Here is a 72089-nt window from a genome sequence, read left to right on the forward strand (position 1 = left end):
TAGGCTAACTCAATCAACAATCTCAATCACTCTAATGATTAACATAGTTTGAAAGAAAACTAATCAAAAGTTAAAGACATCAAAACAAATCCATCACTATCTAGTCTTTGAAGCCTCTATCACTATCATCTAATGGGTGTCAATGACAGGTTCATAGCTACTTCAAAAGAACTACTCATAATCAATCAAAAAAAATGAATATGATCCCTCCGAAAGCAAGGAGGTCTCACCACTATCAGAAAAGAAGTAGATTTTCAATGAAGCACCTGTTGATGATCTCTAATATCTGTCCCTGCATCATAAAATGATGCAGACCCAAATGGATGTCAGTACATAGAATGTACGAGTATGTAATATGGCAGAATGAAACAACAATTCATCAAAGGTACTCAAGATAGAATGAAACTCACCCAACTCAATATGATATGCAAGTATAAAATATAACTATACTTTAAGAAGGATTCAGTAATATGCAACTTGTTCAAAATATGTCATATACTTTCATGCACAATCTGGGAGCCTCTCTTAACTGACAACAATCCCACCACCTATAAGTAAGTGATGTACAACGAAATGACATCATTGTCACGTCCGTCCAATACTTGCTAAGGTAAATAATGAATCTACCAATCTAGATCCACCAATCAATCAAGTCCTATCTTTTCACGAAAATAAAATAGGAAAACATCTGAATTTAATGGTTCAATCCTCTCCTATGCTGGCTACTAGTTATTGAGTTTTACTCTCACTCAATTCGATACTCGATACTACTCCCAAAACTCAATAAGCTTATACAACTTAAACCAATCAGTTCAATCAAAACCTTCGACTAGTCTCATTGTACTCTCATCGAAACTCAATCTCATCTCAATCATGATGCTCTTTCAAATCAATTCGATCCAATCCACTCACTTAGATTAGATACTCAAATTTTTTAAATCTCTTTAAAACATGTAATTTTGACTCAAAATAATGATTAACAGATTTCTCAAACTCATGCTCAAAATAATAATTAAGAGACTTTTCAAACTCAACTCATGCTCAAACTCTTTCTCAATCAAAGATGAAAATATTCACTCTTTAAACTCAAAATTGTGCATTAAATAATTAATGCAAAAACATTCACAAATCATTCTTTAAAAATTAATCAATGCATGAAAATCAAATATAATCTTTAATTAGGATTCATGTAAATGAAGACATGAGCATGCATCCAAATCAAATACTCAACTTATGAACAACATCAATATGTATTTTAAATAAGTACAAGAAACCCAAAAAGACAATAGATAACTCAAGAATACAATTCAAGGAACTCAAAAACTCCAACTCAACTCAACTCGAATCAATAAAGATGAAGGGACACGTGGACGAACGCAATCCAACGTTGTGTTAGCCTTACATGCCTTAAAAGCTCCACAAATCTTGATGAAAAATCTTAACTTGAAAAAGAACAATCAAGATATCCTTTCTTGAAATTCTTGGATTTGTTTTCTTGGAAACCCTATGGTTAGGATTTAAGATTACTCTTAGAGATTTATGTGTATATGAAGAAATTTGGATTGGAAAGCCTGAAATTTATAAGGAAGAACTTACCTTGTTGAAAAGCCTTGAAAAAGAACCCTAACTTGATGTTTTTCTTGAAAATTCTTGAGCATTAAAGTTTAGGAATGAATGAGAAAAACTAATTTTTACACGTTTAGGGACATTACAATAACTCTCATAGGGTTATAGGACAAAAATACCCTTAAAAATAAAAGGGGCGTCGTTTGGCTTAGGTAGTGGAGTCCGAGTCGCGGAGCCATCGCGAACTTCTGCTAGAATTGAGTGTCTCCAGTAAAATGGTTGTAACATTTTACTCCAAACTCCAAATGAGGCAAACTTAGTGGCATTGGAAAGAGAACACGTAGATCTTTCCTTTGACAGGACATAGACTACTAACCCTTAATATCCTGATAGATATGGTCATTTAAAATTGACCCTTATAAGATCTTATATGAAAACATAATCGGTAAAGGATATTTCAACTCGACTTAGTACTAAAAGTTTCTTATGACCATAATTCACCTCTAATACACTTCAAATACTTAGGAATTGATTATAACTCATATATACAATTAGAATTCATCGAGTTCTAGTCTATACGCATATGAAGAATGGTTCGAGTCTTGACAGAAAATTTTGGGGTGTTCCATAACCCTCTACTTTTAATTTAATATATTTTCTCATTTTGTGTTAGATATGTATATATATTTTTTAAATATTTTTTTCTACTTGCGTACCGAATATAATAGAAATAAAAATTTTATTTTAAGAAAAGTCTTGCGGCAAATAAAAAAAAATTCTAAAATCATATATATATATATATATATATATATATATATATATATATATATATATATATATTACACAAAATGAGGAAAAAACTTAAAAGTGGAAGGTTAGATAAGGCGGGGTAGAATTTTTTTAAAAAATAAAAATATCTAAATTATTATTTGAAGGGGGCGGGGGAGGGGGGAGATGAAGCAAGAATTTTTTTAAAAAAAAATTATAAAAGAAATTTTATAAATAAAAATAAAACTGAAAAACTGGGGTGGGGAAGGATATGGTGAGAGAAAATGGTGGAGTGAGGTAAGAAACATATTTTATATTTTTTTATAATATTTTTTGGGCGGGAGATAGTAATACTTTAATCTTAATTTTAACTAATTCTAATAAATTATTTATTTTTGTTAAGATGGAATATTTTGTCCATGTGGAGTGTAATGTGACAGTTTTTTTTAAAATGAAAAAGGGAGTGTAGTATACACACCATAATGAGAGTGGAATAACAGAGAGATATGTGTTTCTTAAACTAATAAGTGATAGTTTAGGTATGATACTCACACTTCTAATAGTTTAGGTATGAAACTCAAAAAAATGGATAGTTCAGGTGTGTTTTTTAACACTTATCTCTAAACATAATTTTATTGACGGGTACAAATCTGTTTGTTCCCTTAACTCTTCTCTCTGCATTTTAATAGTGTATTTCGAGGGCTATTGGCAGTATATTTTTCGAACATATGATGATTTAGACCTCCTTGGAATTTATTTGAATGGGTTTTCTTGAAGTATTTGATTGTCAAGAAGAGTTCGACATATTTTTTGATCTCTTTATGAATGTTACAAAGTTTATGGGATACTTGAGATGCCTCCTTAAGGGAGTATATTGATCTTTATATGGGGATGAACTAGGGTTTATGGTTGAGTAGTCTCCAACAACCCTAACTGAAATTGAACACGGCTTGTTGAGTCTCCATTGAAATTGAATACGTCTTGTAGAATCCAACAAAATTTTGATATCTACAATTAATTCTTCCGGCCTCCATCTCACACAAAACTTAAGAAATAAAGATTATTTAGAAAAAATATTTTGTCTTCTCTAAAGATCATGAGCGGGTGATGGTTATGGTGGGTTGTGGTGGTAATTTGAAGCTTAAGTCATATGTGGCCCATTAAAGTTGTCCACATATTTCACTTAGGTAAATTTAAAGTCACTAGTCAGTCCAACTGCACGAGTGAAAGGCGAAAGTCAAGATTAGGTGCCTGAGTTTGTTCTATTTTCCGATGAGGAGAAGAAGTCGACTATAGAGCATATAGCTCGGTTCTCGAATTCTACCTTATACCTATTGAACACCTACACTGCCGACATTTGTACTTATTAAGCATTTTTTTGACATGGCAATATATGTGTGATACACGCATGAGAGGTGCGTATAAAGGCATCATTTAGCCAAAAAATTTTATCTTTTTTATTTTTTTGTTCTATTTTCCGATGAGGAGAAGAAGTCGACTATTGAGCATATAGCTCGGTTCTCGAATTCTACCTTATACCTATTGAACACCTACATTGTCGACATTTGTACTTATTAAGCATTTTTTTGACATGGCAACATATGTGTGATACACGCATGAGAGGTGTGTATAAAGGCATCATTTAGCCAAATTTTTTTTATCTTTTTTATTTTTATATCTTTTATTATCTCTTCTTCTTCATTAACGCAACCACCGCTTCCGCCATCTTTTTGCCACCGCAACACCGGTGCCACCACCATTAAAGCTCCTTCCCCTTCTTTATCGAGCCTCAATCATTCTCTTTCTCCACACCACCTCAATTTTTTACAGATATGTCGCCACCATATCCACATTTCTCCTTCCCATTCTTTCTTTAGCCATCATCTTCGTCCCTATTTATGTAAGTTATAAATAATTAAAAAAACTAATTACTATTTTTTGATTTTCTTTTTCAAGAAATCCAATGAACATATGGAATAAGTTAAAAAATTGTAGTATTTCTGAGATTGAGAAAAGTTTGCTCTACTAAGTTTCTGTTGTGTTTGGATTTTCCGGCTGCCACCATCTTCTTTCCCTTCTTTCTTCAGCCATCACCTACGCCACCCACCACTAACACCACCTCTGTTTTCTCCAAGTCGATCATAAACAACATCTTTTTTTCTCCTTAGCCTTTCAAACGATCAACTATAGCTTTCAAATTAGTCACTTTAGCTTGTTCATCGGAAAAATCTTCCACCATACATCTCTTTCTCTTTGCTCAAACCCAAACACAAATCAAATCTAAACCTAAGAACAAAACAAATCTAAAAAAAAGTTAAAAATGTGATGAGATTTAAGTTTTTTTTTAAAAAAAAGGAAGAGGATGAACTGGGGAACGGAGGTCAGAGCTCGGTGGCGGCGGCAATAATAGTTTTGTGGTTTTGATTTAATTTTTTTAATTATCCCTAGTTATTTTGCGACCCGTATCCACATGGCTTCTTTTAATTAACTATTTTGTCATGTCAACGTGACACACACTCTATATTATTTGCTAATTATCAAAATATGTCGGAATAATTTTTGTATAGTTAAAAGTGTTCAATAGGTATTAAATTCAATTGGAGTGTCTAAGTAAAATAGGTAGACAATTTTAAGAGGCTATCGATGACTTAAGCTTAATTTGAAGGTGGAATGAATATATGTCTAGTGTATATCGGCTTATGTCGATTTTATGCTACTATACATACTATGTATGTCATTGAACATACAGTGGTATACAAGTGTGTATATCATTATATTATGTGTATGTCATGTATATATCTTGAGTATGTCAATGTAGCTCATTGTTTGTCAAATGTATATATATATACATTGACATACATATGGCATACATAATTTTAGGAGTTGATTATTTTTAATTAATTTTCATAAGCCATGATAAATAGTGCAATTAATGACTATTAAGACTAAAGAGTAACATCTACTTTTCTTATGGGACAGTTTCATAACAACTTTGTGTAACTGTCACGATTCAATCCATTGGGCCGTGCGGGCACCCACTCTACATGCTACATAGGAGAACCCTTATTATATAAAAAGCATTGCCAAATTTAATTCAAAACTTGAGTAAATAAATCAGATTTCTATAGAAATCAGTAATTACACTTGTACAAAAATGACACGTAGAACCCCCCATGGATACTAGTCTAAAACGGATACAAGAGCTTTTAAGAGCACTAATAAAATAAAGGAATAATGACCCAACTTCCACCATAAAGAAAGGAAAAATATAAGTTGTTGGAGGATCGCCTTCTTCTTCACCTAACAAACATAACTGACCCTACAACCAGATTATGCAAGGTGGTATAGCAAGAGCAGTACCAGAACAAACAACACGTACCGGTAGGCTTCATCGTTCAACCTCATACCCACTCCCTAGTATATGAATAAAAAAATAAGAGCGATATCATAATAATTAAACTATATCAACTTGTCCATCCCAACCCAATAACTACACTCCTTACTTTCACCCTTAAGGTCTTTACCACCCTTCGCTCTAGAGTTCCACTATCCATACTAGTTATAATTTAAGACCTGTGGATTATGGACCCACCATATTATTGTTCATTCATTCTAACAGTCTCCACCAAAATACCTTAAGCACTCAATGATTCCACCCACCCACCACTAGTCTTATTCCATTTGTCTCGCAACATAACGGCCTAGCTATTCCATAACCACACTTTGACACTAAAACCCAATTTTAGATAATCACTACTACTACCACAGATACTCATGGAACTTCAATGATAAAACTATCTGTCAACAAGCAACTTCCACCTATAAGTCCATGAATATAGAATATTTCATATAACACATATATCACATCAAACCTAATATGGCCTATACTCTTACCCATGAATAAATTTATACATGCTCACAACTACTTAAAACTAACATACCTCAACTCAAGAGTTCCTTTTTAGGTCCTTAATCCATAGCTCATCCACCATTAACCTTATTATTAAATGTAAATATGATATCATCAGGTTCTCTCATCGAACCATCCACACAAACATACTTGGCCCTCTCAAGGGACCCAAATCAATCATACATGTGTCAAAACATGACACCTGATCCAACGATATGTCAGAACGTGATATCTGATCCAAATACGTGTCAGAATGTGACACTCGATCCAAATATATTTCGAAATGTGACACCCGATACAATTAATGAAAATAACCATAACTATCAACAATAGACCACTTTATATTACCAAAAATAGATTCATCACAAAACAAGCCAGCTATTAATCATTGCATCAAGTCTAACATGTTTTCCTTAATCATACCCACCTATGCATATCATGAACCAATTTAACAAGTATAGGAAAAACATATGGAAAAAAAACATCACATACACTACCAAACTTTTAAGGTTTATCATCAATATCTACTTAATTTTATATTCTTATACAAAATACTATGCTCATTATAAATTAATCATCTGCATGCAATAATATCACAACAAATATACTTTTTCAATCATTACAACACCTTTTTACCCAGGTCACATTTGAATTAGACCCTAACACAACTGAATTTCTGTCTGTGACCCATGACTACAGATTAGTTGTATGATTTCTCATTAAATTTCCCTCCATACAACACAATAGGTATAGATTTATTAATTAGAAAAGAGAAGCCTAGCCTACTTGGGTGCCAAGCAATCGTAGAAAATTAGTGTTGCTGAAATCATTGGTTCCAAATTCTCTACGGGCAAGACCAGTTTGAATTCCATAGGTTTAAAGCCTTCCAATTCTATGATTCCTTCTTCTCTTCTTTCCAAGTCAAGAGCATCCTTTTGGAAAGTTTTTGCAGCAGCCCTCGCCTCTAACTTACCCTTAGGAAAAGTGAAGAAAATAAGAAATTGCGACTTAAGTTCTGACCCACGTGTTCCCGCTCTGGCGGCCATATTCTCGCTCTGGAGAGGGAGGTCAGAGCTTTTTGTTTTTTTATATTGTCAAAAAGTGGAACAATGGTATTTTAGTGTTGTCAAAGATTTGATCGGCATTGCTAAGGCGGGACCATCCCACTCTAGCGGGATGGTGGGACCCAATCGAGTAAAATCCTTGCATTTTCTCCTAATCTTATCTAAAGACTGTTCGGATGGTTACAATAGATGCCAATTTATCCCTTGTTCATCCCCGAACAATACTTTGAGGAAAACATAAGCCGGTTTAGGGTGCTCTTTAAGGAACGACTATTGCCCATGATCTAAGAAAAATTCACGTACTCTGAATTATGGTGCAAATGTAATTTCCATGAATACATATCCGACAGGAATTATTTACAAGAAGCTTACCACTTTTCAAATCACACTGCCCCACCTCATCCCGCTCTGGCGGGAATCTTCTTGCTGAAGCGGGAATCCTGCTACTATGGCGGGATGGGCGTGACCAGTAAAGAGTGGGAGAAGAATGGTTTCTTCCCATTTTTCATATTCTCCCCCTCAAACTCCCCCAAAACTCTCTCAAACTCTTTATTTGATCGCATACTCTACAGTAAGAATCTTGTCTATAACCTTAGATTAATGCTATTACTTACGTTCTAATGCTAACATTCTAAGAATTAATAGAATCAAAGGCCTATAGGGTAGTTTTAAACCGTTTTTGAAATATATGGATACCATTGTTAGATTCACGTAGCATGGACCCTCTCCTTATATCCACAATATCTCCCTGATATCTTGGGCGTAGAGTTAGCAATAGATTCCACCCAAATCGAACTAGAATATGGGGTGGAAATTAAAAGGTTTTTCTTGACCCAAACCTTGAGCATGCCAACTATTTGGAGTTTTTGAACCAATTTTATTTGCAAATAAGGATGTTAGGATACTTAGGAATGTTGATCTGTAAAACTTTTGAAGAAATAAGTGATTTAGGGTGGGGAGGTGCCATGAATCGTGTTTGGTGTTCTTCCCTAATGAAGCCCGCTCTGGAGGCCTTCATCCCGCACTGGCGGGAAATCGCCAAGCAGTACCTCGTATCTGAGGCCCTTTCCTCCCTCCTAATTTTTATACTTATAATACTGAGTTCTAACAGAAATTGGTGAAACTTATAGATACATCACTATGGCTCACAACAATGACGTCAACCTCCCTTTTGTCTGATTCCCCGATGCCGCTACTCAAAAAAGGCACCATGACTTCAGAAACAACAAGTTCCTACCCGAGAGGGGCTTCTATATATTAGGGGTAGCGGACAAGCTGCCTACTTTTCATGCCAGGCTGGAGGATTTTAGGTGGGGACCTTTTAATGAGTCTCCTCCCTCCAGACGCACTGGTTGGGTGAGGGAGTTCTATGTTATACTCCCTATGGTACGCTGGGATGACCCTAACCCCACAATTCACATCCGAGAAGTGGACATCCCACTGAGTCCCTCTTACATCAATGCTATACAAGAGGTCTTGAGGACTTCAATGCTGACTACAAGGCCAAGCTGAGGGAGATGGACCTAGAGTGGCTATGGGATACCCTAGTGGCCCAAAGCTCAAGAACAGGGTCTATTAGCCCGGCACAGAGGGCATATCTAGCACTAACTGGTCTGATGATGCTAAGAGATAGCTACACTTGGTAGCCAAGAGGATTCGCCCTTCCAACAATAGTACAGATGTGACCTTCCCACGAGATCTAGTGGTAGGTTGTGCCATTCAAGGGATAGGCTTGAATGTGGAGGCCCAGATTATGTCAGAGTGGAAGATATTCTACCGAGGCAATAAGAAGGCATTCTTCATGCCGGACCTGATCTCTACAATATGCAAGAAAGCTAGGTGCAGTCCTGGACTCTGATGAGGTACTCTCTATGGACCCTCCCTTCACCCCTTATTGACCAGGCAGACCTCTTCTCGAGAACAGAAGAAACAGAAGATCGACGGGGCTGGAAGCAGCCAAGCAGCAGCAAAAGATGGTGAGAAAGAGGATGAGGATGCTCCTCCTCCCTCTCAATCACAACCACCAGTCGACCCTCGCTTGGAAGAGGACTTAGCTGCAGTTTGGAGGGGACTAGGAGGCCATTTTTCCCACACCCCTACTCCAGTGCCACCAACTACTACTATGGAGGTAGAGATGCTTCATCATCAACTATGGTAGGAGAGGAAGAAGAGCATAGAGAGGGACCGCCTCATGATGAGGATGTAGAAGACTTTCAAGACCATCTTCTCCTTCATCGCTCCCCTGAGGGAACTGCCTAGATTGGAACCCGATGATTTTTGCAAGTTCCCCTTCCTGAATGAGGCTTGGGCAGGAGAGTACCCCTAGAGGACCTAGATTCAAATTTTGACACTCCCCCTCGCCCCCATTAGGATTGTTATTGGATTGGTTTTCCCCATTTGGGTAAGAAACAAATAATTTACTACTTTCTTTGCTATATTCCTCTATTTTTGTAAGCAACGGATGCTTTTTTAGTTTTTTCACATCGCCGTACATATAAATACCATCATTTTTATGGCTATTCAGTATCTTCTTAGTACAATATTAATCCTAGAGTTAGTCATTTGTGCTTAAGAGATCATTGCCAAAGCAAGGGAAAACAGGGACCTCTTTCTGAGGTTTCTGTCTCGCGAAATCCCGCTCTAGCGGGATTCTCCAAGATAGAATCCTTAGGAATCTTCATCTTGAGGTATTTTCTGTCCAATATCCCCCTTAGACATTCAGAGTTAAACTTAGCCCATCTAACTACTTTTTCACGAGACTTTTAACATGGACTGTCCCAGAGTCAAACTCAGCACTATGCATAGGAGATTACAAATCCCCATTAGACCAATGGCATTAAGATAAAAAGGCACAAATTAGAAAAACTAGTAAGATCGAGTTTTTATTAACTCAAGATAACAGTTTAACCTATTATGACAGATAGACATAATTTGACAACACACTATTTCAGCCCAGTTATTAAATATATGAAGGAAATCTTTATAACCACCTTTACGCTAATGTACAATACAAGCTTTTTTTCTCACCTGATTTCCAATGAAATCCCAACTGCCCTGAAACCAGAGTTTCTCTAATGTCCCAATTTGTTATTTTCCCTTACCAATGATAAGTCTATGCACCATTTACAAGCAGCATTCCCTCACATTAGTACATTATTTAACATATCAGAACACATTCTTTAATCACCTTAGGTCTGATAAGGTCTAATGCACATACTTTCAATTATGACTCTCTTCTGACATTGATCTCACAGAACTATAGGCAAACATATATCACATACTTTCCACACGCAGGTAAAGGTATTTCACACATCAAGTTAGAAATTACTGTGCACATGATCATAAATTCAGCTACATAACTCAAGCAATTTAAAGATATCAATTAAGTCCGCTTTGTAGATGACCATTAGTTGGTCATCTACGCATTATCATCGCCTTTAAGGCAAGATACCAATTGGAACCTTCTTGGTTCCAATTTCCTTTACTTGTGTACATTCAACTATGATCGCGATATCTAGTTTACTTCATTAAGATACCATTTGAAAATTCAGAGACGCCAATTAGGCTCAACCCAAACCACAAGCGGCAGAACGCACAAATAAGAGAGAAAGAATAGAACTACTTCCTAAAATTCTTCATAGCTTCCTGAAGATTAGATGTGGATGTCAACACACCAATCCACAAGAGTCTATTCCATACTTGCTCTAGTACTGGGATACCGATAACCTGGGTTCTGATACCAAATTGTCACGACCCAACCCATCGGGCCATGCGGTCACCCACGCTATATCCTAAGTAGGAGAACCCTTAATCTCTTATATAAAAAGCATTGTAGAATTTAATTCAAAACTTGAGTAAATAAGCCATATTTTTATAGAAATCAATAATAATACACTTGTACAAAAATGACACATAAAACCCCCATGGATACTAGTCTAAAACAGGTAAGAATATACCAGGTAGCATAGCAAGAGTAGTATCAGTACAAATAACACGTACTGCTAGGCATCATCATTCAATCTGATATTCACTGCATAGTATATGAATAGAAAAATAAGAAAGAGATCATAATAATTAAACTATATCAACTTGTCCATCCCAACCCAATAAGTACACTCCTTACTCTCACCCTTAAGGTCTTCACCACCCTTCGCTCTAGAGTTCCACTATCCATACTAGTTATAACTTAAGAATTGTGGATTATAGACCCGCCATACTATTGTTCATTCGCTCTAACAGACTCCATCTAATAACCTTAAGAACTCGAAGATTCCACCCAGCCACCACTAATCCTATTCCACTTATCTCACAATATAGGGGCCTAGTTATTCCATAACCACACTTCAGCACTAAAATTCGGTTGTAGATAACCACTACTACCACCATAGATACTCGTGGAACTTCAATAATAAAACTGCCTGTCAACAACCGACCTCCACCTCTAAGTCCATGAATATAGAATACTTCATATAACTCATATGTCACATCATGCCTAATACGACCCATACTCTTACCCACAAATAAATATATGCATGCTCACAACTATTTAGAACTAACATACCTCAACTCAAGGTTCCTTTTTAGGTCCTTAATCCATGGCTCATCCATCATTAACCTTATTATTACATGTAAATACCGATATCATCAGTTTCTCTAATAGAACCATTCACACACACATACTTGGCCCTCTCAGGGGACCTAAACTAGTTATACATGTGTCGGAACGTGATATCCAATTCATGGATGTGTCGAAATATGATACCTAATTCAAATATGTGTCAGAACGTGACACTCGATCTAAATATATGTTGGAACGTGGCATACAATCCAATTATGCAAACCAACCATAACTATCAATAATAGACCACTTTATATCACCAAAAACAGATTCATCACAAAACAAGCCAACAATTAATCATTATATCAAGTCTAACATGTTTCCCTTTATCATACGCACCTATGCATATCATGAAGTAATTTAACAAGTATATGAAATACATATGGGAAATAAAACCATTACATACACTACCAAACCTTTAAGGTTTATCATCAATATCTACTTAATTTTATATTCTTGTACATAATATTATGCTCGTTATAAAATAACCATCTGTATGCAATAATATCACAATAAATACACTTCTCCAATCATTACAACACCTTTTTACCCAGGTCTCATTCGAATTAGACCCTAAAACAATCGAATTTCTGCCTGTGACCCCTGATCACAACTTAGCTATACAATTTCTCATTGAATTTCCTTCCATACTACTGTTATGCCCCGGGAGGGTACCCTAGGCGCGACCGACACTCGAAAGCCATTTTTGGCCTTCAAGCTAACCACCTGGTCCAGTCACACTTTTATTCGATCACATTCACTCAGATGGAGGACTCCATCATAAGCACACTATTCATATAGTAAGGGCCGAAGGACAAACACTATCAACTCATCAAAACAAGTATAACAAAAGTTATTCAATATAACAGTCCAACCTTTCCACACTCTGGTCTATGAAGCCTCTATCAACAATCTAGGAGGTGCCAATGACAAGTCCATGGCTATCCAAAATCAAAGAAAATAAAGGAAACAACACAAAACTATATAGGAAACTCAATATCCTTCGGGAACTAGGAGGACTCACTAACTAGCTGGGAGCATGTGGATCTTCAATGGTGCGCCGGTTGATGATCTCTAGTACCTGTCTCTGCATCATGAAACGATGCAGGCCAAATGGCGTCAGTACATGGAATATACGAGTATGTAAAATGGCCGAATAAAACAACATCAGAAGGGACCAAATCAAATCATCTTGGAAACTCAACTCAAGGGAAATAATAACTCATTCAAGTATCCTTAGTCTAAACAAGAATATGGTTTAAACGGGACCAATCACATACCATTCAACTCAATCCGACTCAAAGTACTATCAAAACCTATTCAGGAGTTTCTCTTATCCGACAACCATCACTTATGAGCCAGTGAAAGTACAATAAACTGACGTTGTTATCGCGTCCGTTCATACTTTGCCAGGGTATGAACGAATCAACCAATCATGGATCCAATCCAACCAAGTCCTATAATGTCAGGACAAAAAAATTGGGGAAGCATCCGACTTTAACGGTTCAATCGCTTCCTACGTTTGGCGACGTAGTTATTGGGTTCAAGTATGGACTATACTCTTACCCAATTCGGTGCTCGATACTCCTCCCAAGACTCAATGCTCATAAAACTCCATCTAATCAACTCAATCAAATCATATTGACAAGTCTCATTACAACCTTGTCAACTCATCAACTCTATCACAATCAAATCTTTTCCAATCATACTATCCGATCAATCTCAATCATATCTTTCAATAGTAGATTTAATGTGCATTTATAACAACATGTAAACCTATCCAATCGCTCCTCTATTCATTTAACAAATCTTTTGGGACTCAACACAATTCCAAGATTTTGAATCAACAATTCAAGATAAATAACATATTTAAGAAAATTAACATTTCTTTATCAAAATCAATAGTTAGGAAATTAACAATATATATGATCGACACCTCATCTCAATCAACTCATAACAACATGAAGCACATCACTTTCTTGACTCCACAACATCATCATAATGGAAATTAAGATAATAGATGAAAAGGGCCTATTTGGGCCTACCTCTATCAATAAACTTCATCCTTATGGACAATAAATCGAAAGAAGATGTAGGGCACATGGGTGGACTCAACCCATGTTTTGGATAGCCTTATATACCTTAGAATAGATTCTTGAAGAAACCTTGTTGTTGGGTCTTCAATGGAAACTTGAAGTCTTGAAGCTCTTGGAACAAATCCTTGTTGGAAATGGAGAACAAGAAGAAGAAGAAGAAGAAGAAGAAGAAGAAGAAGAGAGAATTTTCTAGGGCTTTTTAGAGAGAGAGAGAGGTTGAAAATATGGTCTAAAATCATTCAAGGATGATACATATATAATTTGGGACAATTCCCAAATTGCTCTTTCTCCAAAATTCTGAAAAATAGGTTGAAAATGCTACTGGCACGATAGTAGCGCGTTGCGCCATTGCAGCGCCAGGTCGATTAGGCCTAAAACCTGCACATCAGTTAGTGGTGAGCCGTGCCAAGGACCAAACTACTGAGGCATGTTCCTGGTATGATAGTGGCGCGTCGCGCCCTTACGGCGCCAAGGCCATATTTTCTGGGTTCTGGGAAAATAGGCTTGAAAACCCTGCACACCTCGTAGTGGCGCACCGCGCCAGGGACCAAACTACTGAGGCATGTTCTTGGCGCAATAGTGGCACGTCGCGCCACTGCAGCGCCAAGCCCAGATTCCCAGCAGTTGCAACCTAGGCCTAAAATTCCTGTCGAGCTAGTTCGTCTTAGGATCGTCATATCTTTTGACTCCGAACTCCAAAAATTACCTTATTGGTGGAATTGGAAAGAAAACTCGATGACCTTTAATTTAATAGGTCATGGGCCATCCAGATTGTCGTCTTTAAAAAGGTAGGGTCGTTAGAAGTTGACCCCTTATATGAACTCATCCTAAAACTTAGTCACGATGAATCTTTTGGACTTAGCTTGGTCCTAAGGGTCCGTTGTGACCCCACATCACCTCTAATACTGCTTAATTCTCAAGGACTCATCTTAACTCATGCATATACTTCACAATACTCAAGTTCGACCTTACCCGAACACAAGAAAGGTCTGAATCTTAAGGAAAATTTTTGAGAGGTGTTATAATATTTCCCCCTTGGGATCATTCATCCTCGAATGATGAGCAAACCAAGAATGGAATCTAGGTATAAATCACCATCAGAATTTAACCAATCAACCAATCAAATTCTTGAACAAATTACCAATCAACTCATACTACGCAAATAAATTCAAGTCAAGGAAATGGACATTACCTTCAACATTCTCGTCGGTAGGCATGAATAGATGTGGATATTTATATTTCATGTCCTCCTCCGCTTCCCACGTATCTCCCTCAACCAATTGATTTCTCCACAGGACCTTAACGGAGGCAATCTCTTTGTTCCTCAATTTGTGGATTTAGTGATTAAGAATTTGGACCGGGATCTCTTCATAGGATAAACTATCCTTAACTCCAATACTATCAATGGGGAATACCAATGAGGGATCGCCCAAGCACTTCTTCAATATCGAAATGTAGAATACCGAATGAATAGAGGCTAGCTCTAAGGGTAATTCCAACTCATAGGCAATACTCCCAATCTGCCTCAAAGGTAAGGACCAATAAATCAAGGACTGAGCTTCCCCTTCCTTCCAAACATCATGACGCCCTTCATGGGTGACACTTTCAAGTATACCAAATCACCCACCTCAAACTCTAAGTCTCTCCTCCTCACGTCGATGTAAGATTTTTGGCGGCTTTGGGCTGTCTTTAGCCTACCTTGAATAACTCTCACCTTCTCCATGGATTGGTGAACAAAATCAGGCCCAATCAACTCAACTTCACCAACTTCAAACCATCTAATTGGCGATCTACACCTCCTCCCATACAAAGCTTCATAAGGAGCCATTTGAATGCTTGCATGATAGCTATTATTATATGCAAACTCTATGAGAGGTAAGTGATCATCCCAATTCCCTTTGAAGTCAAGCACACATGCCCTCAACATATCTTCCAAGGTCTGGATGGTGCGCTCTGCTTGGCCATCTGTCTGGGGATGAAAGATCGTACTAAAGTTCACCTTCGAACCCAGTCCCTTCTGGAAGGATTTCCAAAATTGGGAAGTGAATTGAGCTCCTCTGTCTGAGATGATAGACAAGGGAACCCCATGCAATCTGACAATCTCTTGAATATATAACTTTGCATAATCTTCCGCAGTGTCAGTAGTCTTAACCGCCAAGAAGTGAGTTGATTTCGTCATCCTATCCACAATTACCCAAATCAAATCATGTTTCTTCCGGGACTTCGGCAAACCCGTAACAAAGTCCATGTTGATCATCTCCTACTTCCATTTCGGATTTTTTATGTTTTGAGCTAAATCACATGGTCTTTGATGCTCAACTTTCACCTATTGGCAATTCGGGCACTTGGAAACGAATTCTGCAATATCTCTCTTCATCCCACTCTACCAATAGATTTCCCTCAATTCATGATACATTTTTGTAGAGCCCAGATAAATAGAGTATCTGGAACTATGCACTTCGGCCATAATTCTCTCTCAAACATCACCGACATCAGGTACACACAACCTATTTTGGTACCTTAACACACCATCTCCCCTTTTGGTAAAAACCATCACCTCTTGTTTGTGAACAACTTCCTTTAATTGGAGAAGGACGGGATCCTAATCTTGTTTCTCCTTTACCTCTGCCACAAGTAAGGATGTAGACCCATCCTGAACATTAACTCCACCTTCATTGTTCTCTTCAAGACGAACTCCCAATTGGACTAATCTATGTACCTCCTTCGCCAATTCTCTCCTTCCCTCCTCCACATGGGCAGTGCTACCCATAGACAACCTGCTAAGAGCATCAACAACAATATTAGTTTTATCTAGATAGTAGAAGATGCTCATATCATAGTCTTTGAATAGTTTGAGCCATCTCCTTTGTCTCAGGTTGAGTTCCTTATGGCTAAAGACAAATTGTAAACTCTTGTGATCGGTGAACACATCAACATGCACTCCATACAAGTAGTGGCGCCAAATTTTTAGAGCAAATACCACAGCTGCCAGCTCAAGGTCATGAGTTGGGTAATTCCTCTCATGAACCTTAAGCTAGCTTGAAGCATAGGCTATCACTTTTCCCCTCTGCATCAGCACACAGCCCAACCCAACTCTAGATGCATCACAATAGATTACAAAGCCCTCTGTTCCATCGGGCAAAGTCAAGACAGGATTAGTGGTTAGCTTGGACTTCAATTTCTGGAAACTCTCCTCACAAGCATTGGACCATTGGAACTTAGCCTTCTTTTGGGTCAGCTTGGTCAATGGTGATGATATGGATGAGAATCCCTCTACAAACCTTCGGTAATAATCGGCCAAACCCAAGAAGCTTCTTATCTCTGTCGGGGATGTGGGTCTGGGCTAATTTTTTACTGCCTCAATCTTCTGAGCATCAACCTGGATACCATCTCTAGATACAATGTGACCTAGAAAGGCCATTGATGCAAGCCAAAATTCACATTTCGAGAACTTTGCATACAATACCTAGTCTTTCAAAGTTTGCAAGACGACTCTAAGATGACGGGCGTGCTCCTCCTCATTCTTGGAGTAAACCAAAATATCATCTATGAATACAATCACAAACATATCAAGGTATGGTTTAAATACTCGGTTCATGAGATCCATAAAAGCTGCGGGGGCATTAGTCAATCCAAAGGACATGACCAAAAATTCAAAGTGGCCATAACGGGTCCGAAAAGCTGTCTTTGGAATATCACACCCCCGCACTTTCAACTGATAGTAGCCCGATCTTAGGTCTATCTTTGAGAAATAAGTGGCACCCTGAAGTTGATCAAATAAGTCATCTATTCTGAGGAGAGGGTATTTGTTCTTTATGGTGACCTTATTCAGCTGCTTGTAGTCAATACACATTCTAAGGGACCCATCTTTCTTTCGTACAAATAGGACCGGAGCACCCCATGGTGAGACACTCAGCCTAATGAATCCCTTATCTAAAAATTCTTTCAACTGTTTCTTCAACTCTTTCAACTCAGCCGGAGCTATTCTATATAGAGGGATTGAGATAGGCTAGGTATCAGGAAGGACATCAATCCCAAAGTCAATCTTTCTATCAGAAGGGACTCCAGGCGGATCTTCAGGAAAGACATCAGGAAACTCGTTGACAGTCGGAATCGACTCAAGGGGTGGAAACTCAATACTGCCGTCTTTCACTCGGACAAGGTGATAAATACACCCTTTTGAGATTAGCTTCCTGGCCCTAAGGTAGGAAATAAACTTACCCTTAGGCACGACAGGACTACCCTTCCACTCTACGACAGGCTCATTCGAGAATTTGAACTTGACAATCTGAGTTCTACAATCAATAGAGGCATAACAGACATAAAGCCAGTCCATGCCAAGGATCACATCAAAATCAATCATGTCTAACTCAACTAAGTCAGCCAAGGTATCCCTGTGATGAATTGACACAGTGCAATCTCTATAGACTCTCTCAGCTAAGACAGAATCACCGACAAGAGTAGCTGCACTGAAAGGCTCAAGAAGGCATTCAGGAATTTTATTGAATTTACTAGCCACGTAAGGAGTCACAAATGATAGCGTGGCACCCGGATCCATCAAAACATAATAGTCAACTAAAGAGATTTGAATCATACCCGTCATGACGTTTGGAGAGTTCTCCTAATCTTGGCGACTGCCCATAGCATATAGACGGTTTGTACCTCCGCTCTACTTGAAGTAGTGCCCTTCTGATTACCTCTAGCTGGTGATGTGGTAGTAGAATAGTGGGCTCTGTTCCCCCATGTTGGACACTCTTTCTGAAAATGGTCTATTTGGCCTCATTTATAACAACCAACCCTTCCCGCTCTGCACTCTCCCAAGTAGAGCTTTCCACACTTAACGCATGGTGGCTTCCCTTGCGAACCTTGACCTACGCTAGACTGGGATTGAGAACCCTGGGGTCTGAAATTTTGGCGACTCTGTCCCTGCCGATCATACCTATTCTACGGCATAGGTGCACTAGCGGTAGATGAGGCATAGTTGGAAGGCTTCTTCTGGAAGAAGGACCTGTTGCCTTTGTTTTGCCTCTGTTCATTCTCATGCCTAGTTGATCTTGCCTTCTTGCTCAGATGCTCCTCTCTGTCTTTTCTCTTCTCATCCTCTACCTGTTGAGCGTACACCATTAATCTTGAAATATCCATATCGGAGATTGACAATGCCGCTTTGCACTCCTTCTTTACATGTCTTCCCAAATCGGAGACAAATTTCCTCATCTTCGACCTCACATCTGGGATCATCTCTAGAGCATACCTGGACAGCTGGATGAACTTCAGGTTGTACTCCTTAACAGTCATGCCTTCTTGTTTCAGATTCACAAACTCCTCCACTTTCGCTTCCCTCAATTCTCGGGGAAAGAAGTGGTCAAGAAAGGCTCCCTCAAATTCATCCCACATAGCAGGTTCAGCATCCTTACCTCTACCTTATTCCCATTGGTTATACCAGATGTTTGCCACATCCTTGAGATGGTAGGACACCAACTCAACCCCCTCAATCTCCGTAGCATGCATAGCTTTTAGGATTTTCCACATCTCATTAATAAAATTTTGAGGGTCTTCATCAACTTTAGAACCCGTGAATGCCGGCGGATTCATTCTCAGAAAGTCTCTAATTCTGGTGACAGCAAACGGCTCTTGGGAATTAGAGCGAAGAGTTGGCGAACTCTGGTTACTATTTCGGGCAGCCACTAATTGAGTGAGCATAGCAATCGCCCCTCGAAATTCTGCCTCTGAAGTGGGTGCAGGCAGAGTAGCAGGCACTGGAGGTGCCTCCGCATATCTCGCAGGTTGGCCTCTAGACCTCGATGGTCGTATCTCTGACTGGGGAATCTCTACGTTATCAGTGTTCCTTTGGCTGGCAATACGTTTAGGAGGCATTATTTGTAATGTATAAATGCACGAATCAGAGAGGAGTTTTATAGAGTTTAACTCTATCGCACAAATTCAGAGTATGAAAGAAATGAAACAATTCTTAATGTCTTATAGCCTCCTAATTATAAGTGTGGTGCACAACACACCCATAATCAAGACTCTACTAGACACGGCTTCATAGACTCCCTAGGACTCTTGAACTCTGTGCTCTGATACCATATTTGTCATGCCCCGGGAGGGTACCCTAGGTGCGACCGGCACTCAAAAGCCATTTTTGGCCTTCAAGCGAACCACCTGGTCTAGTCACACTTTCATTCGATCACATTCACTCAGATGGAGGACTCCATCATAAGCACACTATTCATATAGTAAGGGCCGAAGGCCAAACACTATCAACTCATCAAAACAAGTATAACAAAAGTTATTCAATATAACAGTCCAACCTTTCCACACTCTGGTCTATGAAGCCTCTATCAACAATCTAGGAGGTGCCAATAACAAGCCCATGGCTACCAAAAATCAAAGAAAATAAAGGAAATAACACAAAACCATACAGAAAACTCAACATCCTCCGGGAACTAGGAGGACTCACCAACTAGCTGTGAGCGTGTGGATCTTCAATGGTGCGTCGGTTGATGATCTCTAGTACATATCTCTGCATCATGAAATGATGCAGGCCAAATGGCGTCAGTACATGGAATGCACGAGTATGTAAAATGGCCGAATAAAACAAAATCAGAAGGGACCAAATCAAATCATCTCGGAAACTCAACTCAAGGAAAATAATAACTCATTCAAGTGTCCTAAGTCTAAACAAGAATATGGTTTAGATGGGACCAATCACATACCATTCAACTCAATCCAACTCAGAGTACTATCAAAACCTATTCAGGAGTTTCTCTTATCCGACAACCATCACTTATGAGCTAGTGAAAGTACAATAAACCGACGTTGTTGTCGCGTCCGTTCATACTTTGTTAGGGTATGAATGAATCAACCAATCATGGATCCAATCCAACCAAGTCCTATAATGTCAGGACAAAAAATTTGGGGAAGCATCCGACTTTAACGGTTTAATCCCCTCCTATGTTTGGCGACGTAGTTATTGGGTTCAAGTATGGACTATACTCTTACCCAATTCGATGCTCAATACTCCTTCCAAGACTCAATGCTCATAAAACTCCATCTAATCAACTCAATCAAATCATATCGACAAGTCTCATTACAACCTTGTCAACTCATCAACTCTATCACAATCAAATCTCTCCCAATCATACTATCCGATCAATCTCAATCATATCTTTTAATAGTAGATTTAATGTGCATTTATAACAACATGTAAACCTATCCAATCGCTCCTCTATTCATTTAACAAATCTTTTGGGACTCAACACAATTCCAAGGTTTTGAATCAACAATTCAAGATAAATAACATATTTAAGAAAATTAACATTTCTTTATCAAAATCAATAGTTAGGAAATTAACAATATATATGATCGACACCTCATCTCAATAAACTCATAACAACATGAAGCACATCACTTTCTTGACTCCACAACATCATCATAATGGAAATTAGGATAATAGATGAAAAGGACCTATTTGGGCCTACCTCTATCAATAAACTTCATCCTTATGGACAATAAATCGAAAGAAGATGTAGGGAACATGGGTGGACTCAACCCATGTTTTGGATAGCCTTATATACCTTAGAATAGATTCTTGAAGAAACCTTGTTGTTGGGTCTTCAATGGAAACTTGAAGTCATGAAGCTCTTGGAACAAATCCTTGTTGGAAATGAAGAAGAAGAAGAGAGAATTTTCTATGGCTTTTAGAGAGAGAGAGAGAGAGGCTGAAAATATGGTCTAAAATCGTTCAAGGATGATACATATATAATTTGGGACAATTCCCAAATTATCCTTTCTCCAAAATAGGCTGAAAAAGCTCTGGCGCGATAGTGGTGCGTCGCACCATTGCAGTGCCAGGTCGATTAGGCCTAAAACCTGCACATCAGTTAGTGGCGAGCCGCGCCAAGGACCAAACTACTGAGGCGTGTTCCTGGCACGATAGTGGCGCGTCGCGCCCTTACGGCGCCAATGCCATATTTTCTGGGTTCTGGGAAAATAGGCTTGAAAACCCTGCACACCTCGTAGTGGCACGCCACGCCAGGGACCAAACTACTGAGGCATGTTCTTGGCGCGATAGTGGCGCGTCGCGCCACTGCAGCGCCAAGCCCAGATTCCCAGCAGTTGCAACCCAGGCCTAAAATTCCTGTCGAGCTAGTTTGTCTTAGGATCGTCATATCTTTTGACTCCGAACTCCAAAAATTACCTTCTTGGTGGCGTTGGAAAGAAAACTCGATGACCTTTAATTTAATAGGTCGTGGGCCACCCAGATTGTCGTCGTTAAAGAGGTAGGGTCGTTAGAAGTCGACCCTTTATACGAACTCATCCTAGAACTTAGTCACGACGAATTTTTTGGACTTAGCTTGGTCCTAGGGGTCCGTTGTGACCCCACATCACCTCTAATACTGCTTAATTCTCAGGGACTCATCTTAACTCATGCATATACTTCACAATACTCGAGTTCGACCTTACCCGAACACAAGAAGGGTCCGAATCTTAGGAAAAAATTTTGAGGGGTGTTACAACTACGCAATAGGTATAGATTTACTACTCAGAAAAGAGAAGCCTAGGCTACCTGGGCGCCAAGAAACCGTGGAGAATTATTTCTAGTGAAATCCTTGGTTCCACATGCTCTACGGGTAAGACCAGTTTGATTTCCATCGGTTGAAAACCTTCCAATGCTAAGATTTCTTCCCCTCTCCTTCCTAAGTCAAGAGCAACCTTTTGGAGGATTTTGGGAGTAGCCCTCGCCTCTAACTTACTCTTGGGAGAAGTGGAAGAAATAAAAAAATTGTGACTTATGTTCTGATCCACGTCCTCCCGCTCTGGCGGCGCGCTAAGGCGGGACCATCTCACTCTGGCGGTATGATGGGACCCAGTTAAGTAAAATCATTGCGTTTTCTCCTGATCTTATCTAACGACTGTTTGGGTCGTTACAGTAACTTCTGGTGCTCTCCATTGTGTCATGATTCTATTGGTCTACTTGTCTTGGCTATGTTTATTTTATATATCGTTGATGTCCCAACTTTCCTGAATTAAATATCCAAAATACTTGACTATCTCTCATGATTGATTAGTTAAGAACTCTCATGTCCCCACTTTCCTATATTAAAGACCCAAAATACTTTGAAAAGCAACTCAAAAAAAATTGCTCTTAAGTTATTTTGCCACAAGATATCACACAAACTATTTTTTTCCTTCTCATGGATGAACATAAAACAATGAATGAATGCTTATTAAAATGGTAGTAGAGAGCAACCGCCTATATATATTAGGGATAATTACGTCACATGGTCATTCAGCAAAAATAATTATAAAACAAATAGCCATTTGTTGTATAAAACATGTATAGTTAGTGTATATTTTATGTATAGTCAAACTATATTCAATTTTTGAGTGTATCATAATGTATATTCAGTGTATAACTCATGTATAAGTAATCTATTTGTATAGTCAATGTATACTTTCTGTGACTTTTGACAAGCTATATTGTATAGTCACTGTATATTTTCTATGATTTTGACTATTTTTTTTATGTAAATAAAATATGGTTAAGAATTTGTACAATTTTGGAGCTCCATTAATGATGGAACAGATATGAGATGATTTGTTAATAATAAAGATATGAATAGGTCAACCGTATAACGAATGTTTTTGATAAATAAAGGGGCATTTTTTGTTCTTACCCATTTAACTTTAAAATTTTGATAATTATAGAAAATTATACAATTATATGTTAAAATTAGGACGAAATGATATTTGATATCCTAAACTTAACATCGAACGAATCAACTATTCATGACTTATAGAATTGATCAATTGGGGGAGGGGGGGGGGGGTCGGCTATGATTTCTAGTAGAGTCAGTAAGTTTGAAATTGAATTTGACCCGGCTAAATATTAAAGGAAAACTTACGTAGATGATACATATGCTATATTAAGAAAATATTAATCATCTATAGTAATAACATTTTCTTTTTCACTGAACATTTATAATACAATTTTAATACATATTACAGAAAATAATTTATAAAATTATATAATATAATTTTTATTGAGAGATAATATATTTATTATACGCTTTAATACACTTATATTGTATGCACAATTCACTTTTAATACATAGTACAAATTTATCATAATATTACTATGTATTGCTATAAATGGTAATAAAGAAAAAGTATTGCTAAAATTAGTAATTATTTATCTTACTCAAGTAATTTTTGCAATATTAAATGAAAAAATTACCTAAATACACAACTTATTTTATGATATTCTCTAATCCTACCATTTGAAAAAAATACAAAAATTCCTACTCCCTCCTATTTTATGATACATCGCTGTACGCGATGTATCGATTGGATACATCATTTTACATGATGTATCGGAAGGTTAAATTCATCACTTTATGCGATGTATCGATCGTATACATCACTTATATGATATATCAAGACGTCGGATACATTATTTTACGCGATGTATCGGTCAGATATATCACTTTACTTGATGTATCAAGACTTACGTGATGTATCCGAATTCCATCAAATTTAAGAGATTTTTTTTATTTGAAAAAGAGTAGAGATAAAATGTAATTAACTTAACAATATGAGATTTGTGTAATTTATGCATATTAAATAGCTCCAACAGGCTATATGTACAAATCATCCAAGTTAGTCTTACATTGGGCCATCATTGAACATGGTCAAGGCCCAATAATGAACCCTACTCCCATTAGAATTAGGGGCAAATCTGTTATTTTCAACTGAAGAAATATCCCTTCACTCCCAGAAAAACCTCTTCAGTTCACGTTTGCTAGACGCCAGCGCCGGCGCAGTCACCGTCACCGTCACCCTGCCGGAAAATCAAGAATAGCAAATATTCAGTTTTGGTGTGCCCCAAGAAGTTGCTTTTAATATCAGAATGGCCAAGCGTGAACTATCCGGTACCTTGAGGAACTTGAAGGTAAAAAAAAAAAAAGGGTTCAATTTGGTGCCTTTACTCTGTCTGTAAATTGAATAAAGAAGAAATTTTGAACTGGGTTTTGAGGAATTTTTGTTCTTACATAATATTTTCAACATGTTATTTATCCCTTTTGTAAATTTTCTGTTTATTTGAAGGTTTTTGCTAACACTGTATATGGGAGTTTTCCTTATAATTTATCTTCAGCTTTAAAAAAGATGCGATTTTTTCACAAATAGCTGGTCGGATTCACTGTTTACGTTTCTTAATCGTATACATACATAAATTATATACTGATTATATGCATATTATACATGGAATATACATATAATATACATGTGCAAACTAATTTTAGTTTAAGCGGTTGGGTGAGCAGCTATTTAGGTTAATTCTTCAAAAAAGATCTAGCTTTGATGAATTCTCTGAGTAGAGCAGAATGTGTACAAAGCATTCATATAGCTGACACCAAGTATATGGGATCGAGGCATAATTGTTGTTGTGTTGTCTAAAGGATTTTGATGATTTGTAATTGCAGTTTATGCAAAGGGCAGCACTGAGAGAGGAAAAGCCTAAGAAGGAAGAAGAAGTGATACCTGATGGAAACTTCCCCTCCTCTAGTACTCCCAAAAGATGGTAACTTTTTTCTTCAAATTTTTTATTTTGTTTTTTAATTGATGATATTTGGCCTAGTATATTTGAAAGTGTTGAAATTTGAGTTGTAACTTTAGTTGGATTAGTATTGAAGTTTGTATACATTGAACTATGGAAATATGCCTCAGAACCCACTCTGTGAGATTTCACTGGGTATGATGTTGTTGAACTATGGAAATATGACCACAATTAACTTCTAAAAGGCATTATTTACCTTAGGAAGTCCTTTAATGAGGAACCATTCTCTGTTGAAAATTGTAGTTTTACCATAAAGCCAGCTTTAAGATATGAGGAATTTGATACGATAAAAAAATATAGATATGCAGAGAGAAAAGAAGTTTGGCCAAGAAAAAGAATGTACCGAGCTGAATATATCATTCTCACTTTAACAATCAAGCTTGTTTAACAGGCATGAATTACCTTTGGAAATCTTTTAATGAGGAATCATTCTGTGTTGAAAATTGTCTTAGTTTTACCGTAATGCTGGCTTTAAGATATGAGGAATTTGATACTATAATAAAAAATATAAAGAGAAAAAAAGAAGGCTGGCCAAGAAAAAGAGTGTGCCAAGCTGATGTTATAACTCACACTTCAACAAGCTCCTTTATATGGGATCCCTTGCCTCTTTATGCATTTTTTCTTAGAATTCTTCTTGTATCTTCGTCTTGCTCACTTTTTGATATGATAACACACTTCTTTCCTACATGTTCTGGGCCTGTCCTATATACTTCAACTATTGAGCTCAAGCGTTGTGATTGGTTAAAAGTCATGAAATGAATTAACTAGTGAAAAATGGCATTTATAACACATTGGGATGGAACGACTAACATTGTGGTGTGAGATAAGAGCATCCACCACTTTTTGTTTGCACCTTCTATTTTGAGACCAAGGTTAGCCCAGGATTACAATTTACATTTTCCTTGGACTGAGTCTAATTTGGATTTCGTTTAGAGCTGGATCAAGTTTAATACCACTGAAACTAGATCTCTCCTTCTAGTTAGTATCAAGTTTGCTGCCCAGATGTTGGCTGTTCCTGAGCACTATCTTTTTAAGGGTACAAAAGGAGTAACTCAATAAATTATATTACGAAGAATGTGTTCTTTCTTTGCAGTGCTCGAATAGCACTAGAATGGAAGATCTATCACGTTTAGGCTGCTCAAATACAATCTATGACATTTTGAGAAAAGTTGACTTCGTATAACTTTTTCCTGCACATAGTTGTCAGCATTTAGAACTAATAAAATCTCACTTTATTCTAGCTGAATTACATCCACACTCAACCCTTTTCGGGGAATGGTTGCAATCACAAGCAAGTGACTTTTGAGTGCCCCCCCCCCCCCCAAGCTATCTTAGACTAAGCCTTTTTTTCCCACTAGGGTTTAGATATTTTATAAGGGTATATTGGATGTTTCTAACGTAAAATTACATCAGCTTTGTGAGCCTAATGCAAAAAAGTACTTCCTTGGGTCTCCGGCCCAATTTAAGTGTCTTACTTTCCCTTTTGGCTATCCCAAATAGAGTGCTTCGTTTTATATTTAGTAAGTTTTCCAATTCCAACATTCGACATGGTAAGTTTAAGACCACACGATTTAAAGGACTAATACGTATCTTTAATTTAAGACCACAAGATTCAAAAGTCTCCTTTTGTTTTTTAAACTCCGTGTCCAGTCAAACTAAGACTGTAAATTGGGATAGATGGAGTAATATTTTGGGAAATCTGTTTTATGAAAATCTTTTTTTACAAATTTGAAGCTTAATGGAATCTTTTCACATACTGTGTGATTGTGCTGTGGTTCAAATTAAATATTGACTACCGTGTCCGCTACAAAAAAATAGTTCATCTTGTCATTTATAGGTTTTGGGGGGAGGATGATGAGGAGAGGGGGTGGAGTTCTTTTTTAGAAGGACTAGTTATATTAATTCCATATTTGCCGTTGTTTTAAACAAATACTTTTTCCTCAGAGATTTCTTTCTTTCCTTCACATTCAGTGTTATCATTATGGAAGGGGATCCCCACCCTGGGGCTATAAAAGGTCGGATGTCTTTTCAAGGTTTTAATCCTTCTATTGATGTGAGTATATGGTTTGTGTGACCTAAAAGTACTTTCTGAAGACTGTTCAGTTCCTTTTTTCCTGTGGTTTGTAATCATGTCTCACGAAATACTTGTCTTTTAGAAATTGAGTGAAGCAGCTTCAAAACCACGTCCCGAAGGTTCTTCTTCTGCTGCTTGTTCTTCGGAGACGAGTGAACTGATTACTAAAAGGTCAGTTTGATGCTTAAAGTTTTCATTGTATCCTTTTCTATTTTGTGCATTATTTATATGCACCCATTACTCCTAGTATATACCATCTTGACTTTATTGTTTCACATCTGTTTCATTGATAAGTAAAAGCTTTACTTCCTCCTAATGTGTTGTTGAGCTGAATATGTTGAAAGTCCTTCTTACTTATGCCTTTGGTTATATAGATGATAATTGGTGATATATTGTATAAGATCTCCACAGTAAAGTATTAAAGATTGCATAAACAAATCCGATTACACGTAAAAGGATTAACACAATTTATAAATCAAATTGTCAATTAAAATAGGGAAAATATTCTTAAGAGATGTAAGGTACGATGGCATCTTTTGTGCCAATGATTGCATTGGACTTTCGTGAATTCTATATATTTTACTCCCTCTGTCCTCTTTTATGTGACAACATTTTCCTTTTCAGTCTGTCCCAAAAAAATGACATTTATATATTTTTGAAAAATTCATCTTTGAACATTTCACTTTCCACACCAATCTCTCTGGCTTGTTTAGACCAAGTGTCAATAGTCTTCCTTTCTTCCTAAACTCCATGCCAAGTCAACATTTGTCATATAAAATGACGGAGGGAGTATGTTAGATTGGGTGCATTTCAATAATTTGTGAGTCCTACGCATGTTGCATATCTTGTTTGGGCATTTCACTTGTCTTTCGAGTCGAGTTGTGGAGTTCAATTGTTATTATACTGTTCATTGTCACAGAGAAAATGGTACATCACAATGTGGGTTGGAGAACTCTGATATGGACGACTCATATGACGATCCTAACGAAGATCTTAAATGGAAACAAGAGAATACATCCTCAGAGGTGCAGTATTCAAACAAATCACATAAGAGAGTCCTGGACGATCCAGCCTCGTCACCTAGTAGTAGCCGGAGATCCAAAATGCCACATAGATTGGACTGGAGTGTTCTCAAACCTCCAAAGTCGCAAAAGAGAAGACGGTAAGTGTAACTTAAATGTGATTTTGTGTACCGATTTAGCAAAATTCTGTATTTTCAATTTATGTTGTGGAATGGTAACATTAGTCTATGGTGATCCTAAATTATATTTTCTCATTTGGAGTTATTTTGTATCCAATAATATTAGCCTCTTTTACTTTTGGATTGTCATGATCCTCTGCCTCTGCTTACAAAATAATTTCCGCCAGATTTGTTCTTTTGGTTGCTCAGTTGGTTGGCTACGTGAATTTTCACTTTGTTGTGAGGGTTTGATTTCTCACCTTGTTGCATTTATCTTGCGTCCTTGTGAGATAAATTTCACTTTCTTTCAATTTGAAATAGAAAAAATTGAAGTAAATTAATGGAAGTCAAATACTCTTCTTCAAATTCTACATTACATACGGTAGATTTTAAAGAAGAGTATAAATAAGATTTGTGTTCATAATTTCATTTTTTTTATCATAAATAATTGTCAACTTGTACAAGACATTTGTGTTATAGGCAAACTGCCAGACGGATTACCTAAGGTGCAGAGCCCCGCAGGAATAGTTAATACGTAAAATTCCGGTGTCCGCTAGCTTGCACACCTTAACTAATTCAACGATGCAACTTATCCAGCCAACAAGCACATGTTGCCAAGTTAATTTAGTCCATCAAGGTTGGAGCAAGTTAATTTAGTCTATCAAGGTTGGAGCAGATTGGTGTTAGAATTTTAGCTTGGAATCTAACCAGGGATGCCCAAGTTCAAAGTAGATTTGTTGTGTGCCAGCTTTCACATTAATGAGATAAGCCAAGAGTGCGTTATGACCCGTGGCGGCCTGCCTGATGGGGGCGGCTCCTCCGTTGTGGGTAAAAGGGAAATCCGACTCTACGAATTTTAGCTTGGAATCCAACCAGGGATGCCCAAGTTGTTATCCCATGCTTCAAGCAACAAGTGGATGACTGTTACATATCATTTTATAATGTATAGTATTATATGATATTGTTTTGATAAATACAATATTTGGACAGATTATATAATTTTTCGTTGTTTCATAATGCCAAATGCTGGCAATCTAAAGAATAAACTTTCTAGGTATATGGTAGATTTATTCAAGATAAAAAGAAGGTAGAAAAAAATGATAATACTATTCTTAAATAATAAGTAGGTGCAAGATGAAGAAAAAAAGATAAGATGATCATACTAAATTGGTCATTACACAAAATAACACTTTTTGTCATTATATACAATAGATTTAATAATACGATACATAAAATTTAAATAACAATCGGAACAAACATTATAATTAAAATCACAATACCATATACCATAGGTAACAACCATCCAAACAAGCTGTTAGTTGACACCGCCACAATATTAAAAAATAATTCTTCTGGCCTCCGTTTCAATTTTGTATACATGATTGTGATTTGACTTGATACAAAGTTTAAGAAAATAAATTAAAAAATTTAATTTTATGATCTTAAATTAAAAATATTAAAATATGCTTTTATATTATGATCTTAATCATTGTCATGTGAAAAGTTGAAACTAAATAATTGTCAATAAAAGAACAGGATATTTTTTTTAAAACGAAAAAAAATGTAAAGCAGAACAAACAAACATAAATAGGGGGGAGTAATAATTATAAAAAAAAAGAACACGGTGAAGCAAACTCATATTATTGCTCTCAACTCCTAATTTCTCACCAAACTCATTCAGTATCACTACTATTTTCTTCCCATGTTGTGCTTTCAGTATATAATTGATCAACTAACGACAGCAAAATCATGGAGAAACTACCTTATTAGTTATATATTCAATTATATATATTAATTTTACTTATATTTTTTAAATAATTATGTATCTTATTATTAATAAAAAAAAATTATCATATATTGAGGAAAATATACCTAGATACATGTATTTTTGCTACTAGATACATTAAAATAAGGAGAGAAGCGAGCGATATAATCATGTATCCCAGATGTATGCGAATCACACTAGATACAAATTAGGTACATATATATGTATGTATCTGGTGTGATTCGCATGTATTCAGATACATCAGAGTGTGGCGAGCGAGATGAGAGGGAGGTGAATGAGGCGAGCGAGATTTGTCTATGTACCCTAGAACAAATATATCTAATTTTGATCCATGTATCACGAGATATATGTATCTGGACATGCCAAAATTTTATAAGATTCGTTATATTATAAATTAAAGTGTATTTAAGTAATTAGTTGCTAAACAAGTGGAATTCTGTAAGTTTTCCCAAAATCAAATGGGCTCTAGGCCAAATGTAGAGGGCAATGATGGGCTTTGTTAGCAGATTTTGTTGAGAATTAAGTGGCCCATTGTAATAAGAAGTATTCAAGGCTTGGATATAGTATCGGAAGTCATATCGTTTCTACCTTTTCAAAAAATTTAATTTATATTTAGGTTGAATTATATACAAAACAATGAGAAGGCTTAGCTTTAGTGAAAAATTGACCGTGCTTCTAGTCTGAGATCAAGGGTTCGAGTTGTTGCTTACCACTAAAGGAAACCCTTCACCTTTTTTTTAATCCCTGGTAATCAATTCATTTACCTTAATTACTATGGTAAAACGAGAATAAAGTTGAAGCTTGAATTTATTATTGCGAAATAAATGTCACTTATAATGTTGTTGTATGCAACAACTTAATGTTAGTTTCTCAATCACAATTTTTAGTAACCTTAACAAGTACTCCCTCCGTTTTCATTTAGTTGTTTATGTATATTAAAAATAGTTGTTCTCAAATACTTGTCAATTTTAAAAAAATTAAGAGAGAAGTAATTTCTAATTTTTTTTATTCTTAGCATTACTTATTCTAGAATTAAGAGGCATGTAAATAGAAAATGATGAAAGAATTAATAAGGAATATAATAGTCAAACTGTACTCCTAATTATTATTTTTGTTAAACGCTGTGCAAAACATTATTCTAAGGCATTTATGCTCGAAACTAGAGGCGAATCCAGAATTTAAAGTTTTTAGGTGTCGCAGTGGTTTTACCATCCGCTATCTACGGAGAAAACAATGGCAGCGGCGCAAGGCTGAGGCGACTGGCGAGGGAGGTTGATATTTGGAGAATCCGTCTCGTCTCCATGCCTTATTCATATACCAATGATGCAAATTTTTAAATAATCAATTGTCTTAATCATGATTAAAGGATATATACTATCATTTAAATCTATCTAGGCCATAAAATAAGTCATATCACAATTTTTTAGCACCATTATTTAAATCATTTTAGTTAGCTATAGTTTTTTCATTCACAAAAAAAATGTTTCTTGACAGACAAATTTCTGCCAATTCAAAATCAACATTTAAGTAAGTTATTTTACGAAGAAAAAATATTGTAAATTATAAAATAGAATTTATAGCATTTAGATATTAAATAAAAAGTATTGAAAATTACTTTGCCACAAAATATCAAAGAAAAATAAAGTAATTTTTTGTTAGATAATTTTTTCAAAAATAGATAGATTTTTTTTAAAAAAGAAAACATCTATAGATCTTGATAGTGACTCAAATTGTAAAACTATAGTTCTTCATTTTATATAAAAAAATTTAATGCTATTTAACTGAAGTAGTTCCATTTGTTCTCAAATTTTTGGAAAATGGATATTTTCTTACCAAAATTGAAAATTTAAATACCAAAATCTTTAATATTTCAGTAACATATGTGTCACACATTTAAATAGAAATTTGCAAAAAAATGGATAGAAGAGAAATTGAGAAGAGTCAAATCCATACTTGGAGAAGAATGAGAGAACAAAACTTTTTAAAACTTTTATCTTTAAGCAAATATTAACTAATAAGAAATAAAAGAAAAGCAAAGACTAATAAATTAAATTAGTCAAAAATAATTATTTATTATTACTTAATAAAAGTCAGTTACAATTAGAAACAAACAAAAAAACAAGAAAAAATTTGTGTTGAGTCTGTAAACAAGAAAAGATTTCTGGTGAGTGATGTGTTGTGTTGCTATCAAATCTTTTTTTAAAAATCAGCCACTAGGATTCGATCACACGACCACACATAGAATATATATGACCCTTTGTCACTCGCACTAAAGACTATTGATTCTCTGGGTGACACGTTTATTATTATATATATATATATATATATATATATATATATGTCACATATATATACACACCTATATATACTTAGAGATTCCGTCGAAATCTTTAGGTGGCGTGACATCCCACGGGCCTTAGTAGATCCGCCCCGCTCAAAACTGTGTATGTGAACGTAAATTTTGGACCGTTTCATTCGACAGAGGAATCCTCTATGACTCCCCAATGTGCTTATTATGGATCCTTTGTTAATAAAAACATGTTATGCATGTCTCATACCCGATAAAGTTAAAATAAATTAGTTGATCGGATTGAGATTAGATTTCATGTGCTCATATAGTGAATTTATGTTTGTTAAACTAAGAAACTCCTTTATTGAATTTAATGATGATGAAAGATAAAAACAACAAGTGAGCCCAATGATGTTTTGAGCCTCTTTGATTTTTACATGATATAAATATGACTTCTTGAGCTGTCCTTTTTACTTAGTTATGTTCCATGTTTCCTGCTGCCATATTATATATAGTTTGTTTCATATGTACTTACGTTTCTTTTATCAAGCCGCTATATTTTTAATAATACAGACACAGGTATCTAGGATGATCGAGCAACACAATTACTCATTCAGCTATTGGTGAGCCTCCATTTCTCTTAGGGGCGTAGTCATTTATTTCAGCTTTCTAGTCATGAATATGCTAGGACCTTGTCCCAGTAAACATTGTTAGTTATGTAGAGACTTCACGTTTTCAGTTGATGTCCAGACTTAATATGCTAAGATTTGACCTTAATGTCTTTACATTTTGAAAACAATGACTTTACGTATGGAAATTGCGGATTTAAGTGACTAAAGAAACAAAAAAGTGAGAGCTCTTAAGACAGAGTTAGTCCAAAGAAACCTTCGAGGAATCTAAGAATAAGAGTTATAAATGACAATGAGCTTGTATATAAGGAGATAAGAATGATTTGCTCGTTTTCTTCACAACTTTATAATCATTCACTTAAGGTTTCTTTGAACTAATCTTCTCTCACCTTTTTATTCCTCGGTGACTCGAACCCGCAACTTTGAGGTTGAAGGTAAAGGGTGCTTACCATCTGAGCAATCTCCTCTTGTTGTCAAATCTACACAATCACGTGTTTTTTTTGGTTGCTAATGCTAAATACTTGGCAACCCCTGCAGTTGTTAATCAACTCATCTTTGTAATGTATTATAGTAATTATTGCTTTATATCGAATCTTAAATCACCTATTAATGAATCCTTATATCAAATTTAGTTTTTTTTTCTCCATATTATGCTTAATCTAAGCACTTCAAATGCAATTTTTGCCATATATGATGCAATTCACTCTCATGAAGAGGTGAATTTCGATCTAATTCAACACTATCATACAACCAATTTAAATCAGCCGATTAAAAATAGTTGACAAATATAACGTGTTTAAAAAATATTATTAGGTGCTCAAACTGATTTTATGAATAAACATATATATGTATTTGGATAGAAGTGCTAAAATTGATAATAAACAACTAGTTCATTTGATAAAAAGATTGAAATGTCCTTAAAAGTTATTCATAAAATATATAAATTTAAAAGTAATTTTACATTAAAAAAAAAACAAAAAAAAGGTCAAATGACGGAAATAGAATAGAGATAACTAGGAGTTACATTTTAGGAGGATTATTCCAAAGATTACAAAAGATATTAAGGATAAAATCTGTAAAAAACTTGGTCAAACCAAAAATGCTTGCATGCTGCAAAATCATAAGTTGAGGATAATCGACTTAGAGCCTGTTTGGATGGACTTATTTTAAGTAACTTATAAGTTGAAAACTGTTTATAAGTTCAAAAATAAAAAGTAGATGCAGCCCAACTTATATTTTTTGACTTATAAGCTGTTTTCAACTTAAAAGTTGATTAAAATAAGTTCATCCAAACAAACTCAATTATTTATTGTGATTTATTTTAAGTACAAAATGACTTTAAGTTAGTCAGTCAAACACTCAAAAAGTTGAAAACAGCTTATAAGTAACTTATAAGATTATTGTTTTTGACTTATAAACACTAGATAGCCCAAAAAGTACACTTATAAACTTAGTCAAACACTTTTATTCTTGTATGTTTATATTTTAGCATCCACATACACAATAACTAGATAAGTGTCCCCTTTATATACATATAAATAGCAATAAAATTGGGATACACAAAGAAAGGTGAATTACATGTTCAGGCTTAGGAAAATGAACATGTTCAGTAACTCCTATGTAGAGGAATCCAGCAAGAGCTAGCACAAATGATCCTGTCTTTCCATCCCTGTAGCATCCAATTACCATTCTTATACAACACAAAATCTCTATGGTACCCTGCCTCTACCTTGTCCTGTAATGTTTTCATAACTTGTTGGTTCAATGGAAGAATCTTGAATCCAGCCCTCACATTACGGACTTGCCATTGCTCGTATGTCTCAGGCCTCTCTACCCTCTCAGCACCCTCACAGGCGATGACATTTATCGCCTCACGCCTACAAAGTTCTTGTTCAAAATGCAGTCTTTGTTGATCATCTCGGGGTAATGTAGCATCAAACATATCAAATAGAGTTGAGTAGTGCAAGAGGGCTTCCTGGAAGAGAGTGACGAAGAAAGGAGAATTGTAAGATGCGTTGGTAACAGATTGCACGAAGATATCCGGATTCAGCTCTCTAATTAAGGTCAGGACAGCGTCCCTCGGACATTCCACATCCACTGTCTCATCCGATAAATTCTCAAAACGAAAAAGACAGTTCACAGCAACAAACTCACCACTTCCAAGTTTTAAGTCCTTGATTTTAATTCTCTCCCAATTCTGTATCGCTATGGCATTATACTCGAATGGAATATTAAAGCGCTTACAGTATCTTGCCAAGCGACAACCTGTCTCTTCTAAGCCTTCTGCTGGCCTGAAGCCAGGTTGAGGAAGATCTATTCCAGTAATGCGAAGCTTTGGAGGTCCATGAGGCATCATTGAGAGATGTTGGATGAGTATTGGCCATTGGAATCCGTAACGGATGCCAAAATCTATGATATGTAGTGTTGTAGAGTTGTGTGCTGTTTGGAAGATCATTTTATTCGCAAAGGACATTGATACTTTGATGAAAGGGCACGACGAAAGGTGAACGTGGTATGCTTTTAGATTGTCAGCAGCATTTGTCATTCTCTTTGGTGTAAGGGCAGCATGTGGCTGCACGGCGGTGCCTTCCAAGCTCAATGGCAGAGACGGGAGTTCTAACAAGAAGATTCAAGAAAAAATGTTAAAGAGTGTGATGGATAGGATTTTAGGAGAAACATAATATGATGACTGAAGCAATGAAAACAAGATATAATTCTAAATTCAAAGAGTATGATACTAGGAGAAGTAATAATATCAATACTGATAAGGAGACTCGCCAACGCTCTACTATCTACTAATCTTTTATCATTATCCTCGACCTCCACATCTTCCTATCTAGGATCTTGTCCTCAGTAAGTTACAGGTATCTCAATGTCATGTCTGATAACCTCTCCCCTAGACTTCTTCAGCCTACCTATATCCCTCCTTATACCCTCTATAGCCAACCTCCCACACCTCCTCACTAGGCCTCCCTCATCTTGTCCACCACGAAAGCTACTCCACCTTACGTAGAATAACTGTGTTCCTCATTCTATCTCTCCTAGTATGCCCACACATTCATCTCAACATCCTTATTTCTGCTACTCCTATTTTCTGAACATGCGAATTTTTGATTAGCCAACAATTTATAAATGTACATTAAAAAAAAGTTACTTTTACCAATCGTACCCCCTTTAAACAATGTAGCTCCGCCCCTGGACAACCGAGCCTCGAGGCCATCAGCAAATATGGTGGCCAGCCTTTGATATGTATCGCCGGTTGGTGAACTTTCTTGCCGTATCTGCTTCACCTTTTCACTTGCTGATTCTTGATCACCAGACGCAACAGATTGTGCACAGCTTGTTAACAGAGTCTTTAAGTCCAAAGCTGCATTGTTGGGACTTTTTTCTACTTCAGATGGAATCTCAGAATTGATAACTTTCTTAGCCTTAGCATATGTACACAACAGAACCATATCAAACATTTCTGTTAACTCAACCTCCTCTGCATACATTGCTGATTGCTCGTTGCTTCGTTCGTCTTTATCACAATCTGGTGGATTTAGCGGTTGATCGAAGCTAGATAGGACGGTCTGATCCTCGAGTTTAGAGGTGTTTGCAGAATTGTTGTCCATAACACTAAAATCTACATTCAAGAAGGAACGGAAGGAAAAGAATCAATACATACTAGCTAAAAGTAAAAAGACTTTTTAGAGTTACTGAAACAATGGCAACAGAACAAATTTCCCATCTTTAGAGTTGGTATTACCAACAATTTATTCAAATGGAGTTGCTCAAAATCGTATAAGGAGACAACCAATTCATTCCTCTAACCTGCATGAGACACTCTGAACACTCCATACTCAAGTTCAGATTCCCTCGTTACTTGTACATGTATTAGTTATACATGTTTCTAAATTTTTACGCAAACATAGTATTAATTTTGTATTTGAATAACTTATTTTCTATCTATCTACCAAGCATCGTATTACTTTTATACTTTAACTAAAACCATAAAGTTAAACTCATCAAATTTAAATTCTAGATCCGCCAAGGTAAACAATCACCCTAGAATTCTGATGTCCTAAAAAAACATGCACATTTATAACGTAGCTACAAATGTAAGAAACCAATTGCAAATATTACAGGAAAAGATGATTAATGAAAGGACTCAAAACTGAAACAGAACATTGCAAAACAAACAAACAAACAAACAAACTTGAACTATAAATTCTATGTTGTTCGGAGTCTTCAAAAATATTATCAAGTGTGTATCGAATCCTTCAAAATAGTGCACTTTTAAAGTATCGAATAAGGATGCGACAATATTTTTGAAAAATATTTTTAAAAAATCCTAACAACTTAGCTATAAATAGCAAGAGTTCCAGTAACATACCTCAGACAGACTATGCCAAGTGGAAAAGGGAGGAGTTGTTTTACTCTTTTGTAAAAGAATGAAAGGCAAAGGCCCCAAATACATGTATTAATAGGAGGATTTTACAAAGACTTTGCCTTTATTGTTTAAGTGGAATTGAACATATGGGAGAATCGATGGTTCGGATTCTTTCACATTTAATTAAAGTTTTTAGATTGGAGTTTTAATGAAAAAAGTTATGTTGACTTGGACGGAATTTAATAAAGTAAATAAGATTTTTGAAATCTTGTGGCAGTAAATTAAAGATGTGTAAAATGTATTAAAATACTCATTAATCTTTTGACTTTAAATATGTGAGATGAAAAAATTAGAATTGAAAACTTGCCAAAAAAGAAAAATTCTTTTTTTATGAAATTGACTTAAAGAGGAAAGTAAGACAAATAAATTAAAATAACAAATAACATGTTATAACTGATTAAATACATCGATACAATGGCAATTGCGACTATGTTTCATTTCCAAATAAGTTGGCATCAATTATATAAACTTTTCTTGTTTGTCAGGTTGAAATTTTAAAATTTATAGTTGGCCTATTTCGAATAGTTGAAGGAAATTCTTGTTTGAGTCATTGCTTATGTCAGTTGGAATTTTAAAATTTTCAATGAAGGATATTTTTGTTTGAGTCAAGTCGATTATATAAAATCGTTTACGGAAAAGGGCCAAAAATATTCTTTAACTATTCAAAATAGGCTAAATATATCCTTCTGCTATTTTTGGGCTCAAAACTACCCTTCTGGTCTAACTATTTGGTCACTTCTATCCTTCCATTTGACGAAATGAAATGTGACATTCTATGTGTATTAATTTACACCACATAAGATGTCCACATAAGCACCCACCCACCCAACTATCAGTGTGATTAGACAAGTACCAAGGGCTTATCTGTCCAAATAAGCACCCACCCCATTCCTATCAATTAAAAGACCCAAACCCACCACCCATTAAAAGACCCTAAATTTGCAAACCCCTGCAATGATCAGCAAATATGGCAGAAAAAGAAATTATCTCCCAACAGATTGAAATCCATTCCAAAATGGCGTAAACAGGATTAGTGAGTGTAGTATAACTTTTACGCCAACATTTATTTCATACACTTCATAGAAAATATAAATTCTTCGCAGAGGAATATTTAACACCTTCTGTACCTTGTCAAGAGTATCTTATTTATTATTTTCCAGAAATCTTGGCAAAGGATGCCACAATTTTTATAGGCACAGAGCTGATACCAGCTTAGAAGGGAAATAGCACACTCAAGTAATGGCAAGCACCAATTATCTAATGATCCAAAGACATGTGTACTAGAGCTCGAGTAAAACTAGAGCGTTTGGATTGACTTATAAGCTATTTTCAGTTTTTTTTGAGTGTTTGGCTGATCAACTTAAAATTATTTTATGCTTAAAATAAGCCTTAATAAATAGTTGAGTTTATTTGGATGAACTTATTTTAAGTAGTTTATAAGTTGCAAACAGCTTATAAGTCAAAAAAATAAAATTGGTCTGTATCTACTTTTTTTTTAACTTATAAATAATTTTTAACTTATAAACTGTTTAAAAATAAGTCAATCCAAACAGGTTACTAATGTAACATTCTCTGCAATAGAAACTTAACACTAGCTAGAACGAAAGCCTTGAGGGAGAGAATTTCAGTTCTGCCCACCCCTAAAGAACGAAAATTTAGGGTTTTTTAATGGGTGGTGGGTTTGGATCTTTTAAAGGGTGGGATGAATTTGAGTCTTTTAATTGATGGACTGGGATGAGGTGCTTATGTGAATATTTTATGTGGTGTAAATTAATATATATGAAATGCTATATTTCATTCCGTTAAACGGAAGGATAGAAGTAACCTAATAGTTAGACGGGAGGGAAAATTTTGAACTCAAAAATAATTGAAGGATATATTTAATCTATTTCAAATAGTTAAAGAATAATTTTGATTTTTTTCTTTTTTTTTATTAGAAAACCTGCTTTTTTAACTTTATCATTGAAAATTTTAAAATTTCAAAACTGACATAAGCAATGACTCCTATTGAAAACCAACTGACATAAGCAATGACTATATATATATATATTATATGTTACTTTTGAAAGGGAGTAGGTGAAGGGATATAATGCATACATATTTTGGAAAGGTTTGACCTGTTGAGAGTGCTTCTTTTTTAATCAGAGGTTTTGGATTCAAGCTTAGCGTATGAATTTTTTTTTGTTGGGAGCATTATCTTCAAATGGACCTTATAAAGCGCAATTCGAATTTAATCGGAGCTTCAAACACTGAGTGAGAAACTAAAAATAAATAAATTTGGAGAGGTTTGTAAAATATAACTATGATGTTACTTGTTTTCTTTTAAAATTAGCAGGGATAATTTGAGAGACAATTTTCCAGGTTTGTCGTAATAACATTAACGTTTCTTGTGATTTAACCTATTACATTCACTTCACTTGTTTTGAATATTTTGTAACTAAAGTAAATTAAGTAATATATTTTTTCTAATATCCGAAACTGCCCTTACATGACACCTTTTATTAAATTTTAGGTTTTTATATAATATAAACATCCTTTCAGAAGTTGCTCAAATTTGGAGAAGATTTTAAGCAAGTGTTATTTCTTCGTTTAAGTTAATTACAATGGTTGATAACTTTATATTATATTAAACACAACTTTTAAATTTAGATCCTCTTGATCCTATCTGCCAATAATTGCAACGAAATTGTTGGCAAATGTCATTTCTATGAAATTAGCGTTCTTTATATATATATATATATATATATATATTATGTTTTTCTCTTTTAAATTTTACATCAGACTATTTTTATAATTGTTTAGTGAATAAAAGCTCTTTGTGCTTTTCCATCTCATGTAATCATGTAACTAATAACCAGTAGCAGTCATATTTGGTGACAATTATTTATGGGGTAATTTCCTCTTTTATCTCCTGTCTCTATAGAAGTTTAAGATTTCAAATTCAATTAGGAGCTTATTTTTGGTTTTATATTATTTTTATTAGGAAACCTGCTTTTTTAACTTGATCATTGAACATTACATATTTAAAATTTTAAAAATTCCAAAAGTGACAAAAGTAATGACTAGAGATTGAAAGAGATAGGGAATGCTTTTGGTTGGGTGGGCATAAATATCAAAAAATTAAAAAATCGAACCAATTCAATTTTTTGGTGTCAATTCATAGATTTTTCAGTTTGGTGTCGGTTCTTTTTTTTTTTCCAGAAACTTTGGTTCTTCGATTTGGTGTTCGGTGTAAGGGTCACGAAATCACGGTGCACCAAAGAACCGAAGTTTTATTAAATAAATTTAAAATATTATATTTTAAATTATATTAATTATATATTTTGATCCAAAATATTTTAATTTTTATCCAACCCAAATGACCCATTTTAAATTTGGCCCAAATTTTAGAGCCCTAAATTAAACGAAATTTAGGGTCACTGCTCACCCCACTGCCCCTCTGCCTTCAGGCTTCACTCCCTCGCCACTCTTCACTCTCCATTGCTCTCTTCACCCAATGAAGTTTCTTGCTTTCATTACAAAAGACTATTTTTTTTATTTTTGAGTTTTAGTACTTATATTTCTAGTCTTTATATATTTCAAATTACTCTATGAAATATTGAAATTATCTGATCGAATAGCGTGAAAAAGATATAGATTACCTAAATAACTAATTTGGAACAAAGACATAGTAAAAATAGTTTACCAATATTGTACTTCTATCAAGTACCCGATAAATTTCACCAAAGAAATATAAATGTCATGCCTGGACTCAACAAATCAATCTCTTCTTTTGACTAATGAGTAAGCCATATATAGAATAATCATAGTTAATTGTACCAAAAAACTATTTTAAAAATACTGAAATAAATCGAATCAAAATTGAAAAAACTGAATCGAACTGATCTAGTTTGATTTGAAATATAATGCACACTTTTTTAAAACCAAACACCAAAAAATTAAATCAAACTTTAGTAAAATCTAACCGAAGAACCGAACGCGCATTCCTACTTTCGGCTTAAACCAAATTTTATATTAGTGAAGGAAGGAAGTCCACTTTAATTTCAAGAATTTTACAATTTTACAATTGTTTGTTTCATTGGATAATGGTGTTAGGATAAGTTAAAAAGATGCAAAATAAGGGTGTTATAAGATAATATATTTTTATAAAGAAAGATATTTAGGTCCAACTTGGTACATAAACTAATAGTCTTAATATACATCAAGCTCTATGTAGGTCCATAGGATGTACGTGTTGTTAGTAAAATGCGGATTAAAACAAAAATATATATGATTAAAGTAAGGAAATAAAATGGGAAAATAATGACACCAAGAATTTTACGTGGAAATCCTTTTAAATAAGGGAAAAAATCACGGGCCAAGAGGAACATTTGATATCAAATTTTACACTGTATAGGCACGGGGAATTTTACATTATATAGTCACGAGTACAATACTTAAAAAATGACTACCACACATTCAAAAGGAATAACATTCTTTTGATTTACCACCTTACCAAAATATCGCTCACACTCTATTTTTCTTCATAAACCATTTTCTTATATATAGTCTATGGAAACCTCACATCTCTCTAAATAATTTTTTCTCTGTGAATTGGTGTAATTGTAACAATGAGCTAAAGCTCTCACTTATAGGGGTAAGGAGCTTTTTTTCCGTTCACCAAACTTACCCACTTTCTTTGATCAATTCAAAGATGAAAGTTTGCAGCTGTATTTTGTTGACAAAGGAGAAAATGGGCAGTAGCATTTTTATGACTTTGGAAAAAATGGGATTTTATGACTTTGAAATAATGGGAACTGGACCCCACAAATCTCCCCCTCTAGTTCCATTCACTAGAAGGAGGTATCTTCATCTTCTCAGAGAGAGCTCATGCCAACAAGTTCTTTGCACAATTCGAACTTGTCCCTTGTTACCACTTTGATCAGCATATCTGCAGAATTCTTATTTGTAGAGATCTTTTCAACCTGTATATATTCATCTTCTATCTTTTCTTGAATGCAGTGATATCTCACGTCTATGTGTTTCGTCATTGCATGGTACATGAAGTTCTTGCTCAAATCTATTAAACTTTGACTGTCACAATAGACGACATACTCCTTCCGATGCAAGCCAAGCTCTCGAAGGAATTTCTTAAGCCATATCATCTCCTTGCCAGCTTCAATAGCCGCAATATACTCAGCTTCAATTGTAGACAGTGCAACACACTTTTACAACTTTGATTGCCATGATATAACTCCTCCTGAAAAAGTAAACAAATATTCAGTAGTGGATTTTCTGTTATCAAGGTCACCTGCTATATCAACATCTGTATAGCCCTTTAGAATTGAATTTGATCCTCCTAAACACAAACATTTATCTAAGATTCCTCTTAGATACTTGAGTATCCACTTTACAACTTCCCAATGTTGTTTTTCTGGATTGTCGAGAAACTTTCTGACAATATCAACTACGTAAGCAATATCAGGTCTAGTGCATACCACTGCATACATTAGACTTCCAACGACGGAGGAGTATGAAATTTTGGTCATACTCTCTTTTTCCTCCCTAGCTATAGGACACATTTTTTTGCTCAACTTCATATGACCAGTAAGAGTTGTGTTAACAGACTTAGCATTCTCATGTTGAATCGCTCCAGTACACATTCACTGTACTTTTCTTATGACAGATATATCTTCCTTTCATTTTTGAGACGAGTAATCCTCATGCCCAAAATTTATTTGGCATGACCCAAGTCTTTCATGGCAAAAGACTTACACAAGTCTTTCGTCAACTCATCAATCTTGTAAGTCTTCCTGCCCACAATCAATATATCATCCACAAATAGCAAGAGGATGACAAAATCATTGTCATAAAATTTTATACAAATGCACAATGATCTGAGAAAGTCTTCTTGTAGCCTTGCTACCTCATAACAGATTCGAACTTTTTATACCACTGTCTCAGAGCTTGCTTTAGCCCGTAAAGACTCTTTTTGAGTTTGCACACAAAATTTTCTTTACCATTTGCTTTGAAGCCCTCAGGTTCCATATAAATCTCCCCTTCTAGGTCACCGTGAAGAAAATTCGTCTTCACATCCACCTGCTTAATCTCTAAATTAAGAATAGCAGCCAAACTAAGAACTGTACGAATGGAGGACATTTTCATGACAGGAGAAAATATTTTTTCAAATTCGATATCTTTTCTTTGACCAAATCCTTTAACAACCAATATAGGTTTATACCTGGGCTTTAAGCTGTGTTCTTCAATTTTAACTTTGAACACCCACCTGTTCTTCAAAGTTCTCATATCCTTAGGCAATTTCACCAACTCATAAATGTGGTTCTCATGCAGAGATTTCATCTCATCTTGCATGACTTCAATCCATTGATACTTATGCTCATCTTCTATGGGCTCCTCATAACATTCAAGTTCACCTCCGTCAGTGCGTGGTATATACTCATTAGGTGAATAACGAGAGGAAATAATACATTGTCTTATAGACCTTCTAAGAAGAATATTTGATTTGTCCACAACTTCATGAGTTGGAGCATCATCAATAACAATAACATTGTTGTTATGCCCTATTTTTAACCGAGGTTAGATAAAGCACAATATATGGACTCTAAAAGGATTAATTATTGTATAGAGTTGCCACCTAATTTATTAAGGAAAATAAGGAAAATCTATTTGATGCGTGACTTGTATGACTCATATTTCAATCTGCGAAAAACCAATTTAGATTCTAGGAAAGGGTTTACATTATTCCAAAGGGAAGGTGTTAGGCATCCTTTGAAATCCACAAAATGTGGTACCCGACTAGACTTAATTTATCAAAAAGGGAGGAGATAAAATTATTATTTGCAAATATGACACACATATATATAAAGAAATATGCACTAAAGTTGTATAAGAATATATGTATAAAAGAGTATGTACTAAGTGAGTAATGTATATTATCGTCAACTATGTGTATGAAAATATGAGAAAAGAATAGCCCTTTATTAATATGAACAAAGAAATCTTTTATCATATGAAAAGAGAAATAATTTTGAATATCATTTGCGAAAAATATCTCTGAATACCTATACAAACACTTGGTAAAATATTAATAATGAATAAATTATTATCAAAATAATTTTAAAATATATGTGTGTCTATATGTAAATTACAAAAAATAGAATTTTATTATATAGTGGGCTCAGAAGTGTAACTATAATAAGTGTTACATCCCTATTAAATGTCGTGGTGATTTGTAAAAAATCAATTCAATTGTTCAAAGAGATTTTAAAAGAAATATATTTAATTTAAGGAATCATCATAATTTGGGATAATTAAAACCAATTAATTATTAAAAAATGTCTACGAAGCCAATGGATCCTAAGTAAGGGGTTCAAGTTATCCCGAAGGGAAGGATTAGTATCCTTTAGAATCCACAACTGCGGGTCCCAGCTGAACTCATTATTTTTTAATTTTTTTTTTAAATTGAGGAGATAAAAATATTGCACAAATATATAATAAAATATACATAATGAGTAAATTAAACCAATAATATAAAGAACGGCCTAATATTTGCCTAACGTCAATAATATACACAATAATAAATTAAAATATTATTCGAATTTAATTCGAATAACTTCCTCGGGAAGCAGTTCTGAGTACCTGTAAAAGACTTGATAAAAGTGTTAGTAAGGGATAAATATGAATAATGATGATAATAATAATAATAATAATAATAATAATAATAATAACCAAAAATAAAATCCGTCTTATTAACATGGGAAGGCCTTGAAAATCGACGGTAATTTCTTCATCGACCATTTTTAATTTGTAAAAATATAATACATAATGTTAACTTAAACTAAAATTTCCGTCTTTAAATGAGGAGGCCTCAAAAATCGACGGAGAGATCTTTTCATTGGCCAATTTCAACTAAACAATCAATAATACTCTAATTAATCACATGAAAGCTCTCTAAATATCATCATTTAATCAACTCAGAATATGAGAACATAAACAAAGATAATAATGATGAACAAATGATAAAAAATGAAAGATAAAGAATTAAATCCTAGCAACTAACGTGTTCAACATAATAATCAAATGAATTAATTAATTAATAATTTACCCACTTGTATCACTTTACAAAAAAAAACATGACTAGACAACACATGAGTACTAACAATTTGATAAATATTAAAACTCCATTATGCAGTCAAACAACAATCTACGCTAAAAAAATGGACAAAAACCAAACATAGCAAATAATAGAGATTGAGAAGTGGAGTTTCTCAATGTTAAACTGGTTCTTCTTGAAAAAAAAAATGTTTGCTCACCATTTATGAAATGTTAATAAATGGAATAATTGTAACAGAAATAAGATATATAAAAAATTTCCAAACAAATAAACACAAGATCTTGAATGGAGCAACAACCACTAATAAAAGTTGGTAGAGAACAAAATCTGTAAATTAAACAAAAGTAATAAAAGTGGAGCATGCCATCAATTTTAACAAAAATAACAATAGCCAGACATGAATGAAAATAAACAAGAATAAATAGACAAAGCAAACACATGATGAAACATTATGGAGGAGATGGATTCCAACAGAAAAATACCACAATCTCATGAACAAAATCAACTCAACCCACAAACATATAATAAATTTATAACCTAAAATAAGAAATGACAATAATCATTAAAGATCAAAACATCACAAAATTAATTTTAAATGTGAAACAATGGCCATAACGTGCATAATTCAATATAAATAATATAATAATAGTTCAACATAGAGGGTAATATGGCAAATCATAACATAGCAATAGTCAATCACTTTAACACAAAAATTTAGGACAAAATCGTGAAAATAGTAGCACAACTACTATAACCATGATAAAATGGAGCAAATACATGCTATCGTAGTTTGACTACGAATAGATTCCAACAATATCAGTGACTAAATAAAATATAAACAAGAAAAAAAAAGGAGAGTTTGAGAAGACTATACAGTGGTGTCGTTGGCCGTTGTTTCACCGGAGTTCGGAGGTTCAAGTTGTTGGTTCATCGGAGCTTCTTACTCGTTGGTTCGTCGCCGATTTGGAGCTCTTTGATGGCTGATGGAGTTGTTGAAGAGGAAGTGAAAAGTGTCTAGTTTGTGGTTGTGCGAGCTCGAAGCTCGCTAGCTCACTGGCGATGGTGACGTGGAATGGAGAACACTAAGATTTTGCAGTGGTTGGAGAAGATGATTAAAAATGGGTGTGGGGTTTTGGGTATTAAAGGGTACTTGAAAGGAAACCCCCAAAACGTTTTTCTTCATTGTACCACTTATATCAAGATATATACAGTTGGGGTTATTGATACATATCAAGAAAAGTCAATTGTGAGGTAGGTGCAATTTTGGTTTTATTTTAGCTTTTTGTGATGATGTGCGTAAATTGAGGAATTGTGTGATAGGTGAAATTATGGCTTTTGATGCCGTGTGAATGAGAAGAAAGCCAAAAAAAATGGTGTGGGGCCACTTTCTTTGAAAAGAAGAGGCCCCCTTTTATAAAATTATGGGCTCAAAATTATGGATTCAAAATTACGAGTTAATTAAATATTTGAGTAATTTAGTATATGTCTGTGTTTAAAAATATGAACAAATATAACAAATGGAATGTAAAAATACAAATTAATGAATTGTTATAAAAAAATAGCTATAATTGAAATTAAAAAAGATAAACAGATAAAATCCTAAAAAAAGTTATTTTATTTCTTGTGTTGATTTAAGTGTTGAACATGAGTGAGAAATCATTCTCAAAATGACTTAACTAGTCATTAATAAATAAATAATATATGTATAGATATGTAACACACAAAAAATGTAATCGATATTTTGGAAGATATATTGTGTTGTAAAAAAAAAGAAATTATAACGTTATGTTGTGTACGTTTGAAGATGAATGTAAAAATAGTGTGACTATTAAAATTTATAATAATAATAAATTGATAAGAATCTTATTATTTACGAAATTAAGAATGGTTATCCATAAATTATTTTAAAAAAATCATGAAAAATGCTAAAATAAGGATAAATTATTAATAAAAAAAATTAAAATTAAAAAAATGTGTAAAATATTATATTTTGTATTATTTAACAATCAAGACGTCTTAAGACGTTAATTTGAATACAGAGAGCCAAAATTGGGTGTCAACAATTGTTATCATCAATCTCAACATGTTGATCTGAGACTTGATTCTGAGCATCACCATGATCATCAAGTCCACCAACGTCATACACACTTGTATGAGGAACTCGATCAAGATGGACTACTCTATTTGAACTTGAATATTTTAGCTTCTCCACTTTGTCAATATCTTCAATGTTTTGATTTTCCATGAAGGCGATATCGCGGCTTCTCACAAGCTTCTTTTCAATTGGATAATATAGCCTATAACCAAATTCATCAAAGCCATATCCAACAAAGATGCACTGCCTTGTTTTGACATTTAACTTTGACCTCTCATCTTTCGACACATGTACAAAAGCTTTGCAACCAAATACTCTCAAATGGTCATAAGAAACATCTTTGCCATACCAAACTTTATTTGGAAAATGGAATTTCCACAATACATGCAAATACCTCTGATATCATTTGAGAATACAAACTCTTGTTGCACCACAAAAATGGATTTTTGTTAGAACATCACTTTGCAAAGAAACAACAGGAGATAAGTTAATAACATGTGCAACGGTCAATAAGGCTTCACCCCAAAAGGAGTTTGGCAACTTTGCTTCAGAAAGTAAACATCTAACTCTTTCCATCAAGGTCTTGCTCATGTTCTCAACCAACCCATTAAGTTGAGGAGTCTTCTAGTGTGTAATTTCTTGATGCTGCAGTATTCGTCAAGTTCAATATTCACCATCATTATCAGTACGAATATATTTCAGTTTCTCTTTCAACTGAAGGCTGAAATTGCTTAAAGACACCCAACACTTGGTCTTTAGTCTTCAAGACATAGACCCAAAGATTTCTTGAGCAGTTATCAATGAAAGTGACTAAGTAGATTGCATCATCTAGAGTTCTTGTCTTCATTGTACTGCATAAATCAGAGTGACCAACTCAAGCAACTCCGTCTTTCTTGAAAGAGTGTTAGACTTAAAGGAAACTCTATTTTATTTTCCAGCCAAGCAGTGCTCACACTTTTCTAATTTAGCACTTTGGAAATCTGTCAATAATTTCTTCTTGGCTAGAACATTAAGTCCTTTCTCACTAATATGGCTAAGCCTCTTGTGCCATAACGTTGAAGAGTTATCGCTCTCAACTGCATTCACCATATTGGCGGCTCTAGTCCAGTATAAACCACGACTTTTGTTATCACGAGCCACAACTAAAGAATCCTTAATGAGTTTTCACTTTCCACCGCCATTGGTACTAACATATCATTTATCATCTAGAACACCAATAGAAATTAAGTGCAGACGAACATCGGGTGCATGTTTTACAATATTCAAAACTAGTTTAGTTCCAACACTAGTTTTTAAATAAATTGTACCAACACCATCCACCCTAGATACAGTCTCATTACCCATACTCAAAGTTCCAAAGTCACCAGGAGTATAGGAAGAGAAAAAAATCCTTCTTTGATATCATGTGAGATGTGGCACCAGTGTCTACAACCCAACTTCACTCATCACAAGCAATATTTATCAGATCCGCATTAAGAACTGTAACAAGATCTTCGGTGGAGACGATGGCTAGGTAATTTTCATTGTCATATTCTTTATTATCCTCTCTGTCTTTGTTCTCCCTCTTCAATTTCCAGCAGAACTTCTTTATGTGCCCTTTCATGCCACAACGATAACACTCAATATCCTTAAGTCTGCCTCTAGATTGGCTCCTGCTATGTTCTCTATTTTGAGAACCATGATTTTTATTTCTCTCCCTCGAGCTAGTTTCCAAGACATCCAATGAAGAAGAACCTTGAGATTTTCTTCTCATCTCTTCATTCAAGACACTTCTCTTGGCGGAATCCATAGAGATCATACCATCTAGAACAGAATTTGACAACGAGGTTCTAAATATTTTCTAAGAATCTGGTAGGAAACGAACTAGAAACAAGTCTTGAATTTTTTTCGTCAAATTTAATGCCAATAGAAGATAACTTATTCATGATTCCCTGAAAATTATTCAGGTGATCTGTCATCGGAGAACCATCATGATATTTTAAACTTAACATTTGCTTTATTAAGAACATTTTGTTGTTCCCAGCCTTTCGAGCATAAAGCTTTTAAGATGCTCCCAAAGGATACGAGCATGTATCTCTCCAAAAATATGGTTCAACACATTATCGTCAATCTATTGCCTAATAAATTCATACAATTTTTTGTGCAACAGATTCCACTCTTCATCTGTTTTATTATCAAGCTTTACAGTGGTAAAAACTGATTGATGAAAATTCTTGACATAAAACAAATCTTCAATTTCTTCCTTCTAAATGACATAATTAACATCATTCAAAGTAATTATTCTACTAGTGTTGGCTTCCATCATTTTCCCCCCAAAATTATAGCTATTGTAAATCAAAGTAAATCTTTTCTGATGTTGAAGTTCAGACTGTGCTGCAACCACAGAGCATACTTAGATAAATCTTGCTCTAATATAGTTTGTTAGGAAAACGTGGAGTAACAAAAAAATATCTATGGTCAAATAATGAAATAAAACGGAAAAATAATAATACCAAAAATTTTACCGAAAATCCTTTTAAATAAGGAAAAAAACAACGGGCCAAGAAGAGCAACTGATATCACTATAGTAAAATTTTTTACACCGTGTAGTCACGATGTACAATACTCAAAAAATGACTACCACACACTCAAAAAGAATAACACTTTTTTGATTTACCACCTTACTAAAATATCGCTCACACTCTATTTTTCTTCACAAATTATTTTCTTATATATAGATGATGGAATGAATTGGTGTAATTGTAACAATGAGTTGAAGCTCTTATTTATAAGGGTGAAAGAACTCTTCTTCCGTTCACCAAACTTACCCACTTTCTTTGACCAATTCAAAGATAAAAGTTTGCAGTGTATTTTGTTGATAAAAGAGAAAATGAGTAGCAACCTTTTTATGAATTTCGAAAAAATGGCCTTTTATGACTTTGAAATAATGGAGACTAGATCCCACACGTGTCATAACGTATTTTTATTACGGAAGTACATAGATGTCACATGATCAGTGTGATATCCAATCTCATCTCGATCGGCTAAGTCATTTGACACCTCTGGTCCTTCAACATAAATCTTCAATCAAGGCCTTAATATAGCCAACAAACACATTATTTCTTTCATGTCCCAATTCCCATGTCATTAGAAAACATATCATGGATCTCCATTGAAAAATATTTCTTTTTCTTAAAACGTAATTCAAATGTAATATTGTTACAATTTTTAATTATTGAGTGTTCTTGATAAACACGTGTACCGATTTCAAGAAGAAGAGAAAGAGAAGATAGAAGAGAGCAGAGAGATGAGAGAAATGTAGAGAGAAAACAATATTCAGTGTATTACTTTCACTTAGTCTTAATACAATTAACAGTATATATACAAGTTGAGTATTAATCTAACTACCTACTAATTATTTAGTTTAACTATCAATCACAATCCTAACAAACTTAACTAATTACTTGATTTAATCTTGAAATGACACTCTTGCCCTTTTATTCCTTTCGGCCTTCAACACTTCCTCTCAAGCTAGGTATGAGAAGAAGTGAAAATATTTAGAAAGCTTAGCTTGGAAAATAGATATTCATGTCGAGCTTTAGTGAGTACTTTAGTCAAAATGTCTACAGCCTGCTCTTGTGTTGGAATGTATTTTGTAAAACCAACCCTTGCACAATCCTTTCTGTTATGAAGTGACAATCTATCTCTATATGTTTTGTCTTTTCATGATAAACTGGATTGACACAATCTGCATGGTTGCTTTGCTATCGCTATAGATTTTCACAGGCTGATTAAGTTCTACTCCCAATTCTTTCAGTCGTCCACTTAACCAGATTATCTCAGATAGAGTAGTAGCCATACTTCTATATTCACATTCTGCAGAGCTTCTGAATACAATTGTTTGCTTCTTTGATTTCCAAGTGATGAGAGAATTGCCAAGTTTAATGAGGTAACCTCTGACTGATCTTCTTGACATAGGACAAGATGCCCAATCAACATCACAATAGGCTGACATCGTTAGATTTCCTTTGCTTGACAGTAGTACTCATTTTCCTAGTTATTGTTTCAAGTACCTTACAATTCATAGGGCTTCTTCCATATGAGTTTGTTTGAGATCTTGTAGAAACTGGCTTAGTGTTTGTACACTTGTAAGCTATCTCAGCTCTGGTCATGGTAAGATATAGAAGCTTACCGATTAGTCTTTGATATGAGCCTTGATCTGTATAGGGGTCCTAAGTGTTACTGATTCACAGATGCTCATCATATTTCCTTGATGTGAGCTTGATATTAACATCCATAGGTGTCATAGGAGATTTAGCAGCAGCTAAGCATGTTTCTGAGATGAGTTCAAGTAGTTCAAGTATATATTTTCTTTGATGCATCAAGAACCCTTCCTTAGACCTTGCAAATTCTACGCCCAAGAAATACTTCAGATCTCCTAAGTCTTTCATCTTGAAAGCTTATTGCAGTATCCCTTTGGTTTCTTTGATCAATTATAAACTACTACCAGTAATGAGCATGCCATCCACATATACTAATACAATTGTTAGCCCTTTGTTGGTTCTCTTTGTAAATAATGAATGATCAAATTTGCTTTATTGGAACTGAGCTTTTAATAATGCTTATGTCAGCTTAGCATTCTACAGTCTTGGTGCTTGTTTTAGACCATACAAGGATTTTCTTACCCTATATGTTGACACCCAATTTTGACCCTCCACAACGCAAATTAGCTATCGAGTTTCTTTGAATTTCAAACATTTTTTGAAATAATTAGCTTTTATAAAAAACAAAGATATTTTCATGTTATTCTTAACTATTTTATTTTTTTTATATATAAATTTTAGTACAATATAAATATTTCTATAAAATATATCTTTGATTACTATTTATGTAGTTATTCAAAAATCATCTCAAAAAGATTTTATTTTTAACTAAATACAATGTTAGTTAGATTAGTTTAATTATAGTTTGCATTTGTGAAAATTTTAGTTTTTTCTAAAAAATAAAAATAAAAAATCAATCTCCTACATCGAAAATTGCAAGAAATTTTGAAGTTTTTGGAGCCTATATAAACGCTCATATTCTTATTAAGAAGGGAGAAGAAGTGAGAGGTTTTTTAGCCACCCCAAAGTTAGAAATTTTCTTAACTTGGCTAGGATTTTGGACTCTTGTCTCCAGCCTAAAAGTTGTGAAAATTTTAGATTTCAATCTATATTTTTCTTTAAGAAAAATAGGAGATTGAAGTCAAAATTTAGGCTAAGAACAGTGTTCTTTTAACGTCGAACCCACGAAGGTTCGAGTCTAAATTTTTAATCTTTTTTTTTGGTAGATTGGAGTTCCATCAAGCTCTTGGGTGATAGTGAAGTTGTCTTCCGCTCATCGTCTTCAGTCTTGTTGTCCGGAAAGAGGTAAAATCTTTCTCAGCTTTATTTTATTTAATTATTTTGATGTTTTATATTTAGTTGATTCGTAGTCTTATTTTTTTTAGTTAGCATATATTAAGAATAATTAGATTAATGATAGACATTTTTTATAGTTAGCATGTATTAGAATTAATTAACTATCATGTGTTAGGATTATTTCATGAAAGATCTTAGTTTTGTTCATTATTTTTCCAAATAGTTTTCTTTGACAATATAGATTTTTATGTTTTTAATTTCTTCTTTTAACATGATTTAGATAACAAAAATATGCTTAAAGTTATTATTCAATTAGAATTTTCATGACCTAATTGATTTAATTCTTTATTTAAAATTTGAGCTAGTATAGCATATATATTAAATCCGTGTTCTTTAGTTACTTGAATATATTTCTTCTTTCCTTTCCTTTGTCCACATATATGCATGTTGTTAGTCACTTCTAGGATGCTCATCAATTTGATAACTTAAAATATCGTGATATGTTTCTTGGTTTAGCTTAAAATAAGTAAATGCTCATGCAATTTTATTTTGGTGCATGTGATATAAATTTGAGTCCATCTTTGGACCCCATCGTTGCATATCGTTGAGTTTTAAGTTTCCCATCATCTGGTTTGAATTGTTGGAAAGTTGATAAATAGAAAAGAAGGTAATATTCATGATTTATATATTGATATTGGGCTGTATACACGGAATACAGGTGAAAAACTGTGTTCTATACACTGATATACAGTATATATATAGTCTGATATACAGTAATATACAACAGATACAGGAAACAAACAGGTGGTATAGTGTGTATATAGTTTGATATACAGAAATAAAATTGTATACACTGTATACAGTATATATATTACGATATACAATGTGTATATAGCTGCGATATATACAGTGAAATTGTGCTTAAGGCCCAAAACGTAGATGACTTAACAGCTTAGTCCAGGCGTACAGAAACTAAGTGTCGGACAATATTTTCATGTGTTATTTATTATTTATTTATATTAATTCGGGTTGTAATAATTTATTTACTTATGTTATTTATGCTTGTTTAGCCAGACCCCACGTTGTGGTATTTCACTAGGTTGTTATTGTTGTATTATTTATGCTTGTTTAGATATTAATTTTAATTTGTTTTAACTTAATTAGATTCCCCTAAAGATAAACCAATTCATGTTAATTTACTCTTTAGATGATTTTCTACCTTTACTTAGACATTTGGTAAACTTTACTTTTTTTTATACATGTATATTATTTTCAATGTTTAAGTTTGATCATTTTTTTTTCAAAAAAAATAATTTTAAAGTGTTCGTTTCCTTTTAAATTAATATTTTTAAAAGTTAGTCAAATAATTTTCAAATCGTCGGATAACCGCGCGTTAACGGCCACTTTGAATGCTTAACACCTTCTCAAAGTGGAAATAAGAACTTCGTACCTTTTTCTCTGAATTTTTAAGACTTAAATCTGTTAGGGTCTTTTAAATTAAGTTTTCTTAATTTCTTTAAAAAATTAAGGGACGACTCCTCTTTTTTCTAAAATTGATTTTCTCTCTACAAAGTTAAAATTAATTTTAAACCGTCTTTTTCCGACATAACACTACATACTTTATTCTCCCCCTGGCTATGACATCCTTGTGGAAGTTTCATGTACATTCCATCATTTAAGTCTCCTTGTTAAAAAACATTATATACATCCATTTGATGAACATGCCACTGATTTGTTGTTGCCAAGGTAAATACATTTCTGACAGTTTTCATCTTGATAACAGGAGAAAAAGTTTCTTGGTAATCAATTCCTTTTCTTTGACTATACTCTTTGACAACTAGTCTTGCCTTAAACCTATCTACCTCCCCTGATGCCTTATACTTAATCTTTAATATCCATTTGCAACCTATTGAAACCTTTCTTTCTGGTAGAGTTACTATGTCCCAGGTATTATTGTTGTCCAATGCATCTATTTCACTTTGCATTGCTTCAATCCACTTGGGATCTTTCTTAGCTTCATGGTAGTTTGCTGGTTCTGTCTCAACTGAAAAAGAAGACAAGTAACATTAATATTTAGATGACAACTGATCATAAGCCACAAACTTGGAGATGGAATAAGGTGTGTCTTGATGAATGTTGAGAGATACAAAATCCTTCAACCAAATAGGAGGATTTCTTTTCTCTGGTTGACCTTCTTGCAGGCTCAACATTAGTTGACTTATGTTGAGTAACCTGAGGTTCAGAACTAGTTGAACTAGTCTGAACAACTTCAGTATTAGTTGTGTCATTTTCAACTGTAAAAGTCTGAGGTTGATTACCAACCTCCCCCTCTATAGGTTCACTATATATGTAAGACTCAGGAGATACTGTAGGAAAGAAGACTTCTTTTTGTTGAGTACCTTGATTAAATGGAAAAATGTCTTCTCTGAACTCAACATCTCTGCTCACAAATAACTTTTTTCCATGAACATCAAACAGTATATACCATTTTTGTGTACCAAAATATCCTAACAGAATTGATATCTTTGACCATAACTGCAGCTTACCTTGTTTTTGTAAATTCTTGGCTAAGCTCAAGTGTCCTATAACTCTTAAGTGTGAAAGCATAGGTTTCTTGCTATATAGTCTCTCATACGCAGACATGTTATAAACTATAGTACTAGGTATTCTATTTATCAAGTATACTGCAGTTTGAACACATACACCCCAGAACTTTATAGGAATTTTTCTTTGGAATTTGAGAGCTCTAATGACTTCAAGTATGAGCCTGTGTTTCCTCTCAGCAACTCCATTTTGCTAAGGGGTATAAGCATAAGTTGTTTGATGTATGATACCAGAGACTTGAAAAAATCTGCACAAGCTGAGTTCATGAACTCAGTGCCATTGTCAGTTCTTAGGACTTTAACTGTTTTATCAAATTGAGTCTTAACATAAGTAAGAATCTGTTGTAAGACCACACATACATCAGACTTTAACTTGAGTAAGAACACCCATGTCATTCTAGTACAATCATCCACAACTGTTAGAAAATATTTATTTTCATCAAATGCACCAACTTTGTAAGGTCCCCGTATGTTCATACGTACTAAATCAAATGCAGAACTAGTACTGATACTACTACTAAGAAAAGTCAGTCTAGTTTGTTTTAAACAACAACAAACAATACATTTCTTTAATGTCAGTCTACTAAGAAAAGTCAGTCTAGTTTGTTTTAAACAACAACAAACAATACATTTCTTTAATGTCTGTGCTATGCTATTTGTACTTATAAATAGTATTTATTTAAGACACTAGTAGACACATGACCAAGCCTTTTGTGCCACAGTTGTATGTCTTCAGTAGAGTTGACAGTTGTCTTACTAGTTGTTGTGGTTAGAGACAATCTTCTACTGTACTAATATGCTTGATTCATTAGGATGTATAAACTACCTTCTTTCTTACCAATCTCATTCACCTTCAAATTATAAAGATCCTGAAATAAACAGAAATCAGAAAAAAATCTAACTGAGCAGTTTAACTCTCTAGTCACCTTAGACACTGACATGAGATTAAAGTGAAACTGAGGAAGATGTAACACATTACTAATGATACTCCGTACTTGATCTAATATGTGTTACTAAAGACATTTCTCTATTAGGAAAGAATACTTTTCTTGAATTTTCTACCTCTTTGACAATAGAAGGATCCAACATATTGTTGTCTCCTACCATATGATTGGTAGCACCAGTATCTACTATTCATTCTTGAGAATTGATAGAAGCTAATAAAGTTATACTAACACCTATAGTTGCAGCTGATAGGGCTGTATCAGGCTTGTTTTTCAATAAATTGATAACCTCCTCATACTAGTCCTTAGTGAATGGGATAGGTCTACCCTGCATTTTTGATTCAACACCAAAAATCTGAATTTATTTGCCTTTGTTAGCGTACTGACTTTGTTCTGAATCCTGACTTTAAATTTGTCCAAGCTCATCAGAGATGGCATTGTATGTTGCACTTGTGTTTTGTTTGTTCTGATTGTACTGACTTTGTGAGCCATTTAAGTTTCCATACCCCTTCTTTTTAAACCTATCTTGTGGATATCCAACCAACTTTTAGCAATTTTCTTTGGCATGCCCCTGCATCTTGCAGAAATCACATTGCAAGTTATATTTTTATCTTGAATCTAGAGGGACCAGCACTTGTAGAACTAGAACCAGAATAAGCCCCAGAGTTTCTTATGTACATTGTCGTATCTATATTCCCTAAAGAACCGAGGTTAGCCCCTATAATTCCAGAGCTAATTATAGTAGATTTCTGACTTTTATCACTTAAGATCATTGCATAGGCCTGATTTATTGAAGGAATAAGAGACATCAATAAAATTTGTTCTCTAGTCTGATTACACGACTTATTCAGACCCATTAAGAACTGGAACAACTTCCTTTTTCTGCAAATGAGCTACATACTCTTTTGAATTCTGTCAATTACAGCTAGAAATTGGAATAAATGTCTCAAATTTTTCAATCTAGAGAAATAGGTTGATGCAAATGTAGTACCTTGAGCCAAAGTTGCAATTTCTTTGTGCAGGTTGAAAATTCTCGACCCATTTATCTTGTTAAATCTTTCGTTGAAGAATACATGATACCTCCTAACAATTCTTTTTCCACTGAATTCATGATCCAAGACAGTACTACTGCATTGACTCTTTCCCTATGCCTCCACATTGATTCAGGAAAGGAATCTTAATTTGGTGCATGTTCCATTTTCAGGCCTACATGCAGAATTTCCCAAGATTACTAGTGCGTAAAGCTTTGATACCATATAACAATGTAAAACTGTTGAGTGTTCTTGATGAATACGTTTACTTATTTCAAGAAGAAGAAGAGAAAGAAAAGATAGAAGAGAGCAGAGAGATGAGAGAAATGTAGAGAGAAAATAATATTCAGTGTATTACTTTCACCTATTCTTAATATAATGAATTAACAGTATATATACAAGTTGAGTATTAATCTAATTAGTTAGTTTAACTACCAATCACAATCCTAACAAACTTAATTAATTACTTGATTTAATCTTGAAATGACACTCTTGCCTTTTATTCCTCTTGTCCTTCAACAAATATCACAATTTAAAATTCAAAAATTTAGCTTTGCTAAATAAACATATTTTTTTTCATAAACATAATATGTATTCTTGTAAACATTGTTGGGGTAGGAAGCACCACAACTAAATTTTGATATCACAATTAATATGAAAATAAATTAGACACGAGAATTTTACGTGGAAACCCCTCTAACTGATAGAGGGGAAAAACCACGGGGTAGAAGGATCTCACTTTTTTAATATGGAGTACATAACTCTCAAATACAAGGAGAAAACAACAATTAACACTTCTCTCTCGTAAAAGGAACAACTACTAAAGAGGACACTCAAGACTAAAATATTTATCTTGGTGTATAACTCTCTTTTTGGGATGATCTAAATGAGGGCAAGAGGCCCTCTATTTATAGGAGAAGAAAACGCGTAAAAAAATTACGCGTTTAATTTTATACTCGTCTTTTGTCAACTTTTGTTTTTTATTCTACGCGCAGTATTTGTAGGCAGCATCTTTTGTTGACTCTTCATTTGCATTTGTTGACAGCTGCACAGCAGCCTTTGTTGACTCTGCATTTGTTGACAGCTGCACAACAGCCTTCGTTGACTCTTTCATTCTCCCACTTGAAGATTTAATTGAGAATCATTTAAGTCTTCACACCATCCTTTCTACCCATTTACTGCAATGTTATGTTTCTTCTAGACCGATAGAAGATCGACACCATATGAACTTATTACTGTTGATCGGCTTCGTAAACATATCTTCTAGGTTGTCATTAGTGTGAATTTTCTGAATATCCACACTGCCTTCTTCCACCTTCTCACGAACGAAGTGATACTGAACTCATATGTGCTTTGTCCTTGTTTGTGCCCGAGCTCCTCCAGTAACATCTGCATCTATATTGCCTCTTTGCTAGCTTGTGTAGCTGCTACATATTCTACTTCCGTCGTAGATGTAGCCACGATAGATTGCAGTTTTGAAACCCAGCTTACAGCTCCTCCAGCAAGAGTAAACACATACCCTGTGGTAGACTTACTTTTATCAAGATCACCTACATAATCTGAATCAACATAACCTTTAACAGTAAAGTCTGATCCTCCATAACACATTGCAACATCTGAGGTACCCTTGATGTATCTCAGGATCCTCTTAACAATATTCCAATGCTCTCTACCAGGATTAGCCATGTATCGACTAACCACTCCCACTTCTTGTGCAATGTCAGGTCTTGTACATACCATGGCGAACATTAAACTTTCCACTGCTGATGCATACGGTACTCGAGACATCTCCATCCTCTCTGCTTTATTGCTAGGACTCATACTTGAGGATAACTTGAAATTAATAGGAAGTGGGGTAGAAATTGACTTACAATCTTGCATCTTGAAGTGTCTCAAGATTTTCTTCAAGTAGTTCGTTTGAGAAAGGCAAATCTTCCTATTATTTCTGTCTCGGTGAATTTGCATCCCTAGAATCTTGTTTGCTAGTCCCAAGTCCTTCATTTCAAATTCCCTAGCCAACTGTGCCTTTAAATTTATCAGACGATCTTTGTTGGGGCCTTCTACTAACATGTCATCAACATACAACAACAAAATAACAAAATCTTCATCACCAAATCTCTTGTAATAAACACAAGGATCTGAACTATGTCTGTTGTATCCAAGACTTATAATGAAGGAATCAAATCTCTTATACCAACATCTCGGCGCCTGTTTGAGACCGTATAGAGATTTGTTCAACCTGCAAACCAAGTTCTCTTTTTTCTGTTCTTTAAAACCTTCTGGTTGGAGCATATAAATTTCTTCTTCAAGCTCTCCATGAAGAAATGCAGTTTTGACATCTAACTGCTCCAAGTACAAGTCAAATGTAGCATACATCGCCAGGACCACTCGAATTGTTGTAAGTCGAACCACCGGAAAAAATATCTCATTGAAGTCTATACCTTCTTTCTGAGCAAATCCTTTCACCACCAATCTTACACGATACTTCTCCACTTGGTTATTACCATTGCGTTTGATCTTGTAGACCCATTTGTTTCTAATGGTCTTCCTTCCTTGTGGTAATTGAACAAGATCCCATGTTTTATTTTTATGAAGAGCTTCAATTTCTTCTTGCATTGCTGCCACCCACAGAGATGGTTCTTGGCCTTTCATAGCCTCATGAAAAGTTGAAGGCTCTCCATCTTCTGTTAGTAGACAATATGCAATATTACTCTCCATAGAATAATCTGAGTGCCAAACTGGTTCTCTTCTCTCCCTAGTTGACCGTCGAACTTCTGAAGTTTCGATCTCAGCTTGCTCTTGTTCTTCGTGCTCTGGTGCTGCTTTAGAAGAAACCAGAACTTCTTCTATTTCTTCAACTTCAACTGTAATAGTCTCTAATTTTTCTTTTGAAGTGCTACCTTCTTTTGCTTGTATCTTGTTTTCAACAAATACAATATCCCTGCTGATTACCACCTTGCGAGCAATGGGATCCCACAAGCGATACCCCTTGACTCCATTAGCATACCCTAAGAAAATGCATTCCCTAGATTTTGAATCCAACTTTGATTTTTCTTGGGTGTTGTACATAACATAAGCAGGACTTCCGAATATATGTAAGCGAGAATAATCAGCTGATTTTCCTTTCCACATCTCCATTGGCATTTTTAGATCAATTGCGATTGATGGTGACCGATTGATCACATAACATGCGGTTTTGACTGCTTCTGCTCAGAATGGTTTTTCCAACCCTGTAGTTGCCAACATAGCTCTTGTCCATTCCAACAAGGTTCTGTTCATCCGCTCTGCTACTCTATTTTGTTGTGGAGTATATGCCACCGTGAACTGCCGTTTAATACCTTTTTGTTTACAGAAGTTATTAAATTCATCACCAGTGTATTCTCCTCCATTATCTGTCCTCAAACACTTGATCTTTTTCTCAGATTCAAGTTCCACCCGCACTTTGAACTCTTTGAAAACCGGAAAAACATCTGTCTTTCTCTTGATTGGATACACTCAACTTCTCCTGGAGTAATTGTCGATGAATGATACGAAATATTTCGCTCCTCCTAGGGACTTCACCTGTGCTTGCTAGACATCAGAGTGGACCAGATCTAATATTTCCTTGCTTTTAGCAGAGGAACTGCTAAACTTCAATCTATTTTGCTTACGGGTAACACAATGCTCACAAAAGGGTAGTGAAACCTTTTTGAGCCCTGAAAAAAGCTTTTGCTTAGCAAGAATCTTCAAACCTCATTCCGACATATGGACAAGTTTACGATGCCATATCATCATTGATTCTTCAAATGAACCTGCTGACGCGGTTGATGCTTCTCCTTCTTGGTGTGTTTCACTTTTAAGCACATAGAGATTTGCAACAAGTTTTTCCTCTTTCATCACTACAAGCGTTCCTTTGGATATTCTCATGACTCCACCATGAGTCTTATATGAACATCCATTATCATCTAATTGTCCTAAAGACAATAGATTATTCTTCAAGTCTTTTACATGTCGTACTTCCTGGATGGTGCATACCGTGCCATCATACATCTTTATTTTGATGGACCCAATACCAATAACATCCAAAGCATGATAATTTCCCATGAACACAGACCCTCCTGAGATAGGATTATATTGATGGAACCATTCTCTTCGGGAAGTCATATGCCATGTTGCTCCTGTGTCCATGATCCAGACATCAGCAATACATTTTCTGCCTTCATTATTTGATATTGCCTCACTACATAAAATATCTCCATCATCCGAGGTACATGCAACATTTTCTTGAGCATTTAATGGCTCAGGGTGTTCATTCTTCTTCTTGAACCGACAATCTTTCTTGAAGTGCCCTTTCTTGCCCCAGTTGTAGCACTTGATATTTTTCTTACTTCTTGATTGAGATCTGCCATGATTGTGACTCCCACTAGGGCCACGTTTTGTTGGTCTTCCTCTCACCATCATCAAAGCTTCAGCTTGCTGCGAATTTGCTTGTCTGTCTTCTTTATTTTTGCGTCAATTTTCTTCTTCTAGGACAGCGACTGCAATTTCATCAAAAACTAGACTGTCTGTATTGTTCATCAGGTTGATGATGAGTTGATCATACGAGTCAGACAGACTTTGAAGTAGAAGCTCCGCAGGTTCAGTCCCCTCTATTTTGCAACCCATTGTTGTAAGTTGCGAAAACAGAGTATTCAATGTATTGATGTGTTCAATAACCGACATGAACTCTGCCATTCAAAGAGTATATAATCTTCTTTTTAAGAAGATTTTGTTATGTAAAGACTTGGCCTCATACAACCCCGTAAGAGTATCCCATATTTTCTTCGCCGTCCGCTTTTTTGCCATACTAGACAACACTTGATCAGCTAGTGCCAAGTGTAGATCAGCAACTGCGTTGCTATCTATGTCATTCCAATTGCTGTCATCAACAAAGTCTGTGGGTCTGCCTTCAATTGCAGCTAAGCAATTGTCTTTTCTCAATATCGCTTTTATTTTCATTTTCCACAATGAGAAATTAGTCCCATTGAATTTTTCAACGTCAAACTCTATTGTACTCGACATTGTTATTTGCTTCACACCCTTCTAGATCATTTCTGAATATTTTTGCGAACAATCGGGACAAATTGTACCATCACCAAAATTTACTATTCACGTAAATAATACTATTCACCAAATTTTACTATTCATGAAAATTTATTATTCACAAATAGTATCTTCGCATAAAACAGACAGAATAACAGAGGGCTCTGATACCACTGTTGGTGGGAGGAAGCACCACAACTAAAGTTTGATATGACAATTAATATGAAAATAAATTAGACAAGAGAATTTTACGTGAAAACCCCTCTAACTGATAGAGGGGAAAAACCACGGGGTAGAAGGATCTCACTATTTTAATATAGAGTACACAGCTCTCAAATACAAGGAGAAAACAACAATTAACATTTCTCTCTCGTAAATGAAACAATTACTAAAGAGGACACTCAAGACTACAATATTTGTCTTGGTGTATAACTCTCTTTTCGGGATGGTCTAAATGAGGGAAAGAGACCCTCTATTTATAAGAGAAGAAAATGCGTAAGAAAATTACGCGTTTAATTTTATACGCGGTTTTTGTCAAATTTTTTTTTCTACGCGCAACATTTGTAGGCAGCATCTTTTGTGGACTCTTCATTTGCATTTGTTGACAGCTGCACAGCAGCCTTTGTTGACTCTGCATGTGTTGACAGCTGCACAGCAGCCTTTGTTGACTCTTTCAAACATATTCACGAACCATTTAATAAACTTGGAATTCTAGTGGCGACTAGTTTGAGTGACGCAAGGATCGTGGCAAGCACGTCCACATCTAAAAGATATTTGTGATGACTTCAAGCTAAAAGTCGTCATTAATACAGATATGTGGAAACTAAGCTCGCTGCAAAAAGTAAACAAATACGCTACAAAAAAAGGTTCCACAAAATAAATTATAGGCAAGCGGCCACTAAATAGTGACATTTAGTTGACCATATATACCTTCAACTGCAATTCTTGTCAACACAGTTGTTGACACCCGATTTTGACCTCCCATAATGTAAATTAATAGTCAAGCTTCTTCAATTTCAATTAATTTTAAAATAATTACCTTGTAAAAATACAAAAATATTTTAAAGTTCTTAAAGTATTTTTGGCATTTTTATAATTCTTGAACAATATATATATTCTTATATAATTATTACTTTTTAATTTCTCAAAAATCATCTAAAAAGATTTTGTTTTAACTAAATATCTTGTTAATTAGTTTGACTTAATTAATAGTTTTATATTTTAAGTTAACTAGTTTAAAATTAAGTAAATTAATTGCTTTATTTTGTTAGAATTAAGAAATTTGTTAATTAATTAATATTTATTCATCTTATTTTAATTTTAGCCGAATTTCCTATTTAAAACTCAATTTGGCTAATTTCTTAATTCAATTGACTAAACTCATGTTTGCCCTTTTTTAATTGTAATTCTAGCCACTTTTAAATTCTTTTTCCTCTCAACTTTAGTCAATTCCACGCAATCCAATTTCCAGCAACCTCCGTACACAATCCTTACCCAATTAAGCACCTAACCAACCCACTTTTCCATTACATATGCATCTATAAGCAATTGACACTAGGGCTGAACACGAAAAATCGAAAAATCGAACCAAACCGATAATCAAACCAAATCGGAAAAAAAAACCGACATTTATTTGGTTTGATTTGGTTTGGTTTTTAAATTTAAAAACCGACTATATTTGGTTTGGTTTTGGTTTCAAGTCTAAAAAAAACCGAAAAAACCGAACCAAACCGACTTTATATATACATATTTTAAAAATACAATTTATATTGAATTTTTATATTCTTGATCTTGGCCATGCTTTTGAATTATACTAGATTGGGTCAAAATATTTTGATGGACTTCTAATTAAATGAGTCCATCTTACATGGTTGGACCCAAAGTAAAAGTAAACAAAATGTGGACTTCATATCATCATTGCTAAGAATAATTATGCTCCTGAGTTTAGTTTTAGTAGTGACTATTCTTGGCAATACTATTTCAAATAAGTTTAAATTCAAATAGTGACTAGTGTCTACAAGGTAATTTAAAAACCGACAAAAACCGAAAAAACCGATAAAAACCGACAAAAACCGAATAGTAAAAACCGATATAGTTTGGTTTGGTTTGATTTGACAATTTGAATAACCGACTCAATTGGTTTGGTTATTTTTTAAATAAAAACCGATCCAAACCGAACCGTGAGCACCCCTAATTGACACCAATCACTTACCCACCACCCTTTGTCTCCATTACATATATTATAATAATTTCTTAACCTACTACAATATTCAATTGATAACACAATACCACATGACAATTAAATAATCCCCTTAATTCTCACACATAGAGCCCATTCCCATTTTCCCTCACTTAATTTTCTATACACTTACATTTAATAATACAACATAAACAATTCATTTTCATTTCCCTTTTCCAGATACCTATACGTGTGCGCCTCACTATTTTGTCTTTTTTTCCAACGTCCCCCGACAATTCGCACAACACACACAATATATATTCTTCTGCTTATTCCCTATTATTTTATTCATCCGCCAATTTTCTATTATTTTATTTATCCACCCATTCTCTATTATTATATTCATTCGCTTATTTCCCATTATTTTACCCATACTTACTACAATATAATATTCATCCGCTCACTTTCCTATTATTTTATGTTGACTAAAGGTCTAGTTAGTCAAGCTACCATGACTAATTAATGGTAGTTAAACTGACCAAACTGGTTAGTTGGTTGTTAGAAACTAACTAAATAGTTGTTAGTTAGTTAGCAATTCAATTAGGTGTGTATATGTACACAATACACAATTAAGTAGAAATATATATGTACATGTACTAGTCAGCTTTACAAAAAACTATAATGAGATATTTTCTCTTTTTTCTCTCTCTCTAAGTCAGATTCCTCTCCTCACTCTCTCTCTATCGTTCCTTCTCCTCTCTTCTCTTTTCCTCCATTAATAGACTACTGAGAACCTCCATTAACGGAGTTTTAACATGGTATCAGAGCTTGCACTATGATTTACGAATTGTTGTAACCTACTGCTGAGATTCAAAGCCAAGGAGCACTAGAATCGGAAGTCAGTAGCTAAGAAGAAAGAACAACAAAAAAAAGGAGCTCGAAGCTTGAAGAAATGGCCATTACAACCGGATTTGAAGCTGGATCTATGGAAACCAGCAACCTAAATACAAACACCACCACCGAGGAAACTCGATTCAACATTCCGATGATAAATCACAATCATCCGCTCTATCTTCAACCTAGTGATACTCCAGGAAGCTCACTAATCTCCTTGCAACTCACCAGCTTAGAGAACTACGCAATCTGAAGTAGGTCCATGCATATTGGACTGCTAGGTAAGAGTAAATTAGGGTTTGTGGATGGTAGATACCCTAAGTCAAAATTTCCTTCTGAATACTTTGATATTTGGGAAAAATGCAACACTGTAGTTTTATCCTGGATTATGAACTCTGTTAGATCAAGCCTACTTAGTAGTGTAGTATATAGTGATGACACTCATAAAGTGTGGTGTGATTTAAAAGAGAGGTTTGATAAGATAAATGGAACACATGTGTTTCATCTTCATAAGGAGATTCATAGCTTAAGCCAAGGAACACTGTCAGTGACTGATTATTATATCACACTTAAGAGTCTGTGGAATAAGTTAGACTCCATCATGCCTTGTCCAGGATGTGCCTATGATGAATCTAGAAAATTCAAAGAACATTGCGAGTATCAAAGGCTACTTCAGTTCCTAATGGGATTGAATGAATCTTACTCAGCTGCTCGAGGACAAATTTTGCTTCAAACTCCTACTCCAAATCTAAACAAAGCTTTTTCACTCATCTTAGATCATGAAAGTTAGAGAAATCTAGTCCATACCAGTTCGGATGTCTCTCTTCACAGGACTATTGAAAGTGCAGCCCTGTTCAGTCATAAAACATATACTCATGGAAGTGGAAACTTTGGACATCAACAAGGAAGTGGTGATGGTCATCCAAACAGAGGACACTATGATCCTCAATACAAGCCACAGTCTCAGAAGCCTCAGAAAGTTATATGTGAAGTGTGTGGATACAGGGGATATACTAAGGAGTAATGCTTCAAGGTTAAATGTTATCTTGTGGGGTGGAGATCAAAGAAGAAAGGTGGAGGCATAAGCTCTTACGCCAATCAAGTTGAAGTCTCTTAATCTACTAACAATGGCCTGTCCACTCTGAATCCTTCAGCTCCACCAACATCAACCTTTTTCACACAAGATCAGTATCAAAAAATCATTCAGACACTGGCAAAAGGAAGTGAGAATGTAGGGGAGTACTCACTAAAGCAGCTACTGCAGGTAGTACCTTATCTTCCTTAGTCTCCAAATATGTGCCTATGGACTGGATAATTGACACTGGAGCCACAGATCATATGACAGCTAGTCTTGATATGCTTGATGCAGTTCAACCTGTACCTAGCCCTAAGAGAAAATAAGTTCACCTCCCTACTGGTAATGTAGTATCAGTCTTACACACTGGGAGAACTAAAGTACTTAGTAGTCAAAGTATTAGTAATGTGTTGTTTGTTCTAGACTTCAAGTGTAACTTACTGTCTGTGTCAAAACTTACCAAAGAGCTTCAATGTATGGCAACTTTCTTTTCTGATTTCTGTATTTTTCAGGATATCTCAAATGGACTAGTCAGGGGGATTGGTAGAGAAGATCAAGGTCTCTACATCCTCAAGGAAAATCTCATCAACTCAGTCCCAGCCTTTCTTCCTTCTGCACACTCAATAAATACTTCCTCTGCTCCAGCAAGTCAAGATGAATCTGACTCCTCTTGGCATAGAAGATTGGGTCATGCCCCCATAGATATAATAAATAAGTCCACTGGTCTTGATATAGTTCATACCACTGTACATTTACCTTGCACTGTCTGCCCCTTAGCTAAACAAACTAAGCTCTTTTTCCAACTAGCTCTTATGCCTCTACATCAGTGTTTGAGCTGGTTCATTGTGATATTTGGGGCCCTTACAGAGTACCCACTCATTCTGGAATAAAATACTTTGTTATCATAGTTGATGATTTTTCCAGGTTTACTTGGTTGTTTCTTATTTCTTCCAAAGCTGATACTATAGTGGTGTTGAGAAAGTTCTTTACACAAGTTCATAATCTTTTCTCTACCACTGTTAAAACTTTCAGGACTGATAATAATAGTGAGTTTTTTAGCCATGACTTCCAATCTCTTGTTTTTAATCTTGGTGTCCTTCATCAAAGTACATGTGTATACACTCCTTAACAAAATGGAGTTGCTGAAAGGAAGCATAGAACCATCCTAGACATGGCTAGAGCAATCAGGTTTCAAGCTAGCATACCTCTGAAATTTTGGGGTGAGTGTGTCACCACTGCTGTGTACATTATTAACAGACTTTCTTCCAAACTTCTTCACTACAAATCTTCCTTTGAAGCACTCCATTATTCACCCCCTTTCCTCTCACATATAAGAACATTTGGTTGTTTGTGCTATGCAGCTTGCCCCAAGATCTCAGACAAATTTCCCCCTGGAGCTATTCTTGCAGTCATGATGGGATACTCTATGTCACAAAAGGGCTATCTCCTCTATGATCTGCATTCCAAATCTATGTTTGTTAATAGAAATGTAGTGTTCAAAGAGGATATTTTTCCTTTCAAAGACTTGCAAGTCTCCTCTAATCCCTTGTTTCCAGTTCTTACTCTACCTCCATATACTGTTGATCCTCCATCTGTGCCACTGTCTCCTTTGTTACCTCAATCTCCTCCAGCTCCTCATTACTCATGTCCTGATATTCACTCCCCTTCCTCAGACCTTCTTCCAACTCCAAATGTTCCTCCTTCTTGGAAATCCTCCAGACAAACCAAACCTCCCTTGTGGTTTCAGGACTTTGTCACTGCACATCATAGTACCTCTTCTTCATCTATCATGTCTGATCATCTATCTTATGCTCATTTGTCTCCAATTTATGCTCATACTTTGGCTGCCTACTCAGCTGTAATTGAGCCTACCTCCTATTCTGAAGCCTCACTTGATCCAAAATGGATCTAGGCTATGGAACTGGAGATAACTGCCCTGCAAGATAATCACACTTGGAGTGTGGTGGACTTGCCCCCGACAAGAAACTCATTGGCTGCAAGTGGGTATACAAAGTGAAATACAAGGTTTCAGGTGATGTTGAAAGGTATAAGGCCAGACTGGTGGCCACAGGGTACAACCAACAAGAGGGTCTTGACTACAGTGAGACCTTTAGACCAGTTGCTAAGATGGTCACTGTTAGATCCATTATTGCTCTTGCTGCTTCCAAAGGCTGGTGCATTTATCAAATGGATGTTCACAAGTCTTTTCTCAATGGTGATCTCTTGGAGGAGGTATACATGACTGTTCCTGCTGGCTTTGCAAGATAGGGGGAGCAAGGTAAGGTCTGCAAACTCCACAAGTCACTCTATGTCCTCAAGCAAGCTCCTAGACAATGAAATCTTAAATTAACAGAAGCCTTGGTATATCTGGGGTTCATTCAGAGCCATTATGACTACTCACTATTCACTAGACAAGCTGAGGGTGATATTGTGATTATACTAGTCTATATAGATGATTTCTTAATCATTGGCAACAAACAAAATCTGATAGACTGCACAAGGAGTGACCTGCAGAAGCAATTCAAGATGAAGGACCTAGGAGAACTTAAATTTTTCCTTGGGATTGAGGTTGCCAGATCTAGCAAAGGTATACATCTATCTCAAAGGAAATATGTACTGGAGCTAATAGCTGAAACTGGTCTAGAAGGAGCCAAACCTGCAGCTATACCACTTGAACAAAATCTAAAATTAACCTCTGTCAAGTATGATGAAGCTTTTTCTCCAAAAGGAGAACATGAAGATCCTGTACAGAAGGATCCTGACAGATATCAAAGGTTAGTAGGAAGACTTCTCTATCTTACTATGACCAGGCCTGCTCTTGCATTTTCATATCAGAAGTTGAGCCAATATATGCATTGCCCCAAGGAATCACATATGGATGCAGCACTCAGAGTAGTCAAATACATCAAAGAAGCTCCAGGCCTTGGACTCTTTATGCCATCAGAAACCTCAGAGCAGCTCCTTGCCTACTATGACTCAGACTAGGGTGCATGCCTAGAGACCAGGAGGTCTGTCACTAGCTACCTAGTCAAATTTAGTAGAGCTCTCATATCTTGGAAATCTAAGAAACAAGAGACAGTCTCTAGAAGTTTAGCAGAAGCTGAATTCAGGAGCATGTCAAACTGTGCAATTGTGGTAACTTGGTTGATTAGTTTATTCAAATAACTTGGCAATCAAGTTGATCCTCCTGTCATAATGGTATGTGACAGCAAATCTGCCATACAAATTGCTGCAAATCCAATATTTCATGAAAGAACCAAACACATAGACATAGATTGTCACTTTGTAAGGGAAAAGATATGTCAAGGAACCCTGAAAACTGAATTCACACATACTGAAAATCAGTTGGCTGATCTACTCACAAAGAGCCTTTGCAAAGCACAACATCAACTACTTCTAAATGGCTTAGGAGTCATGGATTTATTTAAGCCATGAGCTTGAGGGGGAGTGTTGACTAAAGGTCTAGTTAGTCAAGCTACCATGGCTAATTAGTGGTAGTTAAACTGACCAAACTGGTTAGTTGGTTGTTAGAAACTAAGTAGTTGTTAGTTAGTTAGCAATTCAGTTAGGTGTATATATGTACACAATACACAATTAAGTAGAAATATATATGTAAATGTACTAGTCAGCTTAACAAAAAAATATAATGAGATATTTTCTCTTTTTTCTCTCTCTCTAAGTCAGATTCCTCTCCTCACTCTCTCTCTATCGTTCCTTCTCCTCTCTTCTCTTTTCCTCCATTAATGGACTACTGAGAACCTCCATTAATGGAGTTTTAGCATTTTACCCATACTACAATATAAGATTCCATTCGTTACTCATTCTATCGGCTTGATTTTGTTTTGGCTAAAATTTCATCTCTCTTTCACCATTGACAGAGGCTCCTCTCCACTAGCTCTTCTCGTTTACCTTTTCCGCAGCAGATCCAATCAAGAAAGTGATAAAACATTTTTGACTTTTGATTTTGCTAAGGGCAGAGGTTTGAATTAAAAACTCAAACGACCATTTTTTTATTCAAATGCCCGAAAATCCCGCTCAAAATTTAAATGAGAAAAGCCTTAGTTTGTCATTATAAATATCATTCCTTGCACTCAATTTTGGACCAAACTTTTCTGCCTCCACAGCAACTTTAACCATTGTTATTTTGTCCTAACTAACGTCTTTGCATTCTCTTTGGATGTAGACCGAAACTCTGTTTTCAATCTTGCTCAAGTTCATTGTTGTTCAAACATAGATCTTCGACCGAAGCACCCGTTCACTGCTCTACAACAGGTGATACTCGCCTCCTATGTTTTTCTCTGTTTCTACCTATGTGATATATAAATTTTCTCTTCTATTTTGAGAAGGTCTTGTATCGATAATAATTTCTGCTTAGCTAAGCTGTTATAAAATGGATGCTTCCCTTCATGTTTAGATAGCTTGAATTTAATGAATGACTGGATCAGATAGTTACATGAAATCAGTTTGTTGTTCCAAGTTAATTTTCATTTGGTGATTGACAGCTTACGTTTTTTAGGCAGAAGCATGTTATAAAGGATGAATATTAACTTTCTTAGTTAGTGATATTGTGTAGATCATGTCTGTTTGAACCCATTTGCAGCTCATGTATACTTCTTAAGTAGGAATATGTTTTAATAGAGATATTTATTGTCTTGCTTAGTTAAAGAATATGCTACAAATTAT

The 72089-nt window shown here is 35.1% G+C and overlaps 2 protein-coding genes across 5 annotated transcripts; one reads left to right on the forward strand and one right to left on the reverse strand.

The window, feature by feature from the left end:
• The first annotated feature begins 24756 nt into the window (after positions 1 to 24756).
• Positions 24757 to 29169, forward strand: LOC129901272 (uncharacterized). Its single transcript, XM_055976405.1, has 5 exons — positions 24757 to 24976; positions 25509 to 25606; positions 27614 to 27695; positions 27799 to 27887; positions 28636 to 29169. The coding sequence occupies exons 1-5, from the start codon at positions 24935 to 24937 to the stop codon at positions 28880 to 28882; spliced, it is 558 nt and encodes a 185-aa protein (XP_055832380.1). The 5' UTR covers positions 24757 to 24934; the 3' UTR covers positions 28883 to 29169.
• A 5970-nt stretch (positions 29170 to 35139) lies between these two features.
• Positions 35140 to 58580, reverse strand: LOC129900796 (scarecrow-like protein 14). Of its 4 annotated transcripts, none has more exons than XM_055975847.1 (3): positions 58158 to 58567; positions 36762 to 37226; positions 35140 to 36217 (listed from the first exon to the last, which is right to left on the reverse strand). In XM_055975847.1, the coding sequence occupies exons 2-3, from the start codon at positions 37213 to 37215 to the stop codon at positions 35208 to 35210; spliced, it is 1464 nt and encodes a 487-aa protein (XP_055831822.1). In that variant the 5' UTR covers positions 37216 to 37226; positions 58158 to 58567; the 3' UTR covers positions 35140 to 35207. The 4 variants fall into 4 exon arrangements, 3 of the variants coding, with proteins under 3 accessions (XP_055831822.1, XP_055831823.1, XP_055831821.1); XM_055975848.1 differs by lacking the exon at positions 58158 to 58567 and adding an exon at positions 37977 to 38078 and having other exon boundaries at positions 36771 to 37226; XM_055975846.1 differs by lacking the exon at positions 58158 to 58567 and adding an exon at positions 37977 to 38078.
• Positions 58581 to 72089: the final 13509 nt, after the last annotated feature.

This window comes from Solanum dulcamara, chromosome 8 (assembly GCF_947179165.1).
Source record: "Solanum dulcamara chromosome 8, daSolDulc1.2, whole genome shotgun sequence".
NCBI lineage: Eukaryota > Viridiplantae > Streptophyta > Magnoliopsida > Solanales > Solanaceae > Solanum > Solanum dulcamara.

What these genes read in the sequence shown, in the direction of transcription:
- LOC129900796 (XM_055975847.1), bottom strand. Translation starts at nt 37,215, where the DNA reads ATGGACAACAATTCTGCAAACACCTCTAAACTCGAGGATCAGACCGTC. An exon ending in GTTTAAAGGGGGTACGATTG is followed by an intron (nt 36,218 to 36,761) that starts GTAAAAGTAACT and finishes TCTTCTTGTTAG; the next exon opens with AACTCCCGTCTCTGCCATTG.
- LOC129901272 (XM_055976405.1), top strand. Translation starts at nt 24,935, where the DNA reads ATGGCCAAGCGTGAACTATCCGGTACCTTGAGGAACTTGAAG. An exon ending in GTACCTTGAGGAACTTGAAG is followed by an intron (nt 24,977 to 25,508) that starts GTAAAAAAAAAA and finishes TTGTAATTGCAG; the next exon opens with TTTATGCAAAGGGCAGCACT. An exon ending in AGTGAACTGATTACTAAAAG is followed by an intron (nt 27,888 to 28,635) that starts GTCAGTTTGATG and finishes TCATTGTCACAG; the next exon opens with AGAAAATGGTACATCACAAT.